The 72,089-nt window shown below is 39.1% G+C and overlaps 3 protein-coding genes across 3 annotated transcripts; 2 read left to right on the top strand and 1 right to left on the bottom strand.

Annotated features, from left to right (window-relative positions):
• The first annotated feature begins 21,431 nt into the window (after positions 1 to 21,431).
• LOC107828212 (uncharacterized) lies at positions 21,432 to 22,816 on the top strand. The gene is made up of 3 exons (XM_016655487.2): positions 21,432 to 21,992; positions 22,107 to 22,395; positions 22,524 to 22,816. The coding sequence occupies exons 1-3, from the start codon at positions 21,432 to 21,434 to the stop codon at positions 22,814 to 22,816; spliced, it is 1,143 nt and encodes a 380-aa protein (XP_016510973.2).
• A 19,949-nt stretch (positions 22,817 to 42,765) lies between these two features.
• On the bottom strand, positions 42,766 to 45,160 carry LOC107828214 (uncharacterized). Its single transcript, XM_016655489.2, has 6 exons — positions 44,925 to 45,160; positions 44,169 to 44,265; positions 43,946 to 44,076; positions 43,760 to 43,820; positions 43,085 to 43,144; positions 42,766 to 42,982 (listed from the first exon to the last, which is right to left on the bottom strand). The coding sequence occupies exons 1-5, from the start codon at positions 45,042 to 45,044 to the stop codon at positions 43,128 to 43,130; spliced, it is 426 nt and encodes a 141-aa protein (XP_016510975.1). The 5' UTR covers positions 45,045 to 45,160; the 3' UTR covers positions 42,766 to 42,982; positions 43,085 to 43,127.
• Positions 45,161 to 48,123: 2,963 nt separating this feature from the next.
• LOC107828213 (ras-related protein RABA2b-like) lies at positions 48,124 to 49,834 on the top strand. The gene is made up of 3 exons (XM_075225956.1): positions 48,124 to 48,211; positions 48,355 to 48,549; positions 49,193 to 49,834. The coding sequence occupies exons 2-3, from the start codon at positions 48,385 to 48,387 to the stop codon at positions 49,670 to 49,672; spliced, it is 645 nt and encodes a 214-aa protein (XP_075082057.1). The 5' UTR covers positions 48,124 to 48,211; positions 48,355 to 48,384; the 3' UTR covers positions 49,673 to 49,834.
• Positions 49,835 to 72,089: the final 22,255 nt, after the last annotated feature.

Genomic DNA, 72,089 nt, shown 5'->3' on the forward strand with positions numbered 1-72,089 from the left:
GAGATTCCTTTGACTATCAATTCATTCTCAGTCTCACGATCCTCTTCTTTGCTGGGGATCAGTGTATTATTCTCGGTCTTATTTGCCGGATTTGGCATCTCTCGAACATTGATCGGGAGGTCTTTTGGATGTTGATGTTGGTTTTGGTGTGGGATTGAAGAAGGGCTATAAAAAATGAAAACAACTTGAAGGGTGATGTGCTACAACTTTTGGAATCAGATCTTTGTTGGAATTTAAAACATAACCTCTGCCCCAGTTTTCTTGCTTGGGGAATTTATTTTTTACGCTTATGTTGAGTTACGTGCGTTACGCACATTGTGCTATATTGTGCACACTATGTACATTATGCATCCTATATTTGCTACGATGCATACTATGACCGAGCCGTGAGGCGCCTACGTATCCTCTTTGAGGAATCAGGTCAAACGTAGTTCCCACGGTTTTGTATTTTCTTGTGATTTTATCTTCTTCTTTTTTTCTTTTTTTTTTCCTTCTTTTCATTTTTCTTTCTTTTTCTCTCTTCTTCTTTTTCATGTCTTTCCTATTAGTGATTCCAAAAGAGGGGTATGAAAGAATTACTTAGGCTCAAAGGGGGAAGCAAGGGTTAAAAGTGTTTGGATAGAAGAAAGAATTGCCTCCGTCATCTCATTATTCAACAAATGCCAAATACAAACAAATAAACCAAAAATTGCCGTAATTAAAGAAATTACGCATAATATCTCTTGACTGCATCTGAATTGATAGCCATGTCGACACATCTACCCTCGACATCTGTCAAACACAAAGCACCGTTGGACAATACTCTGGTCACGATATAAGGCCCTTGCCAATTTGGGGCAAATTTGCCTTTTGCCTCGACCTGATGTGGGACGATCTTCTTCAATACCTGCTGCCCTACCTCAAACTTCCTGGGGCGCACCTTCTTATTATATGTTCTCGCCATTCTCTTCTGGTACAGCTGACCATGGCACACTGCTGCCAATCTTTTCTCATCTATCAGGCTCAACTGTTCCAATCGAGCTTTGACCCATTCATCATCATCAATCCCGGCTTCAGCGACAATTCGGAGGGACGGAATTTCGACTTCCGCTGGTATTACGGCCTCAGTTCCGTACACCAACAAATAAGGAGTTGTGCCTATGGAAGTTCGGACCGTAGTGCGGTAACCCAACAAAGCAAAGGGTAATCTCTCGTGCCATTGTCTGGACCCTTCCACCATTTTTTGCAGTATCTTCTTGATATTCTTATTGGCTGCTTCGACTGCTCCATTCGCCTTGGGACGATATGGGGTGGAATTGCGGTGTGTAATCTTAAATTGTTGGCATACCTCTCTCATCAAGCTGCTATTAAGATTCGCACCATTATCCGTGATGATCACTTTTGGGATCCCAAATCTACAGATGATATGGGAGTGAACAAAGTCCACCACTGCCTTCTTAGTTACTGATTTGAAGGTTTTAGCCTCAACCCATTTGGTGAAGTAATCAATGGTCACTAGAATGAACCTATGACCGTTGGACGCTGCTGGCTCGATGGGCCCAATGACATCCATGCCCCATGCTACAAACGGCCAGGGTGCTGACATCGTATGTAACTCTGTTGGCGGAGAGTGAATCAAGTCTCCATGTATCTGGCACTGATGGCATTTCCTCACGAAAGTGATACAGTCGTGTTCCATGGTGAGCCAATAACACCCTGTTCGAAGGATTTTTCTTGCCAATACATATCCACTCATGTGTGGCCCACAAACTCCAGCATGTACTTCTGCCATAACCGTCGTTGCCTGCCTGGCATCTATGCATCTCAACAATCCCAGATCCGGGGTTCTTTTGTACAATATTCCCCCACTGAGGAAGAAACCATTCGACAAACGCCGGAGGGCTCTTTTTTGGTCTCCAGAGGCATGTTCCGGATATATCCCCATCCGGAGGTATTCCTTGATATCATGAAACCAGGGTTCGCCATCTGCTTCTTCTTCTATGGCATTGCAGTAGGCGTGCTGATCACGGACCTGGATGTATAGAGGATCAACATACATTTTGTCAGGGTGGTGCAGCATTGATGCTAAGGTGGCTAGGGCATCCACAACCTCATTGTGAACTCTCGGGATGTGTTTGAACTTCACCGATCGAAATTGCTTGCTCAGATCATGAAAGCATTGTCGGTATGGTATGAGCTTTAGATCTCGTGTTTCCCATTCACCCTGAATTTGATGAACCAAGAGGTCCGAGTCTCCCAAGACCAAAACGTCTTGGACATCCATGTCAGCAGCCAAGCGCAGACCCAGAATGCAAGCCTCATACTCGGCCATATTGTTGGTGAAATAGAAGCGTAGTTGAGCCGTAACAGGATAATGCCGTCCTGTTTCAGAAATGAGTACTGCTCCTATTCCAACCCCTTTTGCGTTTGCAGCTCCATCGAAGAAAAGCTTCCAACCCGGTTCCTCAGGCAGTTCCAACTCATTTGTATGCATTACCTCTTCGTCAGGAAAATACGTTCTTAAGGGCTCGTATTTTTCATCAACGGGATTCTCTGCCAAATGGTCTGCCAGCGCCTGGGCTTTCATGGCCGTCCTCGTCACGTAGATGATATCAAACTCTGTGAGCAGAATTTGCCATTTTGCCAACCTTCCCGTGGGCATAGGTTTCTGAAAGATATACTTTAATGGGTCCAAGCGGGATATGAGATAAGTAGTATATGAAGACAGGTAGTGCTTCAACTTCTGAGCTACCCAAGTTAGGGCGCAACACGTTTTCTCGAGTTGAGTGTACTTGACCTCATGCACTGTGAATTTCTTGCTAAGATAGTAGATGGCCTGCTCCTTCCTCCCTGTGTCATCATGTTGCCCCAGTACACAACCAAATGAATTTTCCAAGACCGTCAGGTAAAGGATTAGGGGTTTCCCGGGCTTAGGCGGGACCAATACGGGTGGATTAGACAGATACCCTTTGATTTGGTCGAAGGCCTCCTGACACTCTGTTGTCCAACCTACTGCAGCGTCCTTTCTCAGCAGCCGAAATATGGGCTCACAAGTTGCTGTGAGTTGAGCGATGAACCTGCTGATATAATTGAGTCTACCCAGCAAACTCATTACCTCTGTTTTGTTCCTTGGCGGTGGCAAATCTCGGATGGATTCAATTTTGGACGGGTCTAACTCAATTCCCCGTCGACTGACGATGAATCCTAGCAACTTTCCTGATGGAACCCCGAATGCGCATTTGGCCGGGTTAAGCTTGATATCATACCTCCGGAGTCTTTGGAAAAATCTCCTTAGGTCTGCTACATGGTCCTCCTGACGCCAAGATTTGATGATCACATCATCGACGTACACCTCTATTTCTTTGTGTATCATGTCATGAAACACAGCAGTCATTGCTCGCATGTACGTTGCCCCGGCGTTCTTTAACCCGTACGGCATTACCCGATAGCAGTAGGTTCCCCATGGCGTAATAAACGCTGTCTTCTCAGCATCCTCCTCATCCATTAGGATCTGATGATAACCTGCATAGCAATCCACAAAGGATCCGATCTCGCGCCCAGCGCAATTGTCGATCAGGATATGAATGTTGGGCAGCGGAAAATTGTCCTTGGGACTTACTTTGTTGAGGTTGCGGTAATCAACACATACCCTGATTTTTCCATCCTTCTTTGGGACTGGTACCACATTGGCCAACCACTCGGGATACCGAGTGACCCGAATGACCTTCGATTGTAATTGCTTAATCACTTCTTCTTTGATCTTTACACTCATTTCCGTTTTAAATTTCCTTAGTTTTTGCTTGACCGGAGGGTATGCCGGGTCAGTGGGCAATTTGTGAACCACTAAATTGGTGCTTAATCTAGGCATATCATCATAGGACCAGGCAAAAACATCTTTGAATTCCCTGAGAGTTTTGATCAATTCTGTTCTGACATTCGGCTCAATGTGGATGCTAATTTTGGTCTCTTGGACGTTATCAGCGTCTCCTAGATTCATAGCCTCGGTGTCATTTAAGTTAGGCTTGGGTTTCTCTTCAAATTGGCACAGTTCTCTGTTTATTTCTTCGAAGGCTTCACCTTCGTCACATTCAGATTCATCGTCACAAACGACCTTTTGCATCATTGAGTCGGTTTCAGATTGATTTATTAGACTAGGTCGAAGATCCGCTGTGCATGCCATGTCATTAGAACCAGTAAAAGAGAACTGTTCAGAAAGAAAAAGAACAAGACAAAAATTAAAATGAGACAAAAGAAAAGAACTTTATTAAATTTGCGGGATAAAAAGGGTTCACACTTTTACAAAACAAAAGTAAAATTTGGATTACACCCTTGAATAATCCGATCAAACACACAAACAAACAAAACATTAATCAAAGCCTACTACCAAGACTCCCCTCGGACAGGAAGAGGAGTAACCGTCCAATTGTTGGTCTTGGCCTCAGGCCCCACAAATTGTATCTCTGCTCTGCTGGAACCTTCTCCAGCTTCCACCATACTGACATCCGCAAATAGCCTCTCAAAACTCTGATTCAGGTCTTCATTTATACCGATCAAAGGTCCTCGAATCTTTGGGATCGCTGACTCCTTGGCACTTGCTTTAACAAAAGACCTTGAGAGGCGTGGCACTGGTTTAGGCAGAGACCAGACCCTCTTCTTCATTTTTCGCGCTTGCTTCCTGTCTGCTGCGGTTGGTTTGAACCCCAACCCGAAAGTTTCCAGATTCTTAGGAAGGGAGACAGGTTGGACTATCCCTTGAAGTTCAACTCCCAGGCCTTTTCCCGGCACAAACCCATTACCCAGCATTTTTGATACCATCATGACTGTTGCGGCAGCCACCCTAGGGTGCGGGATGATTTCTCCTTCAGAAATTTTGTTGGCCGACCCTGTATCGAGAATCTGGTAGACCCAGGGACCCTTGTCATCAGTGGTCTCTATGAAAGGCACAATGGTTCCGCCCATGGTGCATGTTGTATCCTCGCCGTGCAACACGACCTCTTGTCTTTCCCACTCGAACTTCACTGTCTGATGTAGGGTGGAAGGCACCGCTTTAGCTGCATGAATCCAAGGTCGTCCTAACAGCAAGTTGTAAGATACCGTGGCGTCCAACACCTGGAATTCCATGGTAAATAGGACCGGACCAATGGTTAATTCAAGTACAACATCCCCCACAGTGGCGGTTCCGTTTCCGTCAAACCCCCGGACACAGATGCTATTCTCCCGGATTCTTCCACGGTCAATCTTTAACTGGTCCAGGGTGGATAACGGACAAATATTGGCGCTTGAGCCGTTATCCACCAATACTCGAGTTACCACCGAGTCTTCACATTTGACAGCTAGGTATAGAGCTTTGTTATGCTCCGTACTTTCCACCAGCAGGTCATCATCTGAGAATGTTACCCTGTTTACCTCGAAAATCTTGTTGGCGATGGTTTCCAGGTGGTTTACAGAAATCTCACTGGGTACATGGGCCTCGTTCAATATCTTTAACAGGGCCCGACGATGTTCCTCGGAATGGAGGAGTAATGACAATAGTGAGATCTGGGCAGGTGTTTTTCTCAGCTGCTCAACCACAGAATAGTCTTGTACTTTCATCTTCCTCAGGAAATCTTCAGCCTCTTCTTCTGACACTGGCTTCTTGGTTGCCACTGGGTTGGTTTTTCTTAACTCCACCGGGGCAAAACATCGACCTGATCGAGTCAGCCCTTGTGCTTCACAACTGACTTCTTCCACCTGTTTTCCTTGGTACGTCACCACTGCTTTTTCATATTTCCAGGGCACAGCCCTGCTGTCAAGCATTGGTAGTTGGACCACCGGCTTTATGGTCACCCGTTCTCCACATACCCCTTTCAACATGACTGCCGGTGTGGGCAGGATCCCTGGTATTACCAACTTGCTTGGCTCGGGTTTGCTTGCTATGACGGACGGGCTCTTCCCCCATATTACTACCGGTTTGACGCCTTCTCCCTGTGACTGTACATTTGTTCCTCCACTGGTTAAGCCTTCTTTTGGGGCAACTTGGATCATCATCACTGTTTGTGAGGGTTTTCTTAATTCTCCTCCCTCACACACCAACTCAATCATGTGAGTTTCGTGGTGCGCTGGCAGTGGGTTTTGGTTGATGTTAGGAGCCTCCGGTGTCTGGACCTCGATCTTATTGGTGTCAATAAGATCCTGTATGGAATGCCTTAACTTACAGCACTTCTCGGTATCGTGCCCGAGCATCCCTGAACAGTATTCACAACTGATTGAACGATCCAAATTCTGAGGTGGGGGATTTGGTTCCCGAGTATGGACAGGACTAACCAGACCTAATTGCCGCAGCTTGTGGAACACAGCGGTGTAGGTTTCTCGCAGTTCGGTGAAGGTTTTTTGCTTCCGCAACCTGTCATTTCTGGCATCTGGATTTCCCCAGAAACCTGCCCCTGAAGGATTTCTATATGCCCTTGGTGGAGGGTAAGTGTTTTGTGGTGGTGCATATATGTTTTGGGGAGCCGGTGCGCGCCATTGTGAGCGAACCGGAGGCTGAGTGTATACCTGGGCTTGGTGTACGGAACAATGTGGTTCTCGAGGTGGATAGAAATTTTGTGGTGGGTTGTATGGGTAGTTTGACCTGTGAGGCCTGGGTTGGTTGTAGTGCGGCCTGCCAGCCCTGGACCAACTGCCTGCCTCGATCGTGGCAACCTCTTCTTTCTTTCTTCTTAGCGCACCTCCCGTGCCGCTTTAAATAGCCTGGGTTGTGGCCTTAAGTGCCGAATAGTTTAAGATCTTGTCCGACCTCAAACCTTCTTCTATCATGACCCCTATTTTGACCACCTCGTTGAAAGATTTTCCAACCGTTGTCACCAAGTGACCAAAGTAGGTTGGATCCAATGTCTGCAAAAAGTAGTCCACCATCTCTCCCTCTCTCATGGGAGGATCGACTCTGGCTGCTTGTTCTCTCCAGCGGAATCCGAACTCGCGAAAACTTTCCCCGGGTTTCTTCCCAGTTCTTAGTAACGTGAGACGGTCAGGGACTATCTCCAGATTGTATTGGAAATGGCCTGCAAAAGCCTGCGCCAGGTCATCCCACGTGTACCACCTGCTGAAATCCTGCCTGGTATACCATTCCAGTGCATATCCGCTCAGACTTTGGCCGAAATAAGCTATCAAAAGCTCATCCTTGCCTCCTGCTCCTCTCATTTTGCTACAGAATCCCCGCAAATGTGCCATGGGATCACCGTGTCCTTCATATAAATCAAACTTGGGCATCTTGAACCCAGCCGGGAGTTGGACATCTGGGAAAGGGCACAGATCTTTGTATGCCACGCTGACTTGATTGCCCAGCCCGTGCAAGTTTCTGAAGGATTGCTCCAGGCTTTTGAACTTTCTCAACACTTCATCCTGTTCAGGGACCTTAACCGGCTTCTCAACCTCTGCCGGTACTTCCAAGTGTGGATTGTAAGTCTGTGGTTCGGGTGCATGGAATGTAGGCTCAAGGGGATAGTATTGTGCATCGTGAGCCTGAAACAATGGCTCACTGGTCGTTCTCTGCAAATGGGCTGATGTAGGTCCCACAAAAATGGGAATATTGGGTGTTGGGAGAGGTTGATGGGGTGGTGGAGCTTGGGAATCATGAGGGCTTCTTTCTTGATGATAGAGGGGATTTGGGCGGCTTGTGGAAGGGCCAGAGTGAGGGTACTCCGGCATGTGTCCCAGTGTCTCAGGACTCTTTTGTGTTTTGGCCAGGGCTAGCTGCATTGCATGCATCTCTAGTCCCATCCTTTCAATCTTTTCCATTGCCTCTTTTAGCAACTGGCTCATCGGCCTTTCTTCCTCATTACTATTCTCTGAAGTAGTCATGCTTGTTGCTACCGGTCCTTTGGATCTGGTTTGGTATGAATGTGTTGCCAGAATTCTTTAACAACTAACTGTCTGGTATCAGACAACAACAAACTTTGTTAGTGTTAGAGCTTAACAGATTTGATCATAACACATAGAGGATGCAATGCACCTAGGCAGTTAACCATTTCTACATGCCTTGCTTCAAACCACATGCGTCATCCCGGTTTGTTCATTCGTCTCTTTAAAGTATTTTGCGAAACCCTGCGTTTTATTTTATTTACATTTTCTTTTCTTTATTTATTAAAAGCGGTCGAATCTTATGGGGATTGCCTACGTATCACGTCCCCGCGCGAATCAGACCAGGCGTAGTTCTGCCTCAAAGCAAAGACACACAGTAATTCTTCTGGAGTCACTTAATTTCATTATCAAAATTTGCTATTACACAGTACTTAAAATAAAAATAGCAGAAGTACAGACTCCACGGTTTTAAACTTGGTTTAATGAAAAGAAAACAACATATGGAAAAACAACCAAAGCCAAATAAATAGGACTTGACCAAAACTAATTCTCCAATTTAAGGGCCCGCGAGGCATCATCCGGCCTTTTCGCGGCTCTAGGTGTAAGGTCTCTTTGCAGGCTCTTCAACTCGTTCATAATCCGGCGGACGCAGCCCATGATGGAAACAAGGAGGGTCTTCCGAGGTGTTCGCTCACATGCCAAGCATTTCATGTAGATGTAATGCCCTATTTCATCAATCCTTGCTTGAATGTTATCTCTTTCACTGAGCAACTGCCTGATTTGTTGGTTCTTTAACCCCAGTGCTTGAGCATTGTTGGCAAGTCGATCCTGAAATAACTCCATTTGTCTTTCCATGCAGGCCATTGCATCGTAGCACTGTCTTCTGTCGGTCTGGGCGTCTCATGCTTGTTTGACGATCCGATCATGTAGAGTGGAGCTCGTCTCCCTTAATATTCTGATGCTCATTTCATAATCCCTTATGACCTGTTGCAAACGCTGCTTCCGGGCCATTGCGTACTTTGCCCATCTGACCTTCATCCTTGTTATGCAAGCTTTTGATTGTTCTAATTCTTCTTGACTTTGGATGACCTGATTTCTCAAACTTGCTATCAATCTTTCATCAGAGCGACGCTTCTGTCGGTCAACGTTACTCTTACTGGCTTGGCGAAGGCGGGCCTTCAAGGTTTGGTTTTCTTGGGCTAACTTGTTTCTTTCAGCCTGCTCCGAGGCGACTTGCACATTGTTCTCAAATACAAGCCTTTCAACTTGTTGCTTTAGCTTTCCGATTTCGACCCGGTAACCTTTCTCCCTTTTTAACCATCCCCATTGCTCTTGTGAATCATCGGTGAAGTGTTGGACGTGGGCCCTTTTAGCAGGTTTTTGCTGAGTCTGAAACCTTCTTTCGAACCAAGCATCGTACTTTGGGTCTACCTCACCTTTAGCTAGCTCTCGTACCATGGTTTTGGGCTCCAAGAATCTACATTCATGTCACAGTTTTCTAATCTTCCCCTCGGGGAATATGACTCCCGGGCTTAATTCCAAGGCATGCTTGCTCAGATTTTCATCATTAGGGACTACTTGAAACCTGCCCAGTTGTCGTAATACCCGATGAGGGGCATATGGCTGGATGCTGCGAAGCCCCATTAAGAGAACATGACATTCTTCAGCCGACATGTAGATAACCTCAGTATCAGTCAACCAACCAAATGCCCATTCAATTTGGTCAGATGTTGTTGACCTTAACCGTGTAACCCATTCTTCGACACCTTCAGGAAATCTGGCGCCTGTCATGCGCTTCTTGAATCCGCTGATACAATTCCTCTCGGTCAACCCGTGGTTCATGTATCCTACTCGGTGATGGAGGTGTTCCTGCATCCATAGCTGAAGTAACAGGTTGCAACCTTGGAAGAACGTACCTCCTTCTCGGCATATAGTTAGAGCCCGGTAGATTTCGGACAAAATCAAAGGAACCACAGTACTATTGGTTCTTTTGATTGCCACGTCGGCCATCCCTACCAGACCTATCTCTATCTTTTTGTCCTTCCTTGGGCAGACCATGACTCCCAAGAATGCTGTGATAAAAGCCAAAGTACGTCTTGCTTCCCATTTGTTTCTGTTCCCTCCGTGAGTTAGCCCAAGGTTCGGTTCCTCGAAACCCTGCGGGGTCCCGTACCGCTGATACAAGAAATGGAGATCACAACACCCTCTTGATAAATTGTCATGTTGTACCTTCCGACTAATGCTTAGTAGATCCAGAAACGCATGCGGGGACACTGGCCTTGGCGAAAGCAAATATTGCCCTCTTAACTTCTCATTCAGTCCCGCATATCCGGCAACTTCCTCAAGTGTCGGTGAAAGTTCAAAGTCAACAAAACGGAATACATTGCAGGTGGGGTCCCAAAATGGTATTAGAGCTTCAAGAATATCTGTCCTCGGCTCAACACCCAACAAATTTACAAAACCTCCCAATATTCTTCCTATTACCCCTTTGCTATCGGCTTCCAAGTCATTCCACCACATGTGGAGTTGTAGAGGGACCTCGCTGAGGGCTGAGAATGGTTCATTTTGCTCTGTGTTCATCCTGCACATTTATTAGGGTGACCTTTTAGGTGAAAACAAAAACCTTTATTTTGACTCTAACCAAAAATCTTTGGACAAAAACAAAAAAATTTATTTATATACATGTGTATACATATATAACTATGCTTTATGGTATACCATTTTTGGTAAAAACGGGAAAAGAGTTGGACCCGATGAGGGTTGCCTACGTATCTCACATCCGGTGAGAATCAAACCGACGTAGTTCGGGTGATAAACTAACTGGTTTATTTATTTCTATTTTTTTTTATTTTTTTTATTATTATTTATTTATTTATCTTATTTTTTTTTTTTTAAAAATAAAAATTTCCCAACATTCAAAACCGGTCATCATGCATGTTTGAAGCAAATAAATGCACAAGCAGTGAGTAGGATGCATCAGGATGGCCTTTTCTATTTCAGGTTGCTATTCCTAGACGGACCCAACCCCTGTGTTGAGTCCCCTAAGTCAAATGCACATGATGCAAATAAACGTTCCTACTAGGGATCCGGCATGTGGCTTTGTTATACTAGGTTCAGAACCTGGATGTTTGTTCTAGACCTGGCTTACCCGAGCGGACAGCTCGAGCCGAGGGGGCAGCGTACCGGGAATACAGAAGCTTCACCGGCTTAGCAACTTGTCCGAACCTCGTTCTAAATTAGGATTTGACACTATACAGAAAAGAAGTCGTACGAAGTACACCCTTCTTCATGATTTAGAAGACTCAGAAAGGATATGGGTTTCGGCACAGTTTATATACAGTTCAAATAATATCAAAGCGGTAAAAGCAGCATTTAACACGTTAGGCTCAAACATGTAAAAATCAGATAATAGATAAAGCCAAATAACAACAATTATTTTAAGCTCGAATTCTTAACCCTGAACCAGTGGTTCTGGGTACAGAGATCTCCAGCAGAGTCGCCAGAGCTGTCGCACCTCCTTTTTCCGCGCCCGCGGGGCGCAGGGGAGTTTTTCCAATTAAAGGACAATCGAAATGGGATTGGTTTATTAATTTCAGAGTCGCCACTTGGGAGATTTAGGGTGTCCCAAGTCACCAATTTTAATCCCGAATCGAGGAAAAGAATGACTTCATATTACAGTCCGCGCACCAGAAATCCGGATAAGGAATTCTGTTAACCCGGGAGAAGGTGTTAGGCATTCCCGAGTTCCGTGGTTCTAGCACGGTCGCTCAACTGTCATATTCGGCTTATTTATCTGATTTTAAATACCATTATGAACCAATGTGCCAATTTTAACTTTTTACCGCTTTATTGTTATTATTTCAAAAGGATGTGAACATCGCTTAAAAATGTCCTTGGACTGCGTCACATGAAATGCACCCACAATCTGGAACATATTTTATTTGATGTTTTGGGATTTGGATCTGGGTCGCATGAAATGCACACCCCAAGTTTTAAGAAAGTAGATTATTAAACACGCACCTAAAAAGACTATCGTGTTATTATTTTGGGAAGGGCCGTGAAATTTGCTAAACGGCCCGTCCCGGAATCTAAGTATTTAATATATATACATTTAGAGGGCCCCACAGCTTCTACATTTTTGTTTGTCGAGGCTCGTCTCATTTTTATTTTAAAAGGATAAACCTATAATGACTATATTTCCTATTAAGTTCGTCTCTAAAATAAAAGAAAATCTCTTAATTATTTACATGCTTGCAGATTATTTACAGCAGGATCCAAAATGCTTTTACAGAATAAGGAAACATGACCATGCATACGGACAGCTGATCGAACATTATGGGCCCAAATCCAGCTCATGCGGGATGGGCCAGACCTGGGCCACTGTTCATCCGAGGCGGGCCTGTTTGGTCTGTTTTGACCTGGGCTCGACCTTCATAAGGTTGAGGGGCGCGGACTTGTGCTAATTGTTATAAGGGTGTGGCTTGATAATTATAACGAGGCAGTTTATCAAAAGAGAATGAAAATTAACTAAGGCGGATAGTTTTATTCTTTGACATGCATTAAAAGAGAACGCTAATTACAAAACACAACTAATTTTCAAGACATAGCCTAGTATACTGCCAATCCCTTTGTCTGTTAACCTAACCAACATATGATATCAAACCATACTACATTTTTTGTATTCACTATATGAAAGGACCAACTCCAATACCCAAACAAGATTGTAAACCATTACGCACTACATAATCATCTATATAGCAACTACATGTGGACATAGATGTCTTCAAATCTTCCCTTTTGTATTCATGCTCGACTTTCAAATTACATGGACAGTATTAGTTGTGTACCTGGTATAGAGGAACAAAAGAAGAAGGAAAAGGATCAGCTGAATAGTACACAGCAAACAACAGCACAGCAGATTCACAGCAACAACACAGCAACAACACAGCAACAACGACCAGCCAACAATGATGAAGCTCAGCAAGGAGTCGAGCAACAAATAAACAATCCCAGAAAAACAGAGTAGGAAATAACAGCCCAGAATGTTGAATGTAACAGCAACAGAAATCCAATGACCACAAGAAAGCTTGGCAAACGACAGAAAAAGCAAAGCCACAAAGACAACCTGATCAAACTGGATTCTTACACAGTTTCTTCTAGACAATACTCATTCACAATGTTCTGAAATTTATTCCTGTTTTTTCCTTTTCCAGTTTTCTTACTCACAGAATCCCTCAAGACTCGAAAATGAACTCCTTTTCTAATGGAAGGCCTCCTCTTTTATAGCCTAACCTTAACACTTTACAGTCTGTTTTACAACTCAAAATTGCCCCCCCCCCCTTCGTTGTTTTTCCACTCACTTCTTTTAAATAAACAAAACACTCATCAAATCCCTGACAGCCCCTCTCTCTTTTGTTGTTAAAATGTACTGATCACTTGTTTATTTAACCAAAGTATGGGCAGTAGGAATATAATCTGACAGCACATGCTGTCCAATTATTTTAATTCCTTAAAGCTAACCATACACATGCTGCCCACGGTCTAAACCAAATGGCATCGTGTTTTAAAATCAAAGTCTGAATCTGCCATTATAACCTTTCCCCTAGATGTTTTTTAATTCGATTTGAACAAAATCAATAGGCAATACAATTCAGTTTCTAATGGGACTCAAATACGATCACAGCAGAAATAAGCAATACGAATCAAGTTGTTACCATTAACGATTGAAACTAATTGACAACATATATCGACTCGACTATATTAATCGTAACACATAACAATCAATCGTTCATATAAACAACATGTATAGAGTCCCGAATGACTTCAGACAAATTTGTTCAAACATTGGGAACTTATATGAATTAAACTCGTTTGACGACTAATCTAATTGATGAGCACGTATATCACAGGGTATATTCAGAACACAAACAGAAGACAATTGACCAAATAAAAAGGCCTTTAACAGAGATGGAAGAAATCCGAATGAAAAATAATAAAATAACAAACAAACACAAAGAAATATGCTGACAACTTAATTAGAAATAAAACAAAAGAAAGGAAAACTTACCAAAAAGAGTTTGAAATCAAAATGACCCAAACCTGACTCAACTTCGAACTCTTGAAGCCGAACAAACTTTAATCAGGGTGTTCTCACATGAGAACACCTTGATTAAGGTCTATTAGACCTCAAACCCTTGTCAAGGCCGGCCAGATTCCCCAGGTGCATGTGTTCTAAGGTCTGGATTTCCAGATCTGATTTTTAGGGAGTTGTGGGTAGATTCGGACCAAACCAAGCTTGGTTTGGTCACGAGGAAGGTCAGGGGAGTGTCTGGTATGAAGATGGGGTGGTTTGGCATAGATCGAGTTTTGTCTCGAATCTTCAAATCCAGATTCGAGACGATAGGAGGTGATTCGAGGTTCGTGGTTAGTGGATTCGTGTTCAGGGTGGTTGGATGCTTTAGGGGTGTGAAGGGGGTGGTCACCGGCGTTCGTGCTGCCGGGTTTTGGTGGAGGGGAAGCTAGGGCGGCTTGCTAGGGTTTGGGGTTTCAGCTTGGGGAAGGAGACGAGTGAGGGGTGGGGTTCGGATAGGGGGCGTGGGGTGAAGGGTTGAGTTTATATATGGGGAGTCTGATTGGATCTGAGCCGTTAGATCAGATGATCTCAACGGCTTGGATCTGAGGATGAGACATGAGACGGGGTCGTTTGGTAGTTAAACGGGGTCGTTTGGTTTAAGTGAGGGGTTGGGTCAGGCTGGTTATTTGGGTCGGGTTTGAACATGGGTCGCTGAAAGAGGTCCTGAACCGTTAGATCGGCTGGGACGGACGGCTCAGATTGATTTGCCTGAAACGACGTCGTTTCAGGAGGTGCCTGGGCAGGCCTGGTCTGGACTGGGTTTGAGTGCTGGTTTGGGCCTGTTTTTGTTCCATTTATTTTGGGCCCAACCGATTTTCTTCCTTTTTTTGTTTTTCTAGTTTCATTTTTCTTTTAAAACAAAACAACAAAAAAAAAATAATAGACAATAAAATAATGAAACTAAACAACAATGGAACATTTTAACACAATTATCACCAAATATTCAAGTAAGTTAACTAAAAGCCTAGAACGAACGATGCACACATATGTATATATATATATTTTTTTTTGAATTTTCTTTTACTGACACATATTTTTGTATTTTTGTTTGGCAATGACTAGATGTAAAATGGACAGACCCATAAATGACTAACAACATATGTCACGGAAAACTCGAAAAATTGTACAGCGAAATCATTTGTCACTATTTTTATTTTCTTTTGGAGCGATTGCTCGTAAAGCAAAAATCACGTGCTTACACATATGACATATCAACCAAGCAGAATTTCAATTTACGTGCTAATTTAATGTGGACAATTAACGATTTTCGTGTGTATGGAATGTTGTCTGGGTGGATGACTGTTGGGAAGCTAGCTTGTCCTTACTGCATGGAAAATAGTAAAGCGTTCACTTTGAAACATGGCCGAAAGCAATCATGGTTTGATTGTCATCGTCAATTCTTGCCTCCTGATCATGAGTTTAGAAGGATGAAAAATGCATTCAAAAAGAATAAAATGGAATATGATTCTCCACCTCTGATACTTTCAGGTGAGGAAATTTGGGAGAGGGTCCAGAACTTCAGTAAAGTTACTGAAGCTCCAACTTATAGATTCCCCAGATACGGTGTTACTCATAATTGGACGAAACAAAGTATATTTTGGGAATTGCCTTATTGGAAGGATAATCTTCTCCGTCACAACCTTGATGTCATGCATATTGAGAAGAATTATTTTGACAATTTATTCAATATAGTGATGGATGTTAAAGATAAGACAAAGGATAACCCGAAGGCTAGAATGGACTTACAAGAATATTGCAGGCGGCCTGAATTATACTTGCAGACAGCAAATAATGGTAAGATATTCAAGTCCAAAGCAAGTTACACATTCACTTTGGAGGAAAGACGGAAAATTTGCGATTGGGTAACAAAATTGAAAATGCCTGAGGGTTATGCGTTGAATCTTGGGAAAACGTTGATATTGAGGTAGGGAAGTTGAGACATTTGAAAAGTCATGACTGTCATGTTTTCATGGAGACCTTAGTGCCTATTGCATTTTGTGGTTTGCCTGAAAGAATCTGGAAACCCATCACAGAGATTAGTTTGTTTTTCAAAGACTTGTGTTCTTCCACATTAAGGGAAGAAAACATGCTCCGGATGGATCAGAATATTCGTGTAACTTCTAGTAAGATGGAAAAGATATTTCCATGTGGATTTTTTGATGTGATGGAACACCTTACAATCCACATTGAGAGGTAATATTATAAGTTTGATGTAATTTTCTGTTTTATTTGAATGTTCTTGTCTAACCTGAAATTATGTAGGACAATTGGCAAACGCAAAAAAATTGTTAAGCAGAGGAATAGGATTGAAGGATCTATATGCAAAGCTTATCTTGCAAAGGAAACTGCTGATTTTTGTTCTTATTATTTTGAGAGTAATGTGTCATGTGCTAGGAATAGGCCCAATAGGCACACGGTCGAATGTATGAATGATCCATTATATCCGCCTATGTCCATATTCAATCAACCGGGCCGATGTTCAAAGGATGTTAGAAAGAGAAGTTTGAGTGATATGGAGTACAGGTCAGCTAAACTTCATGTGTTGCTAAATTGTCCCGAAGTTGTTCCATTTCTCAAGTAAGTATTGGTTTAGTAGTTATCAAAATATAAAATTTACCGTGATTACATCTCAATGCAACTACTAAAAATATTTGACGTGTCATAGTCACTTTGTGGGTCAATTTGGCCATGATGCTATATATACGACATTTGATACATGGTTCAAACCATTTGTAAGTTTATCCTTAAAATATTCTAACACTATGTAGGTAAACAATGTTTGGAAGTTATGCTAACTTATGAATTTTTTTAACAATATGTAGGCAAATGATCCAAATAATGGTGTAAATCAATTTTTGAAAGAGATATCTTGGGGGCCTGGGCTTCAGGTCACAACAATGTCTAAGTACGTTGTGAATGGTTATAAGTTTCATACAGAGGATTGCTCTAAAAATACAAATAGCAACAACAGTGGAGTGTGGGTTCAAGGTGGTGATGGCAACCAAGTTGGAGATATTGATTATTATGGTGTGCTCAAAGAAATAATAGAACTAGAATATACAGGTTGGTCATTTAAGAAATTGATACTTTTTAGATGCAAGTGGTTTGACCCAAATCCAACAAGAGGTACAAGAGTACACAATCAATACAACATAATTGAGGTTAATCATACGAGGGAGTATGATCGCTATGATCCTTTCATAATTGCACATAATGTTAGGAAAGTATATTATGCTTCTTATCCATTGCAGCGGAATAAGTACTATTGGTGGGTTGTAATCAAAACTAAGCCTGTAGGTAGGGTGGAAGTCGAGAATGTATTAGATGTTGCATATCAAAACAATATCTCCAGTGTTCACCAAATAGTGGATGAACTTTTAGAAAATGATTTGGAACATCCTGAACACATATTGGAAGAAGTTGATATAAATGAAGCAAGAATTATAGAAAATGATGAAGAAGAATCAACTGATGAAGCTCAAACTAGTGAGGAAGAAGAATTCTCTGACGAGGAACAATATGTCGATGAGCTTTAAAAAGTTGGTTTCTTTAATAACTCTCATCTATAACTAGTTTCTTTATATGTTTCAATCTAAATATGTATTATATTATGTAGATGACATGCAAAGGTCGAGGTAACAATGGTCATAGTGGTTCTCGGGGTCGAGAAAAGGCTAGGAAACCAAAGAGGAGGGTATAAGATAATACTCAATCTTTTCCACCCTCTTCTGATGTGCCTATGCCTATGCCTGTGTCTTTGCCTCCACCCCAGGGCTATTCTGAGCTGCCACAGCATCACACATCCTATACCTTCGTGCAGACAGCAGGTCTTTCATCACAGGGCCATAGGACTATACGTCTGACATACAGTCCACCTGCCTCACTACCACGTGGATCACACCCATCAGCATCACATGGATCGCATCGATCCACGTCACATCCACATAGATCACAGCTATCAGTGTCACAGCCACTCGGATCACAGCAATCAGTATCACATCCACTGACGGTCCATACAGCTATGTCGTAGTCACAGGGATCACATCCATCTTCATCAGGGACTACATCTATTCCAGGCCTTCGACTACGAGATACTAGCTCTGACCCCCTACACCTTCCACACATGCCTCTGATATACATGTTTCGGACGATGATAGTGATACTGACGAGGAGGTGCGTTATGATCAATATGGCAGGATCATCATAGTCCCTGAGGGTGATGGGTAAGAGTTATTTGTTATTTTTACGTTTATTATTTTGTATAGTTTTTACTAAGATATTAATGTGTTTTTTTATTAAATTGCAGGTTCATCCCGAGTAATATTACTAAGAGGATAATCACAAAAGCAACCAAAAAGCTTTATGATGTCCCTTATGCGTCTTGGAGTGAATTCACATTCTCGCTGAAGGAGCAAATTTTCAATGAATTTAAGGTATAAATATTCTTTTAAGCAGTATAATTATTTATATTTATGATATTTCCATATAATATTTAACTTTTGAAATACAGAGCAAATGTGTATGGGAACACCGCTATAGCGCGGACGTGGCTGCAAATTTTTATCTCAAAGCTCGCAAACGGTTGTCACATACTTTCTCCAAAGCTAGAAAGTTGAACTAGAAGCCTGACTGGTTGCTTCAAAATTTATGGGAGGATTTGCAAAGGCAATCGCTTACTGCAAAGTTCTTAGAGAAGAGCGAAAAAGGAAAGAAATCTCGCGCATACGAGAAGGGAGGATCCTTGCACACTGGAGGTGCGATCAGCCTAGGGACAATAAAAAGAAGAATGGTACGTAATTGCTTAATTTATTTTAATTTTCAAAGTATATATATTCTATTTATTAACTAAAATTTATGAGTTTTTAGGAAAAGAAGTTGGGGCGTTAGATGAACCAAGATGAGCTATTCAAGGAGACTCATATTGTGAAGAAGAAGAAAGTGACGGATCAAGAAAGGTGGGTCGAGGGACGAGCCTCGACTGTACATGGAAGTTTTCACTTTTCATTAAGTATTTTGATTTACTTTTATATAAATTTTGAAATACTAATTGATGATAGGCTATAATTGTGTATTTTGTTCGCTTATTACACTCTAATTTACTGCACTTTAATTGAGTTTGAGCTCTAATCGCTAGTGTTTTGCACTAAATATGTGTTTTATGCCTTGTAGGAGTGATTCCGATCTATGTAGGTGTTATGAAATGAATTCAAGTGATTTGGAGCTTTGAAGTCTGAGTAAAAGCCCAAGACATTAAGCCGGATCGTGTTCGGAGGTCGTGTACCAAGTCCGGATGTTAAAAAAGGACGAAATAAGTTTACTCTGAGAAAATTACATTGCCGCGCCGCATGGGACGCCGCATGGCGCGGCGCAGTAGTGTAAAATGTTGCCTGATGTGAAAAGTTAAGGCTGCTGATAATTTCCATTAGCCCAGAACATGGCGCGGCTATGGTGCGGCGCGATTGTACAAACTTTACAGAGCCAGAGTCCTATCGCGCGGGAGAAGGTATTTCGTCTAGGCCCAACCCTACTTGGTATAAATACATATAAAAACGTTATTTTGAGGAATTTGGGAGGGAGCTTAGCCTGGAGAGATGCAATTTGGAGCAAAAATACACACAAGAACATCTCATATTTGGTCATCTTTTCTAGTATTTTTAATTATTCAAAACTTATGCAATTGTTTGATTTCAACATGAGTGGCTAAACACCCATTGTTCTGGGGTTTTGATTTAGCCATGAATATTGTTGTTTGATATTAGCTTGAACTTGATTATAATTCACCAAGATATGGTTGTTTCTTCAATTCTGTGTTTAATTGCTTAATTGTCTGGCCAACAATTAGGTTCTATTTACTATCTATGCTATGCTTGGGAAAACCGTGTTTAGATTAGAGAAGAATTGAATAGAGCATGATCTTAACCCTTAGGGGGAGCGGATTTGTGGTTAGGATAGGAATATACCTAGTCACCATGCTTAATTAAATATCGTGATCTTAATGCGTTCTTAATAGATTGATTTTATAGGAATATTGGCATTAATCTATTGAGAATAGGTGAGTAGTACTTCGGGATAAGGCTATGAGAGCATTTATCAATTAATTAGCAACCATGAGTGAATTATATGAAAGGGAGAGTTAATGAGAACACAATATGAATGGTGAATCGATCACAGCCCTGGAATAGTTGTCTTTATTGAATACATCACAATCATTCTACTGCTTGATAATTTAGTTATTACTTAGAATTGTAGTTAGCATAATTAAACTCTTGAACTCGAACTTAGCTTGACTGAATAACAATATTATTTTGTCAGTGAGTAGTTGATATAAGTCTCTATGGGTTCGACACTCGACTTATCATTTTATTACTTGTCGACCACGTATACTTGCGTGTGCGTTTGGGAGCAACAAGTTTTTGGCGTCGTTGCCGGGGATTTAAAAATTAGCTACTTTGCTGACTTAAGCCTTCATTAGTTATTTGTTCAAATTTTAATTTTCAGTTTTCCTTGTTTGTGTTAACACATGCTCTTCTCTTGAATGCGGAGGAGTAGAAGCGCAAACAATCTCCTTCCTTTTGATCCTGAAATTAAACGGAAACTTCACAGAGTGAGGAGGGAGGTCGAAGCTAGAACTAGAATAGAAAGAGAGTTGGACATCGTAGTTCAACCACAACCAATAGAGATGGCAGGTAATGTAGAGTGTGCGGTGATAGAAGCCGCAAGGCCCAATCTTGCTAATATGACTCAGGCTATTGTGAATCCTGAGATCACCAGGCATTTTGAACTCAAACAGTACATGGTACAGTTGATTCAGTCCACAGGGCAATATATAGGTCTATCTCATGAAGATCCGCAGAGGCACATTCAGAATTTCTTGGAAATTATGGACACCTACAATTATCTGAACATTTCCAAGGACTATGTCGAGCTGACACTGTTTCCCTTTTCACTGTTGGGGGAAGCTAAAGAAGGGTTATAGAAAAAGCCCGCGAACTCAATCCACACTTGAGATGATCTAGCAAGGAAATTCTTAATCAAGTTTTTCCCCACCAAGAAGACAAAGTCATTGAGGAGTTAAATTCTTGGGTTCGAACAATGGGATGGAGAGACACTTCGTCAAGCCTGGGAAAGATACAAGAAGCTACTCAGAGATTGCCTGCACCATTGTCAGACTGATGAGGTATTGGGACACACTTTTGTTGATGGGCTAGATGAGGCCTCAAAGATGAATCTTGATTCAGCTTGTGGTGGTAGTTGCATGGCGAAACCATATAGTGAAATTCAACTCTTGCTGAATAACTTCACTGCTAATGATCATAACTATCAAGGAGATGGGCATTCACGCAAGGCAAGTAAACAGAAGACAACCGGGTTGATTGAGATTGATGACCTCTCGGCCATGAGAGCGGAGATAGCAAAATTGGCAAACCAGATGAATAGAATGACAATGCAAAAGACACAACAAATGCAACATGTACAACAAATGTCTCTTTGTTGCGAACTATGTGGTGACAACCATATAAGTGACATGTGCCCCACGAATCCAGAATCTATATACTATGTGGGACAGCAGAGCAGGGGTTCAATAAATCAGAATGCACAATATTGGAACACTTATAACCCAAATTGGAAGAATCATCCCAACTTCTCATGGGGTGGAAATCAGCCGAATCAGAATCATTATAGACCCCAAGGAAATTTCAATCAACCTCAGAAGACACCTCAACAGGTAGAAGAGAAAGGGAATGATTTGTTGAAGCAGTTGTTGCTTGACAATCAACAACTTAGGACCGATTTCAGAAATTTGGAGCGCCAAATGGGACAGCTTGCCAATGCTCAAAACACTAGACCAGTTGGAGCTTTTCCAAGTGAGACTAAAGCTAATTCTAAGGCATCCCTTAATGTCGTGTCGTTGAGGAATGGGAGACAATTAGAAGAGGTTCAGTCGAAAAAGAGCAAACTAGTGACTTTTCATGAGAGGCCAACCACTATTGAATCAACATCAGAAAAAGCTAAGGATCTAGAGAAGCCAACTGGAGAGGCGGTGGCTGAGCAAACCCCATAATTGGTTGCAAGGCCACCACCTCCATTCCCTCAAATATTGCAGAAATTAAGAGATAATACCGTATATAAAAAGTTTCTTGATATCTTGAAGCAGGTGCAAATTAATATTCCATTGGTTGACATCTTACAAGAAGTGCCCAAATATGCAAAGTACATCAAGGACATTGTGGCAAATAAAAGAAGGCTAACCAAGTTCGAGACTGTGGCACTCACTGAGGAGTGCAGTTCAAGAATTCAGGGCAAGTTACCTCAGAAATTGAAAGATCCAGGTAGTTTCACTATCCAAATCTCGATTGGTAAACATGTTGTTGGGCGAGCTTTATGTGATCTTGGAGCGAGCATCAACTTGATGCCGCTATCTGTGTTCAGACAGTTGGGGTTGGGTGAGCCACGCCCAACAATAGTTATCTTATAGTTAGATAATCACTCCTTGCTCATCCCGAGGGAGTGATTGAAGATGTGCTAGTTTAAGTGGGTTCTTTCATATTCCCTGCTGATTTCATTATCCTAGACTACGAGCCCGATCAGGATGTCCCATTTATTTTAGGGTGTCCATTCCTAGCCACGGGCCGAGCTATTATTGATATTTGCGAAGGAAAGATGACAATGAGAGTGGGTGATCCAGTGGAGGTCTTCAATGTTTATAGAGCACTCAAATTACCAACCCACTATGAAGAGTTATCCATGATCATTGTGGTGGAGAGTGATGCCACATCGTTAGTGCCCTATATGAGCCCTGTAGATCCTGTTGAACAAGTATTGATTGGGGATGTAGAATATAGTGAAGATGAAATGATAGGATAAATCGAGCAAGTACTGGATATGTCCTGCAGTTATGTACATGGGTTTAGAAAATTTGAAGAGTTGGATAGGCCTGTTACTCTGACCTTTCCCAGGCCATCTATTGAAGAAGCTCCGAAGCTAGAACTCAAGCCACTTCTATCGCATCTGCGCTATGCTTATTTAGGGAACTCTGAGACATTGCCCGTGATTATTTCGTCCAGCTTGACCAGCACTCAAGAAGAAAAATTGCTCAGAGTACTCTGTGAGCATAAAAAGGCCATTGGGTGGACTATAGCTGACATCAAGGGTATTAGTCCATCATTTTGCATGCATAAAATCTTTTTAGAGGACGGACACTGCCCCAGTGTGGAGCAGCAAAGAAGATTAAACCCTATTATGAAAGAGGTGGTGAAAAAGGAAGTAATCAAGTTGCTCGATGCAGGTATCATTTTTCCTATTTCTGACAGCAACTGGGTGAGCCCAGTTCAATGTGTGCCCAAAAAGGGAGGAATGACTGTAGTTGAGAACGAGAAGAATGAACTAATCCCTACTCGCACTGTTATGGGATGGAAAGTTTGCATTGATTATAGAAGGCTCAACAAGGCAACTGGCAAGGACCATTTCCTTCTTCCATTCATTGACCAAATTCTAGACAAGTTAGCCGGGCATGAATATTACTGCTTCTTTGATGGTTATTCGGGATACAATCAGATTGTCATACGCCCAGAGGATCAGGAGAAGACTACTTTTACTTGTCCTTATGGCACTTTTTCCTTCAAGCGAATGCCGTTTGGACTTGGTAATGCACCAGCCACTTTCTAGAGGTGCATGATGGCTATTTTCACCGACATGGTGGAAATATTTGTGGAAGTGTTTATGGATGATTTTTCAGTTTTTGGGTCTTCTTATGATGATTGGTTGAGGAATTTGAGCAAGGTGCTAGCCCGTTGTGAAGAACAAATCTGGTATTAAATTGGAAAAAGTGCCATTTTATGCTATAAAAAGGCATCGTGTTGGGCCACAGAGTATCTAGGAGCGGCATTGAAGTTGATAAAGTGAAGGTGTAGGCAGTTTGAAAAATTACCTCCACCTATTTCAGTGAAGGGTATCCGGAGTTTCTTGGGACACGCGGGATTCTATCGGAGCTTTATTAAAGATTTTTCAAAAATTGCTACTCCTTTGTGCAGGCTGCTTGAAAAAGATGTAACTTTCAACTTTGATGATGCTTGCCTCAAGGCATTTGAAAAACTTAAAAAGAAGTTGGTGACTTCTCTCATTATTGTGGCACCTGCTTGGTCCTTACCTTTTGAACTTATGTGTGATACGAGTGACCATGCTATTGGGGTAGTGCTAGGCCAGAGGAAGGACAAGGTGTTTTATTCCATCTACTATGCGAGTAAGACTCTTGATGATGCCCAGCTGAATTACACCACCACTGAGAAGGAGTTGTTAGCAGTTGTGTGGGCCTTTGAGAAATTTCGGGCATACTTGGTGGGAACGAAAGTCATAGTCCATACCGATCATGCAGCAATCAGGTATTTGTTTACAAAAAAGGAATCTAAGGCTAGATTGATGCGCTAGGTTTTATTGCTGCTGGAGTTTGATATAGAAATACGAAATCGAAAGGGGACACAGAACCAAGTAGCTGACCATCTATCAAGGTTGGAAAATCATGATCACGTGGAGGAGGGTGGCCAAATTAAAGAAGTATTTCCTGATGAGCAAATTTTTGCTATAACCCAAGACCCTCCTCCATGGTATGCAGACTACGTGAATTATCTTGTGAGTGGGGTACTTCCTTCTAAAATTGAATCTAAAGCAATAAAGAGGTTTTTACATGATGTGAACTTTTACAAATGGGATGATCTATATTTGTACAAGCAATGTGCTGATCAATTGATGAGGAGATGCATTCCTGAAAAAGAGGTGGAATTAGTGTTGTATGATTTTCACACATCACCTTATGGGGGCCATCATGGAGGAGATACAATAGCTGCAAAGGTGCTACAATCCAGTCTCTTTTGGCCGACTTTGTTCAAGGATGCCCATGCATTCGTTAAGAAGTGTGACCAATGTTAGAGAACGAGAACAATCATAAGGAGGCATGAGATGACTTTGAATAACATCCTAGAAGTTGAGCTTTTTGATGTGTGGGGGATAGATTTTATGGGGCCATTTCCACCGTCCAGAGGAAACAAATACATTTTGCTAGCAGTTGACTATGTGTTAAAATGGGTTGAGGCGATTGCCTTACCAACAAATGATGCCATGGTGGTAGCTGTGTTTGTGAAAAAGAACATATTCTCGAGATTTGGGACTCCACGTGCCTTAATTAGTGATGAGGGGACTCATTTTTGCAATCAGTTGATGAATAACCTTCTAGCCAAATATGGAGTTCAACATAGAGTTGCTACAACATATCATCCTCAAACCATTGGGCAAGTTGAGGTGTCAAACAGAGAAATAAAGCAAATATTGGAAAAGACGGTGAGTATGAATAGGAAGGATTGGGCTGTAAAGTTGGATGATGCCTTATGGGCATATAGGACTGCATATAAAACATCTATTGAAGCATCCCCTTATAAGCTGGTTTATGGAAAGGCGTGTCACTTACCCGTTGAACTGGAACACAAGGCATATTGGGCCATTAAGAAGCTGAACATGGACCTTGAGGCCGCAGGCAAGAAAAGACTTATGCAGTTGTATGTGTTAGATGAGTTCAGGCTGCACTCCTATGAAAATGCTTACCTATATAAAGAAAAGACAAAAAGATGGCATGACAAGCATATCAAGCAGCGTCACTTCGAGCCAGGCCAACATGTATTATTATTCAATTCTAGGCTACGGTTATTCCCTGGAAAGCTAAAATCGAGATGGTCAGGTCCGTTTGAGGTGGTGAGAGTCACACCTTATGGTGCAATTGAGCTACGAGCTTTAAATGGTGAGAGGAAATTCTTGGTGAATGGTCATAGAATCAAGCATTATTGGAGAGGAATGATTAATCGTGAGAAGACCAAGGTTGTACTTAGGTGCTTGTTGGGAGGCAACCCATCTTTACTGATTCCTTTTATTATTATTATTATTATTATTATTATTATTATTATTTTGCTCTTATTATTGTAGTAGTATTTCTTTTTGTTTTGTAGGATTATAAACATATGAGGCAAAGTCATTGGAAGAGTGCAAAAGCGAGTTAGAGGTTGAGGACTAAGTGTGGGGTGCCCACACGAGGGACTATGCCTGGGGGAAGTCTGAGTACTTGTGAGCCGCTATTGCTTCGGTTAAGTGTAGGGTGGGAGAATTCTCTAGTTGATTAGTAGGAAGTTGTAGCATTTATTAGCTGGAAACAAATAATAAAAAAATAATAAAAAAATGGACTTTTCCCGATGATGGATCTCCTAGACAGTTTTCTTGAGGGATTTAAGTCTAACGAAAAAGAAGAAAAAGATTTCTTTGTAGGTAGTGTAGCAATTCCCCCTTGGTTTTTCTTCGTGCCGCGGTTCTTTTCCAAGGGTTTTGTTTGAACCGAGTGTAGGTAGTTTTATTTTTTAAGAGAGAATCCATTGTGTTATGATTGAAATTGAAGCAATATCTTTTAACTTTGTCATGCCTTGAGAATAGTGAGTACTTTAGTTGTGACGCTTAGGCTCAATTTTTGACTCTTGTATAAGTACCTTAAATTGTATGATCTTAATGTTGCTTAACTTCTTTGACTAGAGTGTCTTGATGAGTTCAATCCTGAGTGAGTTATGTGCCATGTGTGTGTAAGGTTTTGTATTATTCTGTGCATTGCATTTGATGTCTAGAACTTGCCCCGTGTGTTTGCAAAGCGAAATAGTAGTTTTGTTCAGTCTTGGAAGTGATATAGGCATTTCTTTGTTGAGCCATATAAATATTTGACCCGCCAAATTGTTATGTATCATAGTTAACCCCTTTGAGCATGTAATCCTGTTTTTTTGGCAACCACATTACAAGCCTTACCCATTTATTTGAATTAATCATCTATTTGAACCTTTTCACCTCTCATGACCACTTGAATTGTTATGAATTTTGTAAAAGTTAAAGTGTGGGGTAGTTGGTTTGACTTTTGAGTTGAAATAATGAAATAAGGAGAAAGGTGCATTGTTTTGAAAAAGTAAGAGCCACTTGAATTGGAAAAGAAAAAAAAATTTAGTTGTATTGCTGATAGTGGTGACTGTTGATGTAATTGTGCTTAAAGAAGTGGGGAGTTAATATATGTTGATGTGAAGGTGGAGTTTTGGTTTGACATAAGTGTGAGTTTTCAATGTTAAAGTGTATGTATTAAAGTGCTTAGGGAGGTGTAGCTACTCATATATCTAAATGTATCTTACCCATCACGCAGCCTACATTACAGCCAAATAAAGTCCTAATTGATCCTAGACTGAATGAGCTCGATTAGTAGAGTAGTACACTACGGGCAAGCTTATGGTGCATCTTTTGTGGCATATGAATGTTATTTCTAAGAGTGAGTGAATTCTTTCTATCTTGAGTTCCTAATTGTTCTTAAATTTTAGTGTGTGGAACTACTCTCTTTTGTTGTGTGAGGGCACTTGATTCATGAAGGAAAGGTAATGTCATTGACCTCGATGTTAGAGTAAGTGAGTGAGTTGTGAATAATGTGTGGTACTTGTGAGACAAATCTTGAGGTTAAGATGTTACACTCTTGTGCTTAGTCTATTTTAAATATTCTTGGTGTGATGAATTAGGAAAATTGCTTAAAAAGGTTGTGTCTATATAAAGTGTATTTTGATTGCTCGAGGATGAGCAATGGTTTAAGTGTGGAGTGTTGATGATAGGCTATAATTGTGTATTTTGGTCGCTTATTACACTCTAATTTACTGCACTTTAATTGAGTTTGAGCTCTAATCGCTAGTGTTTTGCACTAAATATGTGTTTTATGCCTTGTAGGAGTGATTTCGATCTATGTAGGTGTTATGGAATGAATTCAAGTGATTTGGAGCTTTAAAGACTAAGTAAAATCCCAAGACATTAAGTCGGGATCGTATTCAGAGGTCGTGTACCAAGTCCGGATATTAAAAGAGGACGAAATAAGTTTACTCTGAGAAAATTACACTGCCGCACCGCATGGGACGCTGCATGGCGCGGCACAGCAGTGTAAAATGTTATCTGATGTGAAAGTTGAGGCTGCTGATAATTTCCATTAGCGCGCCGCATGGTGCTGCGCGATTGTACAAAATTTACAGATCCAGAGTCCTATTTCGCGCGGGAAAAGGTGTTTTCGCCTGGGCCCAACCCTACTTGGTATAAATATATATAAAAACGTTATTTTGAGGAATTTGGGAGGGAGCTTAGCCTGGAGAGACGCAATTTGGAGCAAAAATACACACAAGAACATCTCATATTTCGTCATCTTTTTCTAGTATTTTTAATTATTCAAAACTTATGCAATTATTTTATTTCAACATGAGTGGCTAAACACCCATTGTTCTGGGGTTTTGATTTAGCCATGAATATTTTTGTTTGATATTATCTTGACCTTGATTATAACTCACCAAGATATGGTTGTTTCTTCAATTCTGTGTTTAATTGCTTAATTGTATGGCCAACAGTTAGGTTCTATTTACTATCTATACTATGCTTGGGAAAGCTGTGTTTAGATTAGAGAAGAATTGAAGAGAGCACGATCTTAACCCTTAGGGGGAGCAGATTTTTGGTTAGGATAGAAATATACCGAGTCACCGTGCTTAATTAAATATCGTGATCTTAATGCGTTCTTAATAGATTGATTTCATAGGAATATAGGCATTAATCTATTGAGAATAGGTGAGTAGTACTTCGGGAGAAGGCTATGAGAGCATTTATCGATTAATTAGCAACCATGAGTGAATTATATGAAAGGGAGAGTTAATGAGAACACAATACGAATGGTGAATCGATCACAACCCTGGAATAGTTGTCTTTATTGAATACATAACAATCATTCTACTTCTTGATAATTTAGTTATTACTTAGAATTGTAGTTAGAATAATTAAACTCTTGAACTCGAACATAGCTTGACTGAATAACAATATTGTTGTGTTAGTGAGTAGTTGATATAAGTCTCTGTGGGTTCGACACTCGACTTATCATTTTATTACTTGTCGACCACGTATATTTGCGTGTGCGTTTGGGAGCAACAAGTTTTTGGCAATGTAATTTTTCTTATAGGGTCGCTTCACAGCTGAAGTGGAGGAATTCATATGCATTCAACCACCTAATGAGTCGGGCGAGCCAATCCAACCTTCGGACGAGGATGCTGAAAGAATGTGGACGGATGCTACAGGCGGTCCAAAATGGGGGAAGGTATATGGGTTTCCTACTAAGAAATTCCATCACTACAAGTGTGGAATGCAAGGAATAGGGACTTCCTCGCAAGCCGAGCAACTTGATGGGTAGAGCCTCTCCGCTATGCGGGAGACTGTGACAAAGCTCACATCCGAGCTAGAAGCGGCCAAGGAAAGAGAAAAACTTAGAGATGCTCAGTACATTGGTGTGGTCGCTCAGTGCTAGGGCATGCAAGAGCAGCTCAAATCTCTCCTAGCTTCTGGAGGTTTTCCGATTCCCTGGTCTCGTGACTCATCGCCAGAGGCTCGCCTTCCCCGTGCTCGTTCCTCCCGTCCTCCAAGTGATCGTTCCTCCCGTCCTCCCCGTGATCGTTCTTTCCGTCCTCAACAAGCAGACCCTTCTGGATACCGTCTTGCTGATGAAAGTTCATTAGACGGTGATGATAATGATGTACAAAACACTCATTGACTTTTATATACTTTGAACTAGACAAATAGAATCGATTTTCGAATGGGCTTGTAATAAGAGTTAACTTAGTTTGGTTAGCTTAATATGGTAATTCTATTGAACTTTATACTTTGTTGGTTTTAATTTTCTTTTTGTGTTGTTGTTGTTGTTGTTGGTATTGTTGTTATTGTTGTTGGTGGTGGTATTATTGTTATTGTTGCTTGTAATAGGGATTTGGTATGCTGGCAGGTGGTATAGCTGCCAAAACAGTCAGTTTCTGCCAAAATAATACCCAGAAAAGCGACGAACTTTGGTCACTTGTTGGTCGCTTTTCTATTAAAAAATTTATTTATGGGGGAATAGCGACCAAAGTTGGTCGCTAATTAACCTAGATTTCTCAAAAAGCGACCAACTTTGGCCGCCATTCCATTAAAAAAACAATTTCTGTAAATATAGCGACCAACTTTGGTCGCTTATATTTAAAAAAAAAATCTTGAAATTAGCGACCAACTTTGGTCGCTTTTTTTTAAAAAAAAAATTAATAAAAAGCGACCAACTTTGGTCTCTATTTTTCAGATTTTAAAATATAATATTTGGATTAGAGACCAAAGTTGGTCGCTATATTTTGATTAATAATAAATTAGAAAAATATAATTTACATGTAGAGACCAACTTTGGTCGTCAAAATTATATTATTAAAATATTAAAGCGACTAAAGTTGGTCGTTATAGTCTTTACCCGAAATATTTGGTCCTTTTACCTTAGAGACCAAAGTTGGTCGCTAATTAGTGACCAACTTTGGTCCCTAAAATAAAGGGACCGGCAATATAGCGACCAGGCATTTTGGACGCTTTTTGGTCATTTTTTGACCTATAAGCGACCAACTTTGATCGCTTTTTGTGATCCTTTTTACCAGATTTCTAGTAGTAATATTATCTAAGGGATTAAATTAGTAGTATAAGGATAATTCAAAGGAATCACCAAAATTAGCAAATATTATAATCGACGACACCTTTTTTATCTGCTTGTTGATTCTATAAAAGGAAAAATAGTGAGGAAGATCTGCTACCATTATACCATATAGGAGTGTAGAAAGAAAATCGAGAAATCGCATCAACTCGATAATTCGAGTCAAACCGAGAAAAAATCCGATTATGGTTTGGTGTTGGAAAAAAAATCCGACCATAATTGGTTTGGTTTGGTTTTAACTAAAGAAAGTCAAACCGAAACCAAACCAACCCGACATTACATATATATAAATTTTAGATATATTTAATATATAAATATACCTATTGTGATGTAATTTATAAATATTTTTTACGACCATAATTGGTTTGGTTTGGTTTTAACTAAAGAAAGTCAAACCGAAACCAAACCAACCCGACATTACATATATATAAATTTTAGATATATTTAATATATAAATATACCTATTGTGATGTAATTTATAAATATTTTTTAAAAAATTTCATAATTTTATCTTTTAAGATATTATTTCAAGGTTGGACTTAGAACTTTTTGAATGCTCCAATAAGTTTTATAACCATTAATATTAGTAAATTAAATAATGCTAACACAAGCCCAAACCAAAATCAAATCAATACTAATGCTAACAAAAGACATTCAATTCAATATTACAAGCGAGAATGTATTGAATATGTATTTTTTATTTTGCAATAATTTAGATAAAAATGCATAACCTATTTTTATTTTTCTTTAGCGTTTAGTCATATAATTAATACTTCATTGTTAGTCTATTTATTTTAGCATGACTTAGTACTTTTTGATTTTGTTATTTTTATTATGGCTTTTTAATTAGCAATATTTATATTACATACTTTTATTGTCTTTATTGTTGAATATTTTAGGATAATGCCATGATACATCTCATATTTTATATTATGTTCTTGGAAAGTACTTTGTATAGTTGTATCTTACTAGGAACAAAGAAATATTTTGAGCATACGTTATATGTTTTGTTCTACGAAGATTTTACCGAAAAAACACCCGAAAAACTCGAAAACCCGAGAAAATCCGAAAAAAACCGAAATTGAAAAACCCGAGTGTTATTGGTTTGGTTTGGTCTTTAGATTATTAACCCGACACAATTGGTTTGGTTTGGTAATTGTAAAATCCGAACCAACCCGGCCTATATACCCCCTAATCCCATATATTTTGATAGTTGCCACTTGCTAGATACTTAATGTTGATAGAGATTAGAGACCGGATCTAGAATTTAAATTTAAAGAGTTTAGTAATTTTATGTTTTTATCGCTAAATCCATTCATATTTGGAATGAGTTTTGAATTTCGTATTTTGTTGAAATTTTAATAACTTTTTGCACATGTATTTATGTTCAGTAGCTTTCCGATTGTTTAATTATAAGGAACGTAATTTTATGTTAAAATCAATCAAAAATCACAAGTTGATCTTCCACAATTTACGATTTTTGAGCATATAAGCATTTTTGGTTGACCAAACTATTTACTTCTACTATTTTGTTCTAATTGTAGTCCACGAAATACCTTCTCAAAACCAGACCTCGTAGTTTTCTCTCCATTTTATTTCCGTTATTCGTTCATTTTCATGTAAAAAAAACTTCAACTTTATATCTTTTTTAAATAGCTTTACGGGTATTTAAACCATTTTAATAAAAAAGTACTTATCAGCACTTTTTTACCGGACACAATATTTTTCTTTTGTTTTTAGAAATTTTTGCATTCTTATGCTATATAGGAAACTATATTGCCCTCAATGTTTAATGTTTGATATAATTACATTTAGTATACCTAATTACCAATTCTATACCATAAGGTTTTTTAACTGTACATTAATTGTACCTTATATCACATCTACATTTATGGTACCGTATATTCCTCCAAATCCCCCCCTCCCCCACGTTTCTCTCTCCCAACCCCACACCCTCACCCACGTATCACCACACACTCAGAAACCAGAAAAACCAAAAAAACAATTGAAACCCTATGCTAAATCCAGAAAAATAATTGAAACCCTCTACCATTAACGTCCAAAATCAAGGTTTTTTCTTCTACAACCAGTCAAAATTGAATTCAAATCTTCAAAGTTTCATACACAGCAATAACTTTTGATGGTTATGATTTTGGGTTCCTTCAGTAATATAAGAGGAAAGGAAAAGTGAGCAGCAATTCCACCATTGACAGCCATTAAAAAGCTTTGAAGCTTTGAATTCAAATTTTGGTTTTCAAAAATCATTATTTGTTTGGATTGGGTGTTGTTGTAAATAATTGGGAATATGGTTTGGAGTTTATATCTCAATTTTGAGGGGTTTTTTATGAAGATTAGACTTGGTTTTGGCTGAATTTCAGATTGAAATTCGAAGAAGAGGAAGAAGATGTATATTGCAGAAATTGTAAAAAAATTGAAGAAAAATTGTAGACTGTTGTTTATTTATTTTTTTTGAAGAAAAATTGCAGAAATATTTTTTTGGATTCCATATTTAGCATAGCAGTTTCATAAGGAGTAACAAGAGCATATATGAGAATCACAGAATTGTAGCATAATCGGGATTTTCGACATAATTGCGTTTTTTGCAGAAGATTTGTAGAAGTTTTAGTCGTTTTTGATTTATGAAAATAGAAAACAAAGCATCTATAATCAGAATACAAATAATCTACAATTTATCGATAAAATATCAACAAACTGGGTATATTGAATTTTAATATCCCAATTCCCATTCAATTGTATCATAATTGGGATTTTCGATATAATTGCGTTTTTTGCAGAAGATTTGTAGAAGTTTTAGTCGTTTTTGATTTGTGAAAACAGAAAACAAAGCATCTACAATCAGAATACAAATAATCTACAATTTATCTACAAAATATCTACAAACTGGGTACATTAAATTTTAATATCTCAATTCCCATTCAATTGTAGCATAATTGGGATTTTTGACATAATTACGTTTTTTCAGAAGATTTGTAGAAGTTTTAGTCATTTTTTATTTGTAAAAACAGAAAATAAAGCATCTACAATCAGAATACAAATAATCTACACTTTATCTACAAAATATCTACAAACTGGGTACATTGAATTTTAATATCCCAATTCCCATTCAATTGTAGCATAATTGGGATTTTTGACATAATTGCGTTTTTCAGAAGATTTGTAGAAGTTTTAGTCATTTTTTATTTGTGAAAACAGAAAATAAAGCATCTACAATCAGAATACAAATAATTTACAATTTATCTACAAAATATCTACAAACTAGGTACATATTTGGACTCGAAATGCTTCCCCTGAAATGTATGTTTCACATTTTTATACATATTTTTGTCCAAAACAGTACTAAATCATCCACTTAAATACAATTTTTACACAATGTTGTTCAACTTTCATACAATAGGTAAATGAATAAAAGAAAATAAATAAACAAATGTCTACAATTTCTGCAGTATACGTCTTCTTCTTCTTCTTCTTCTTCTTCTTCTTCTTCTTCGAGTTTCAATCTGAAATTCAGTCAAAACCAAGTCTAATCTTAAATCAAAACCCCTCAAAATTGAGATATAAACTCCAAACCATATTCCAATTATTTTTAACAACACCCAATCCAAACAAATAATGATTTTTAAAAATCCAAATTTGAATTCAAAGCATAAAAGATTTTTAATGGTTGTCAATGGTGGAATTGCTGCTCTTTTTTCCTTTGCTTTGTATTTTCGCCATAATTATTTTTGTTGCAGAAGAATTGTAGAAGATTTTGTCGATTTTGATTTGTGAAATCAGAGAAAATGTTGAAACAAAGTTTAACGCAAAAAACAGAGTACGAAAATTTTGTAAAGAAGTCGACGATAGTGATTACTATGCGTGATATGCGTTGGAAGATCTGGAAAATATTTAATTCCCCCTTTTTTAGCGCGCCTAAATAAGGAATCCTACAGCTATAATGATTCCTTATTTAATGCATTGTATATATTATGTAGAAATACTATTAGAAGTAATATGCAAACTATAAACATATTTGGTATTATAGTTTCCTATATGGTATAGGAACGAAAATTTCCCTTGTTTTTATTTGTTTATTTTCAGACTCTTGCTATTTTGGTTTTGGGCTTTGACAACTCGTAGTGGGTCTTCAGCCTAAAGTACTAAGAGCCTCGGCCCTCTAGTCTCCGCAGTGCTCCAACAAGGAAGCTTAGGGAATTACTTGAAATGGGGAATTTGCATATATACTTGTTTTTTGGGTCATGTTTTAACTTATACTCGCTTTGTAAAAAAAGATTGCAAACGTACCCACTTTTCGCGTATACGGGCCTGAAGTAGCAAAGGCAATCACGCAAACTTCAGCATTCTAGTAGACGGACCTGAAGTTGTTTGTAATTGCTGAACTAAAGCATTCTACTAGCTGAAGTTTTGTTCTCTGTTTGCTGAACTTCAACATGTTTTAGCTGAAGTTTTGTCTTGGATTCAATAGTTTTGCCATAAAACTTTTGCAAGAACTTCAGCAGAAGATGATGAAGTTATTGAGTTCATTTGTAAAGACTTCAGCACCAAATAAGCTGAAGTTTTGTCCTGGATTCATTAGTTTTGTCATAAAGCTTTTTCAAAAACTTCAGCAGAAAATAAACTGAAGTTTTGTCCTACAATCGTACTAGTTGAAGTTTTGTTCTCTATTTGCTAAACTTCAGCATAATAGTTCAACTTTCAAAGCTTAGTGTAAGAATTGCATCAATAAAGCCGCAATCAGCTTATTGTTTGATATTCTATTTCTGGATCAATCTGAATTCATTGCATATATAATAAATACAGACAATGAATTATAAATAGAAGAAGAAAAGTTCTAAAACGTTGTTTCAACAAAAATGTCAGTCACTATGAGCAAATCAGTAGTAAAATACACTACAAATTACAAAAAATGAAGAGTAGAATAAAGAGTAGAAAATAAAGGAGGAAGAAAGGAGCGCACATGTAGCAGGAAGAAGGAGGCGCCTGAAGTTGTAAAAATTAGGGTATAGGTTAAATAATTTTTAAAATATGGGTATAGGTTAAATGGGGGCAACCAAACATGGCGCCCCGTGCAATTTTTACGAAAATTTAACCCAAATAGCCGCTCACCTAATTTCTTAAACTTAAAACAACCGCAAATGCATAATTCATATATAATATATGTATAATTTATGTATACCTGTTAGAAAAGTAAATATTAAATCTGGTCTAACAATCCCGAATTAATTGGTTTCGAATCATAATTAACGTAAATTTTGAAGTAAGAGAATTATTAATTAAATTTTCGCACAAAACAAAGAAAGATCATTACAGGGTTTTATTTGAAAGCCAATAAGAGCTAAGAAATAAATTAAAGAAGAAAAATACTACAAGTTGAGCAAACTTGCTTTAACATAAAGATACTTTTATCACGTGAGAATTATGATATATAATGTAGACGACACGTTAATGCATTCAATCTATTATTCCACAATTTGTAGAGCACTACAAATATTATCTTATCACTACAAATATTATCTTATACTACTAAAATTATTGTTAGGAATCTTGATGCTGTAGCCTGTGAGAGTCTATCAGTAGATGCAACATAGATGCTTTAACAAATTAGTTATCATTTCTATCAGGATATAATTAATAACTTAAAATTTTACTTGTAATTATCTCATAAGTTATTTGCCAGTCTAATTTTTTTTAATATTATCAGTGAATAGAACTTAATTTTTTTACCAACGGTTCAAAAGAAAGCAAAGAAGTGCAGTTAAAGGGCTTGAACAGTGACAGCGCCACATACACTCAAGAGATATCAACAGACACTCCTTCATAGAAAAATTATACTATGTAACTAGTTTTTTTCTAAAAAAATATGTATATATATTATATATTGACACACCTTGACTTCTTGATGAGTTTATTTTTTTTTATATTTTGACTCTCCTTAATGAAAATTCTAGCTCCGCCACTCGACTTGAAACAAAACAACCATATAAATTCTGATCCGATCCCCTCGTGCATGCTTCGGAGGGATGCATAAAAGTTTATGTATTTGGTACGATAAAAATTATTCTTCAAAAACATATTTTTCATGAGAAAGTCATTATCTTGTGTTTAGTTACTAGATTTTCTATAACAAGAAGAAAATGACTTACCTCACCTACGGAAAAAAGTCGTTTTTTTAGAACTGTATTAATTTTTTAATTTTAGATAATTTCTAGTATCAACCAACACTTAGACATTTTTATCAATTTTTAATACTGAGAAATTTGATTAAAACACTATTTAATTTGCAAATATTTTTTAGTATTAATTTTTAACATATATATTTTCATAAAATATTTTTTACTTACCAATCAAGACAGAAAACATTTTCTATTAGGAACATATTCTTCGTAAACGTTACTTTTCGAAAAATATTTTCTCTTTAAAAAAAAAAAAGTTATTTTCGTCACACCAAACACATGTGAAACTTTAGCGTGAGATTCAAATTTCTATAGGATTTTGATGGAACAAGATATTCTTTCCTTTATATAGGTCATGTAGTCCCTCAATATTCCCTTAGAATTATTGCTTATAGATTGGCCACTATATAATATTCCATACACAATACACACGGAAAGAAGGGACATAGTCGGATTCAGAATTTAGATTCTCCATGTTTAATATTTAAGATTCTTGACATTGAATCAATTATATTTTTAAGGTTATGAGTTCATATAACTATTTGTTGTAATTTAATAGAATTTTATATTTGAATTTATATTCCGCACTAATAGTATTGAGATCAGTTGAACCTGGTAATATTAAACTGAATCCGCCCCTGATAAGGGAGCTAGAGAGAGAGAGAGATTGCAACAAGGTGGCGACTGATATTAAAATTAATAAGTGATATAGTGTCCATCTCATTCAAATGATTTGGTAGCCAATTTTATTGACTTGGTTTGGTTTGGTAGTCAACCTTGTTGAAATTGTGAAAAGGGTGTGCAAATTGTCAAATATTATAGGCTTTAGAGAGTGATGTTTTGGCTATAAAAGGAGAGCTTTAACTCTCATTTCTAAACACCAACAAAGAGAGAAGAGAGAGAGAGAGAGAGAGAGAGAGAGAGAGAGAGAGAGAGAGAGAGAGAGAGCAAGGTATTCCATAAACTATAAGAAAATAGTTTGTGAAGAAAAATAGAGTGTGAGAGATATTGTAGTGAGGTAAAAAAAGCAAAAGAGTGTTTTTTTCTTTTGAGGTTGTAGTGGTCTTACGAGTATTTTTACTCGTTACTACACAGTGTAAAATTCCTCGCTATAGTGGTATCAATTGCTCTTCTTGGCCGTGATTTTTCCCTTATTCATAAGGGTTTTCACGTAAAATCTTGATGTCATTATTGCTGCATTTCTATTCTTGTTGATTTAACCATAACTTAGTGTTCTGCGTTTATCACTAATACCGTGAATATTATTTTTGCGGGTCTATTTTTCCCAACAAGTGGTATCAGAGCCAAGGTTCTGTCTGAGTATGCTTTGTGGTTGCAGCACAATCTGAACTTTCACATCAGAAAAGAATTACTTTGGTCTCCTAATAAATAGTATTTGTATTTGTGATAAACGATAGAAGCCAACACTAGTAGAATGGTAACTTTGAATGGCACAAATTATGCCATTTGGAAGGGCAAAATGGAAGATTTGCTCTATGTCAAGAATTTTCATCAACCTGTCTTCGCCACTATAAAGCTTGATAATAAATCAGATGAAGAGTAGAATTTGTTACACAGGCAGGTTTGTAGCTTTATTAGACAGTGGGTTGACGATAATGTTTTGAACCATATTTCTGGGGAAACACATGCTCGGACCCTATAGGAGCACCTTGAAAGTTTGTATGCTCGAAAAACTGGAAACAACAAGATGTTTCTGATAAAGCAGATGTTGGGTTTAAAATACCATGATGGTTCCGCGATGACAGATCATCTGAATAATTTTCAGGAGATCATGAACCAGTTATCTGCTATGGGCATTATATTTGATGAAGAAATTCAAGGCCTATTTCTACTTGGTTCCCTACCAGATTCTTGAGAAATTCTTAAAACTTCATTATCAAATTCTGCTTCGGATGGTGTGATCTCTATGGATCTTTCCAAGAGAAGCCTTTTAAATGAAGAACTGAGAAGAAAATCTTAGGGTTCCTCCTCATCAGATGTCTTGGTGACTGACTCTAGGGGGAGAAGAAAGAATCGGGGTTCTCAAAATAGAGAACATAATAGAAGCAAATCCAGAAGCAGACTTAAAGATATTGAGTGTTATCATTGCGGGAAGAAAGGGCACACAAAGAAGTTCTGCCGGATTTTGAAAAAGGAGAATAGAGACAAGGAAGAACAGAAAGAAGATGGCAATCGTGTGGCCACCGTCACTACAGAAGATCTTATTACTGTCCTTGATGCGGATCTGATAAATATTCCTTGTGATGAGTCAAGCTGGGTTGTGGACAGTGGTGCCACATCTCATGTGACATCAAGGAAGGAATTTTTCTCATCCTATACTGAGGGTGACTTTGGAACTTTGAGTATGGGTAATGAGACTGTATCTAGGGTGACTGGTGTTGGAACAATTTGTTTGGAAACTAGTATTGGAACTAAACTAGTTTTAAACAATGTAAAGCATGCACCTGATGTTCGTTTGCATTTGATCTCTGTTGGTGTTTTGGATGATGAGGGATGTGTCAGTACCAATGATGCTGGAAAGTGGAAGCTCACTAAGGGTTCTATGATTGTGGCTCGGTGGGAAAAGCGTCGTGGTCTATACTGGACTACGACCTCTACATGTGTTGATATGGTGAATGTCGTTGAGAGCAATAGCTCTTCAACGTTATGGCATAAGAGGCTTAGCCACATTAGCAAGAAAGGACTAAATTTTCTGGCCAATAAGAAATTGTTGTCAAATTTTGAAAGTGCAAAATTAGAAAAATGTGAGCACTGCTTGGCTGGAAAACGAAAAAGAGTTTCTTTCCAGTCTCATCCTCCTTCAAGAAAGACAAAGTTGCTTGAGTTAGTGCCTTCATATTTATGTGTTCCAATGAAGACAAGGACTTTGGGTAGTGCACTTTATTTTGCTACCTTTATTGATGATTGTTCAAGGAAACTTTGGGTCTACATCTTGAAGTCTAAAGACTAAGTGTTAGGTGTCTTTAAGCAGTTTCAGGCTTCAATTGAAAGAGAAACTGGAAAGAAGCTGAAGTGTATTCGTACTGATAACGGTGGTGAATATTATGGACCGTTTGACAAATACTGCAAATAACAGGGTATCAGACACCAGAAGACTCCTCCTAAGACTCCTCAGCTTAATGGTTTAGCAGAAAGGATGAATAGGACCTTGATGGAAAGAGTGAGATTTTTGCTTTCTGAAGCAAAGTTACCGAATTCCTTTTGGGGTGAGGCTTTGTTGACCGCCACACATGTTATTAATCTATCCCCTGCAGTTGCTTTGCAAAGTAATGTTCCAAACAAAGTTTGGTATGGCAAGAATGTTTCCTATGACCACTTGAAAGTATTTGGTTGCAAAGCTTTTGTATATGTGCCTAAAAATGAGAGGTCAAAATTAACTGCCAAGACAAGACAGTGCATCTTCATTGGTTATGGCCTTGATGAATTTGGTTACAGGCTATATGATCCAATTGAGAAAAAGGTCGTGAGAAGCCGTGATGTTATCTTCATGGAGGATCAAACTATTGAAGATATTAACAAAGCGGAGAAGCTAAAATCTCCAAGTTCTGAAGGTTTAGTTAATCTTGATCAAGTTCCTCATACAAATGTGGATGACGTTGGTGGGCTCAATGATGATGGTGATGCCCAGAACCATATTCGAGATCAACATGTTCATGGTGATGGTGATAATAATGCTAATGTTGATGAGGTAGATGCTCATACTCACGAAGCTGTGGACGAGTTAGATATTCCACTCAGGAGGTCTTCTAGACCTCGTGCTCCTTCCTCCCGTTATTCACCCAATAAGTATGTATTACTCACAGATGGGGAGAACCTGAATGTTATGCGGAGGCCATAGAAGATGAACTCAAGGATCAATGGATTGAAGCCATGCAAGATGAGATGAAATCTCTGCATGAGAACCATACTTATGAGTTAGTGAAATTGCCTAAGGGCATGGGAGTTTTGAAGAACAAGTGGGTGTTCAAAGTTAAAGCTGAAAAACATAGTTTGAAGCACAGATACAACGCTAGATTGGTCGTCAAGGGATTTGGTCAAAGGAAAGGTATTGACTTTGACGAAATATTTTCTCCTATCGTGAAAATGTCCTCCATTCGGACAATTCTTAGTTTGACTGCTAGTCTTGATTTGGAGATTGAGCAAATGAATGTGAAGACTGCTTTTCTTCACGGTGACTTAGAAGAGGAGATCTATATGGAACAACCTGAGGGCTTCAAGGTAAAAGGTAAAGAAAATCTTGTATGCAAACTTAAGTAGAGTCTATACGGATTGAAGCAAGCTCCCAGACAGTGGTATAAGAAGTTTGATTTTGTTACGGGGGAGCAAGGCTACAAGAAGACTTCTTCAGATCATTGTGTGTTTGTACAAAGATTTTCTAGATGACTTTATCATCCTCTTGCTATATGTGGATGATATGTTGATTGTGGGAAGAAATGCTTCCAAGATTGACGAGTTGAAGAAACAGTTGAAAAAGTCTTTTACAATGAAAGACTTGGGTAATGCTAAGCAGATTTTGGGCATGAGAATTACTCGTTCGAGAAACAAAAGGAAGCTTTAATTGTCATAAGAGAAGTACATAGAACGTGTACTGGAGCGCTTCGATATGAAAAGTGCTAAGTTGGTTCACACACCCTTTCCTGGTCATATGAAGTTGAGTAAGAAGATGTGTCCTACAACAACGGAGGAAAAAGAGAGAATGTCCAAGATTCTTTATTCCTCTGCCATCGGAAGTTTGATGTATGCAATGGTATGCACTCGACCAGATATTGCTCATGTAGTCGGTGTTGTTAGAAGATTTCTCGAAAATCCAGGAAAAGAGCATTGGGAAGCTGTAAAGTGGATACTCAGGTATCTAAGAGGAAGCTCACATGAATGCTTATGTTTTGGAGGATCAAATCCAATTTTGAAGGGCTATACAGATTCTGATATGGCAGGTGACCTTGATAACAGAATATCCACTACAGGATATTTGTTTACTTTTTCAGGGGGAGCTACATCATGGCAGTCGAAGTTGCAGAAGTGTGTCGCACTGTCTACAATTGAAGCGGAGTATATTGCGGCTACTAAAGCAGGCAAAGAGATGATATGGCTCAAGAGATTTCTTCAAGAACTTGGATTGCGACAGATGGAGTGTGTTGTCTATTGCGACAGTCAGGGTGCAATAGACCTAAGCAAAAACTACATATACCATGCGAGAACAAAACACATCGACGTCAGATATCGTTGGATCCGTGAACAAGTGAAGAACGAATCACTTCAGGTCAAAAAGATTCACACAAGTGAAAATCCTGCTGATATGTTGACCAAGGTGGTACCAAGAGACAAGTTCGAGTTATGCAAAGAACTTGTCGGCATGCACTCAGACTAGAAGACAGTGCTACCTCCTCTAGATGAATCAGACTGGAGGAGGAGATTGATATGGTGTCCATCTCATTCAAATGATTTGGTAACCAATTTTATTGACTTGGTTTGGTTTGGTAGTCAACCTTGTTGAATTGGTATGAATTGGTAGCCAATTTTATTGACTTGGTTTGGTTTGGTTGTCAACCTTGTTGAATTGGTATGGATTGGTAGCCAACTTGTTGAAATTGTGAAAAGGGTGTGCAAATTGTCAAATATTGTACGCTTTAGAGAGTGAGGTTTTGGCTATAAAACGAGAGCTTTAACTCTCATTTCTACACACCAACAAAGAGAGAAAAAAGTGAGAGCAAGGTATTCCATAAACTATAAGAAAATAGTTTATGAAGAAAAATACAGTGTGAGAGATATTGTAGTGAGGTGAGAAAAGCAAAAGAGTGTTTATTTCTTTTGATGGTGTAGTGGTCTTAGGAGTATTTTTACTTGTTACTACACAGTGTAAAATTTCTCGCTATAGTGATATCAGTTGATCTTCTTGGCCGTGGTTTTTCCCTTATTCAGAAGGGTTTCCACGTAAAATCTTGGTGTCATTATTGTTGCATTTCTATTCTTGCTAATTTAACCATAACTTAGTGTTCTGCGTTTATTACTAATACCATGAATATTATTTTTGCGGGTCTATTTTTCCCAACAATAAGTTGGATTTAGATTAATTAGATAAATACAAAAGTTTAGTAACTGCAAGAAGGATTAACTCATGTGCAACCTTGGCTTAGTTCAACCAAATGACAATTGGAAAAAAAAGAAAGAAGAAAAAGCAAAAAGAGGGACTGAAATGTTGTAATATCTGCTACTCCTTGTTGGTGAAAAATGCTTTGATCTCTTATCTCCTGACTATGAACCGGAAAAAAAAAAAAGAAATTAATCAGGAAAGAAAGGGAGGAATTAAAAGAAAAACAAAAGAGAAACTTAGTAAATTGATTATCTCTCCCTTACCTAAGTTATTACAGAGGAGATTTACATGGACAAAGGCAAGGCCTTAGTAGTACAGTGATCCTGCAGAAATAACAGAAAAAACATCAGTGGAATTTATCGCACTATAAAAAGAGATATATATCACCCTGAAGCAATATCCTTTACTTCATTGGTTTTAATTTATGTGACAATATTTCTTTATTAATTTGTTATAAAAAAAGAATGATATATGTTTCTATATTTGGAGATAAGTTAATTTTAGACTTTCAATTCTATCTTTAACATAGACAGACCTATGTATTGAATTGAGGGCTCACCGGACCACGTTAGCCTCGTCCAAAGCCAGACCTATATATATATATTGAAAACGGTCATATAATTTACTTGAAATCCTTAAGATCAAAAGGTCGATGGGACACTGGTTGAGCAGTCCGCTCATGTACACCTGTCACCTTTAAATCCTGAATCTGTCTCTGATCTTTAACGAGAAGTTTGTATAGCCAACATAAATATTATGATAATTTAAGATCCTAAGTTTCAAAAGTGTTATAATCACACAAATATTATGACTCATTTAAGATCATAAGTAGTTTCAAAGGTACTCTTTTCTTTTTTAAACTCCGTGTTAAGTTAAATTAGTTAAGTCACATAAATTGAAACAGGTATCTATTACAACTCCAATATTATCATACTTACCCTGCCACCAATTTCCTCTTGAAGCAGAGTTTGAACCATCACCTCCACCATCTTTCTTCACCTAATCAAGTAAGCAGAAAAATACAAAATTCATAAACTGAAAAACAACTAAGTAATATTATCTACTCAAAAATGTGGACGCTAATTTCAGTTATTTTTTACAGGTAAATATTTTGATATACTTACAATATTACTCTGAGAGCAAGGTGGCTGGGTATTAATTGGAGAATAAATATCTTGGCCACCATAATAGATAGAAGAGCTGAAATTACATGCTGCTTCTACTTTTTCTCCCCTGCTTCTTTTGGATCCATTATCTGTAAACATACAAATTTAAATTCAGCATAAGAACATTAAATATTTTTTACATATTTAAGCAACATATTGTTGTTAAATTAGTGAAAATAACCTGAAGTCCCATATTTTGCATTGCCATATTGGTTCCCTACTTCTTGTGTTCTTGATATACTTTTATCCACAGCGTGAATGGGATCTCTTCTAAGTCCCTAAAGTTATAATTGGAAAAATAAAAAAAGAAGTACTCAATCAGATTTTGTCTGTGCTTAGAAAATATTGTATGCCTAAGAATTAAGTAAAGAAAAAGAAAAGAATAGTACTCCTACTACTTATTAAGCATAAAAAGAATATAAATTAGAAATTAAGGCAAATGGTGATTGTAGTAAGATAAATGAGATTTCTTCGCCCTTAATCAAAGGTCTCGAGTTCGAGTTCCAGATACCGAATGGTTATATAAAGAGGCAAATCCAACCATGAGTTTGCATGTTCGATAAAACTCAAGTATTTCAAAGTCTAGCCTTAATGCAAAAATAAATATAGATAAAATTAAATATATATTTTAAAATTCACTTTCTTAATTCAGAACCCACAAAATTAGAAATTTGAATCCATCATTGAGCAGAAGAGATGAATGCAGAATGAGTTATAAGGGAAAACAAAGAAAAGGAGCAATTGGATACACAAAGCATTTTGCATTCACGCATGGTTCGGGGAAGAGCAGCACCCCTAGGGGTGTGAAATAGACAATCTACCCTAATATAAACATTAGTGACTGGTTTTATAGCCCGAACCCAAACCTATAAATCACATGAAGATAAACCGTAACCTATAAATCACATGAAGAAAATAAAGAGTAAGTAGTAAATACCGTGGAAGGTGGACCAAAAACGGAACCAAAGAGGGAGGAGTTTGAGGGCTCTTTAGGTCCAAAGAGTTCGGTTGTGAAGGAAGAAGAAGAGGAACCAACCACTTGCTTTGACTTCTCCATATATAATTTTGCTAAACTAAAAATGATCACCAGAAGTACACTGTTTTTTGCTTTCTTTGTCAACTAACCTAACAAACTAGTAACAATTTGGAAGAGTAGTTTTATCACTAAGTTTTTTTGTGTGGTTTGTGAGAAGAAACAAAGATTGTCAATTCTATTTATAGCACAAAGCAAACCAAAAAGATACATTCACGATTTCAACACATGCATGTCATCACTCACGATCAAAGCCGTATCTAGAATTTTAGTTTTCGTTGGGTTCAGCATTTAAACTTATGAGTTTATATTTACTATTTATTATAATTTTAAAGATTTTTTATACATAAATACATGTTTTGTATCGAAAATATTTGATTCAATTGAACCCGATAGTTGTATGGTGCATCCGCCCCTGACCACCCATATTTATGATTGTCTTCGGGGCGGATGTAGCATTCTAGTGATGGGTTCAATTACTATTGACACGGAGTATAAATTTATGTGTAAAAATTTACTAAAATTGCAAAAAATAGTAGATTGAACCTATAATTTTTAAAAAATAATAGGTACAATATTAAAAATCTTAAATATTTCATAAAATTTAAATCTTGAATCGCCAACGGGTCAATGATCAAAGATGGTTTATGCAAGTTGGGGCCCATTTATCACTTCTTTCCTCCCAATAAATAATGCTTACACATGGAGAACAAATGCTCACAAGTGGACATGTTGCTTGTCTTCTAAGACTAGGGTGTTAATAATTCTTTGAAAATCGATTGAATCGAACTTTATCGAATCGATGACTAAATTTACTACTCCCTCCGTTCCAATTTATGTGAACATGTTTGACTAAGTACGAAGTTTAAGAAAAAATGAAGATTTTTGAATTTGTGGTCCTAAATAAGTCAAAAAGGGTTGCAGAGTATTTGTGTGATTATAAAAGCTTCTCACTAAAAGTAGAATTGAAAGTTTAAGCTAAATTGTTTCCAAATTTAGAAAGGCGTCATTCTTTTTGAAACGGACCAAAAAGGAAATATGTTCACATAAACTGGAACAGAGGGAGTAGATTTTTAAAAAAAATATATAATTCAATATAAGCATTTATTGAATTTATTTATTTTATATATTACATATAAAAATAACTAAGCATTTAAATTTTTAGTTAAGTCTTAGGCCTTGATAGAAGAAGGGGTACTTGTGCATTAAATTTCTAGTAATGTATGTTTTGAAATTAAAATGTAAAGATTCAAGAATACAAGAAATATTCACAACACTTATGGAAATAATCTTACAAACTACAAAGTCAAATGCAAAGAATGGGTACTTGGAGTAAGACTAAGTTAAGTGATACCCACTCTGAAAGAGATAAATAGATAGATGGATAAGGTCGTCTATATCTGTCTTTCAAGTTGTGTTTATTCGCATATTTTGGAGTCTCTCTCACTAAAGCAAACAGCTGACTCTCCTTTCTCTATTGCCCTTGCCTTTCATGGTTCCATTATTCTGGGCAGCCCCGTGCACAAGGTATTTCATATTTATAAAGGCGGAGCCAGAATTTGAAAGTTATAGGTTTGAGGTTCTAATCTTTTTAAGTTACTGGGTTCTAAATTAATAATTTAATATTTAACAAATTTCATAAGGCAAATACAGGATTTGGACTAAAGCTACTGGGTTCGACCAAACCAGTAATTGATAGGCTAGCTCTGCCCCTGCGCTTTCACATTTAAGGTCCGGGGAAGGGTCGAACCCCAAAAAATGTGATGTAGACAGTCTACCTAATGTAAGCATTAGTGACTGATTTCACGGCTCGGACATGTGACCTATAAATTACACGAAGACAACTTTCTGTTGCTCCAAGGCTCTCCTTCTTTGTTGGAAAAAACACATACCAAAAAATATTATATCACTTAGGTTCTGTGATCTTCACTAAAATCGTGGGCAAAATCTTTGTTAAACATTGAGCATAGAATATTTTGATTTGTGATAACAACGAAAGATCTAGCCATGTGATAATAAAATGTCAAAACTCTATTCCTTTTCCTCATTTTTCTTTTGGTAGAGAATTATTCCTTTAGTGTGAATACTATCACTTATTTAGTTGCTGTTTAGTTATTGGACTTGGAGAATTTCTTATTATTCCCAAATAGTTGATCTTCACTCTCGACGACTTAATTTGTAGTATCTAGTCCTATCTAGAAGCAAAAGGTCTCTTCCATATATAAAGTATTTCATATCTTTTTTCTTCTTTATTTTCTAAGGTCAACTACGCAGTATTCACTCCTTTTTTACTTGATTTTCAGATAGTTCAGTTGTATGTAATTGAGTGTGTGAAGGTTTTCTGAAACATGGACTAGATAGGGTATATTTCCTAGCTACTTGACCTCAATGTATAAATTTTTTATTCTATCAGATTATGTTGACTTACAACACAAGAAATTTTTTTTATGGTAAGCCCGAGATGGTACCTATAAAATAAAAAAATAACAGGTTAAATTGAACTGTTAATAGCTCTTTGATTGAAAGAATATGGTTCCAATAATACATTATTCCAGTCGAGTCCAATGGAATTTACAGTTTGTTTGGATGGTTGTTACCTATTGTATTGCATTGCATTGTTATTTTAAATATAATATTTATTTTGATTGTTATTTAAAGTTTATTGTATCGTATTATTAAATTTGTCATTATATAGCAATAAAAAGTGTGACTTTATGTAATGATCAATTTGATGTGGTCACGTCGTTACTCTATTTTTTCTCTCACTTTGTTCTTCCTTATTATTAAGTAATCTTATTTTATTCTTTACCTTATCTTTTTATATAATAATTTGACCCAGTATCTTACTTTTCGTTGTAATAGTGTAAGTTTATTTTCCATATTGTTGATGTGTAATATCATGAAACGATGACAAATAATACAATATATCTAAATATTATATTTAATGAAAACAATACAATACGATATTTAATACATTATGAAACGATATGTTATGAATTATATTAAACAACTAGCACCAGGTGCTAATCGCCCCATCAAGACAGTTATAATTGGTCATAACCATTCAAATTCCTGTTTGTTCGCTTATTTCTGTGACTTCAAATTTCAAGACAATTTTTCTAAACTTTTATCATGTCTAACCGAAGCCTAGGGCCCTTTCCATTTCTCAGATTTTAATTTGACTATTAATGGTAAGTTTTCTTTCTCCTCTTTATGGTCTCTTCTTAATTGTTCTCAACATTGGCTTGAAATATTGAGTTTTTATCTTGGGTTTCCGTTGGCCCTGTAATATTATTATTTTGATATAGATTTGGATCTAATTTTGCATTGATAGGTCAATATTGATACGTAAAGAGAAGTGGCAATGGCATATAAAGTGGATCATGAATATGATTACTTATTCAAGATTGTTTTGATTGGAGATTCAGGTGTTGGTAAATCTAATATACTTTCTAGGTTTACCCGAAATGAATTTTGTTTGGAGTCTAAGTCCACCATTGGCGTTGAATTTGCAACAAGGACCCTTCAGGTACAACGTATCGCATTTTATAAGATGTTTTTTCTGTTCATTTGTACAACAAAATGGAAGAAAATTTTGGCAGCATCATGTTTGTGTATGAGTGGGTCGTTTCCAAATAGATTTTCTTGTAAGGGTAGTGTAATTTATTACTACTACCTTGTTAGACAATTGCATCTGAAAAAACTTATAATTGGGCTATTAGTATTAGCCACTTTCGGATCAATCTTCATCATGTAACTTATATAAGTATTATTTTTCTAAGTTATTAATTAATACTTCATTTATCCCCTTTATGTGCCATACTTACTTTTTTATCTATCCAAAAAAAAATGAGATACTTATATATTTTAAAACAATTTAGCTTTAGAATTTTTATATTACCCTTGGTGAGACCTAATTTATAGTCACACAAATATTGTTTACGGCTTATTTTAAATTACAAGTTTCAAAAAAAAAAATCTGGTTCAAAAGTTTTTCTATCTACCTTAATACGTGCCTAGTCAAACAAGACCGCTTAGTACTAATTATAAAAAATTACATATAACTACCGTTTAAATAACATGACTGTATAAATATATTTTTTTATAATTAATGCATAGAAGTAAATATCTTTTTTTAAACAATCCTTATGTATTTTTGTTGCATGGTGCAGGTAGAGGGGAAGACAGTAAAGGCACAAATATGGGACACGGCTGGTCAAGAAAGGTACAGAGCAATAACAAGTGCTTATTACAGAGGAGCCGTTGGTGCACTTTTGGTCTACGACATAACCAAAAGACAAACCTTCGAAAACGTGAGCCGTTGGCTTCGCGAACTTAGGGACCATGCAGATTCAAATATTGTTATCATGTTGGCTGGAAATAAGTCAGATTTGAACCATCTCCGAGCAGTCCCTGACCAGGACGCTCGGATCTTGGCTGAGAAAGAAGGGCTCTCGTTCCTCGAGACGTCTGCTCTCGAGGCGTATAATGTTGAGAAAGCGTTTCAGACTATCTTGTTGGATATTTATCAGATCATAAGTAGGAAAGCTTTGGCTGCTCAAGAAGCAGCTGCTATTCCTGGTCAAGGCACTGCTATTAATGTTGGAGAGTATTCTGGTAACAATAACAGAAGACCATGTTGTTCTAATTAACTGAGAGGGATTAAAAAGGAAAGATGTAAATGTTTATTGCCAGATTATCATACTTTTGTGTGTAACAGTTTTATCAGACAATGCTATAGAGAGATTATAGGTTACTTAAAAATGTTGTAATCTTTTACAAGTGAGGTGAAAATGTTGTACTAATACTTTTAATTTCTTGGCCTTCTTATTGCTTTGTTGAAGGAAATATGATTTTGCATATGAACGAGATTCAAACTACTTGATTTTTACGTGAATTTAAATATATATGTTGATTTTGTAGGATTTTTTTGACAGACTCCTATTGGCATGAATTTTCATAAGACCATAAGAAACGGCCTAATGACCAATACGAATTTATAATTATTTCCACTTTTTCGTGTGAATTAGTACGTGCTGATTTTGTAGAATTTTCTTTACGGATTCCAATTGGCCTGAAATTTTGTAGGTCCATAGGAAACGACCTAACGACCATCACTTATCGCTTCGCCATGACTTTCGGGTTTATTTATTGGTATTTGGGGTCATACAACACGAATTTATTGTTATATCCCTTTTCATGTGTATTTATACATGATGATTTTGTAAAAAAAATTGACGGTTCCGATTGTGCTGAAAATTTATGAGTCCATAGAAAACATCCTAATGACCAATACTCATCTCTTCGTCATGACTTCTAGGTTAATTTTATGGTGACTCCATAGAAAAAACGAAGAACGGTCAAGGCGAGGCGGTGACTATTGTTCCTTAGGTTGTTTTTGATGGCCTAACAAAACCTTAGGAAATCCGGGACTGGTCGCCCGGGCCCATACAAAAGGTGTGGGCTATAGCACACAAAAATATGGAAATCGGACGAAATTCCTATTGGCCCTAAAACGCCAAAAAAGAGGAACGGTCATGGCTAGGCGGTGACTATTATTCCTTATGTTGTTTCTTATGGGGAGGCAAAATTTTAAGTGATCCGGGTCCGGTCACCTGTGCCCATGCAGAATGTTGTGCTATAGCACACGAAATCTAGAAATCGGACGGAATTCCAATTTTATGTCCCTAAAACGCCTACAAACGGGGAACGGTCATGGTCGTGACTATTGTTCTTTAGGTCGTTTTTTATTGGCCGACAAAAATTTAGGAGATCTGGGTCCGGTTGCCCGGGCCCATGCAAAAGACATGGGCTAGAGCAAACAAAATCTGGGTATCGGGCGGAATTCTAGTTTTATGGCCCTAAAATGCCATAAAACAAGGAGCGGTTATGGCAAGACATTGACTATTGTTTCTTAGTTCGTTTTTTATGGCCGAAAAATTTTTAGGCGATCCGGTCTGGTAGCTCGGGCCCATGCAAAAGAAGTGGGCTATATCACATGAAAATTTGGAAATTAGACGGAATTCTAGTTTTATAACCCTAAAATGCCAAAAAATGAGGAACGATCATGGTAAAACGATGACTATTGCTCCTAAGGTTGTTTTTGATGGTCCAATAAAATTGTAGGAGATCCAGGTCCTTTCTCCTAGGCCCATGAAGAAGACATGGGCTATACGAAAATTTGTGAATTGGGCGGAATTCCAATTTTATGGCCCTAATACGTCAAAAAATGAGTAACGGTCATGGCGAGGTAATGACTATTATTTGTTAGGTCATTTTTATGGGTCGAAAAAATTGTAGACAATCCGGTCAGGTCGTCCCGGCCCATGCAGAACACACAAAAATCTGAGAATCAGAAGGAATTCCAGTTTTATTGCCTTAAAACGTCAAAAAATGAGGAACAATCATGGAAAGGTGGTGATTATTGTTTCTTAGGCTATTTTTGATGGGCCGGCAAATTTTTATGCGATCCGCGATCGGTCGCATGGGCCAATGCAGCAGACGTGGGCTATAACACATGAAAATCTGAAAATCAGGTGAGATTCCAATTTTATGGTCCTAAAATGCCAAAAAATGAGTTACGATCATGGCGAGGCGGTGACTATGGTTCCTTCGGGCGTTTTTGATTGTCCAAAAAAATTTTATTCGATCCGGGTCTGATTATCCGTCCCATGAAGAAGGCGTGGGCATTAACACACAAAAATCTGGGAATCGGGCAAAATTTATGTTTTACGGTCCTAAAAAGCAAACAAAAACAAGTAACGATCAATTCGAGGCGGTAACTATTGTTCCTTAGGTCTTTTTGATGGCCCGACAAATTTTGAGGCAATCTGGATCCGGTCGCCCAGTCCATACAGAAGGTGTGGGCTATAGCACACGAAAATATGAGAATCGGACGGAATTTTAATATTAAGTACTTAAAACCCAAAAAACGAAGAACAATCATGGAGAGATGGTGCCAATTTCTCCTTAGATAAATGTTAACGGTACAAATATATATTCGGTAATCCAGGTCCGGTCGCTCTGGCCCATGCAGATGGCGTGGGCTGTAGCACGTGAATATATGTGTATACGGTCAATATCAGGGAATTCGACTTAGGGGCTACTGTGGCTTTCCACGCCCAACCTCGAAAAACTCGAAGCAGAACGTGAAGTGTGACCCCGAGGTGCGTCCTTCGAGGGAGCACATCGAAGGTTTACTATGGTCAACCTCGGAGCAGTACAAATCGGTGATCGTAATGGAAAGACGGGAAAGATCCCAAGTATACGTGGATAGAGCTGACTAGGTCTGCAAGAATAGTACAAATCTATACTGAGCCATTATACAGCTGTATAGCATTTCCTCATCATTATTAGACATGTACTATGTTGGGATTCCCCCTCCTATATAAAGGGGACCCTTGTCATTTTGTAACACACACGAATATAGAATACAATAGAACATTCCCTACTTTTCTTGCCTGAACGAGCTCAACAACTATTCTACAGCTTTATTGCTACTAATTTATTATGTTCATTCGTTGTTCTTCATTTATGGCTCATCATCAACCTTTAAAGGCTGCCCTTGAGGTCCCATATCGTTGAGCTCGAGGCCCTCAGTCTTGTGACCACACTGGTTTGCTTATCATTTCTTGCTCATTTACACTTAGCATTATTCACATAACAACTAGTATTAAGATAAATCAAGTATTTTTAGAACCACAAATCAAATATAATTATTATTACCATTTTTCGAGGTAAACAGTTTGGCGCCCACCGTGGGGCTAAAAATAAAAGTGATTGTTTTGGTGCTAGTTTTCTGATAACACACGTTATTCTTCACACTTTTTCTTGTCAAAGATTCTTTGATTTCAGGCCTAACCATGTCTAGCACACAAAATGCACCTCTTCACGATAGTGAGGGACTTGGAGAAAACAGCGGCATAGGACTTGGCGTACCACCTGTAAACCCCGAGGGAGTACCAAACATGGAGCCGGTTGATATCAGATCCCACAACGCTCTGAACACGGAGGCAGGCACAGACCCCGTAAGGAATAGGCACAAGGAAGCCCAGGCTGGAGGCCAAGAAGCACGAGGAATGGAAGAAGGCGGAGTCAGCCTCTAAGTGATATTCGAAATGTTGCAAGCTCAGCAAGTTGACATCGCTCAACTTCAAAGTCAGAACAGAACCTCTAACACCGCTAAACCAGTAAACATGGAGCATGAACCAGCGCTAGAAAGACCTGATGAAAGCGGCTCGGGGACTGACCCTTCAATCATGAAAATGCTCGAGGAATTGACTAAAAAAATTGAGTGAGGAGAAAAGAAGGTAGAGGCTAACGATAAAAAGGTGCATACTTACAACTCGAGGGTTGATCAGATCCCGGGCGGACCCCGATTCTAAAGGGTATAGATTCAAAGAAGTTCGGGAAGAAACCATTCCCATCAAGTGCGACTCCAAAGCCCATCCCGAAGAAATTCAGAATGCCCGATGTCCTGAAGTATAACGGGACCACGAACCCCAATGAGCACATTACCGCTTATGCTTGTGTTGTAAAAGGGAATGACTTAAAGGATGACGAGATTGAATCTGTCTTGTTGAAGAAGTTTGGAGAAACACTATCGAAGGGGCCATGATGTGGTATCACAACCTACCCCGAACTCGATGGATTTGTTTGCCATGTTGGCAAATTCTTTTGTGAAGGCACATACCGATGCCATCAAGGTTGCTACAAGGAAGTCCAATGTCTCCAAGATCAAACAAAGGGGTAACGAGATGCTGAGGGAATTTGTATCTCGCTTCCAGATGGAGTAAATGGAATTACCACCGGTATCCGATGACTGGGCAGTTCAGGCCTTCACTCAGGGCTTGAATGAACGAAGCTCGGTAGCTTCAAAGCAGCTAAACCAAAACTTGGTTGAGTATCCCACCGTGACTTGGGCAGATGTACACAACAGATATCAATCAAAGATTAGGGTCAAGGACGACCAACTAGGAGCCCCCTCTGGCTCAGTATATCCAAAAAGGCTCCTAGCAAAGGAACCAAGAGAGTCAAAATCAGGCAAAGAAAGGTATCAGCCATAGTTCAAGGATCGAAGAGTCACCTCGAGGAGGAATATACCTCGAAGTGATCAAAGAGTAGATCAAGGCCAAACTTCCCGGGGACTTATGAGAAAAATCGGGTTTGACAGGCATTCAAGGCCAATGGAGGCACCCCGATTGTCGGAATACAACTTCAACATCGATGTCTTACATATCATATCAGCCATGGGTAGAATCAGGGATACCAGATGGCCGAAGCCCGCACAGTCAGATCTTTCCCGGAGGAACCCCAACTCGATGTGCGAATACAATGGCATTCATGGTCATAGGACCGAGGATTGTAGATAGCTCCGAGAGGAGGCGGCCCGGCTGATCAATGAAGGGCACTTTCGAGAATTCCTCGGTGATCGAGCCAAGAACCACTTTCAAGAAAGAGAGGCGAACAGAAAAAATGGACCAGAAAAACCTTAGCATATCATTTACATGATCGTTGGAAGAACCGATGTCCCATAAGGACCCGCGTTCAAACAGACCAATGTGTCCATTGCAACGAAAAGGTAATCGGAGCTATATACCCAAGGACGCCCTTACATTTAGAGAAGAAAACATCGAGGCCTTGTCCCACCACATAATGATGCATTGGTAATTTTTTTTCTTTTGAATAACGTTCAAATTAAACATGTGCTCGTGGATCCAGGTAGCTCAGCCAACATAATTAGGTCAAAGGTGGTAGAGCAGCTTAGAATACTCGATCAAATCGTGCCCACCTCTCGAGTCCTCAATGAGTTCAACATGGCAAGCGAGACAACGAAAGGGGAGATCATCTTCCCGATCAATGTGGCTGGTACAATCCAAGATACCAAGTTTCATGTCATCGAAGGTGACATCAGGTACAATGCCCTACTTGGAAGGCCGTGTATACACAACACGAGAGTGGTACCATCAACTCTTTATCAGATGATGAAGTTCCTAACAAAAGATGGTATAAAACTGAGTACGGGCAGCAACATGCAGCAAAAGAGATGTTCGCGGTAAACGACATGGCACCAACGTCAACTCTCCCCATCCAGGACGAGCTAGGAAACAAGCTGGGGCCCGAGGAATAGGTGGTCTATGAGCATTCGAACAAAGATGACGAAGAAGAATTACTCGCTCCTCGAACCTTCATTGCTCCCGAGGAGTCGGATGCAGCAAAATCAACAGTCAAAGAACTCGAACAGACCGTCTTGATCGAGCACCTTCCAGATCAAAAGGTATACCTAGGAACAGGATTAACCCCCGGACTTAGGAAAAAACTCATCCAATTTCATATTAACAACATTGATTGCTTTGTTTGGTCCCATTTAGACACAATAGGGATCCCGCCGGAAATAACCACCCATCAGCTAAGTGTCGATCCCAGGTTCAAACCAGTGAAGCAAAAAAGGAGGCCTCAGTCCGAGGTAAAACATACGTTCATCAAAGACGAGGTAACAAAACTCCTCAAAATAGGATCAATTAGGGAGATAAAATACTCTGAATGGTTGGCTAATGTAGTAGTGGTTCCCAAAAAAGGAAATAAATTAAGAATGTGCGTGGATTATAAAGACTTGAATAAAGCATGCCCCAAAGAATCATTCCCATTTCCCAACATCGATTGCTTGATTGATGCCCCGACCGTCCACGAGATCCTCACTTTTCTCGATGCTTACTCCGAGTATAATCAAATTCAAATGAACCCAGAGGACAGGGAAAAGATTTCATTCATCACGAAGTATGGTACATATTGTTATAATGTGATGCCCTTCGGGCTAAAAAATGCAGGAGCTACGTACCAACGCCTAGTTAATAAGATGTTTGAACATCAAACAGGACAATTTATGGAAGTTTACATTGATGATATGCTAGTTAAATCCCTGTGCGCAGAGGACCATTTGACTCATTTGCAGAAAACATTCGATATCCTTAGAAGCTACAACATGAAGCTCAACCCCGAGAAATGTGCCTTCGGAGTAGGATCAGGCAAATTTTTAGTCTTCATGGTGTCGAATAGAGGGATCGAGATCAACCCCGACAAAATCAAGGCCATTGAAGAAATTACAATGGTGAACAATGTGAAGTCCGTATAGCGGCTGACCGGGCGTATTGCGGCCTTAGGCCGGTTCATCTCAAGATCTTTAGATCAGAGTCATCATTTCTTCTCCTTGCTCAAGAAGAAAAACAGCTTTGAGTGGACTCTGGAATAGGGCTGTTCATTCCGATCGGATATCCGAAATCCGAACCGATCCATTCAATTTTGAATTTTGGATTTTGGATTGGATCGGATTTCGGATTATGTTTATTAAAATTTCGGATTTCGGATTGGTATATTTTAATCCAATCCAATCCAATCTGAAATCCGAAATTATTAGGACATGTATAAATACTACACTTTAATTTACATCAACCTCCAAGTTATTACCTTTACAATTGCTAGATTTAGCTATATTGGCACCATAGTACTCTCATAATTGCATAAACATGAATTTTTCTTAATGTATTGCCTCTTTTACAAAGAAAATATGCATATTAGTTTAACTTTGAGGCATAATAATACGATCCGATATCCGATCCGATCCAAACTTTAAAATCCAATCCGATCCGATATAATTCGGATCGGATTCAGAAAGCGGTTTCTCTTGAGCCCGCCTTTGCTCCACACCCCGAAGGAATTGATGAAACGTTGTACTTATATCTTGCCATATCCGAAGTAGAGGTAAGCGGTGTGTTGGCTCGGGAAGAACAAGGTACGCAATTCCCTGTTTATTACGTAAGTCGGACTCTAGGAGATGCTGAAACTAGATATCCACACTTGGAAAAATTAGCTCTTGCATTAATAAGTGAACCTCGCAAATTAAAACCTCATTTTCAATGCCATCGTATATGCGTTTTAACGACATACCCTCTTCGAAATATCTTGCACAAACCTGAATTATCGGGTAGATTGGCCAAATGGGCCATCGAGCTCGGAGGGTATGATATTGAGTACCAACCCCGGACGGCTATCAAGTCCCAAATTTTGGCGGACTTCGTGGCCGAATTTACGGCTGCCCTCTTGCCCGAGGTAGAGAAAGAACTCTTGCTAAAAATAGGTACGTCATCGGGAGTATGGACTATTTTCACCGACGGTGCCTCGAACGTGAAAGGGTCCGGACTCAGGATTATTCTAAAACCGCCTACGGGCGGCATCATTAGGCAATCTATAAAAGCTCCAAAGTTTACTAACAACGGGGCCAAGTATGAGGCTATGATTGCAGTTCTCAAACTGGCCAAGAGCCTAGGAGCAGAAGTCGTTGAAGCAAAATGCGACTCCCTTCTAGTAGTCAACCAAGTAAATGGGAGCTTCGAGGTTCGAGAAGATATGATGCAAGGATACTTAGACAAACTTCAGGTCATATTGCATCGCTTCAAAGAATGGACAACATGGGATTGGAGGAATAAATAGATCGACTATTTAAGAAACGGGAAGCTGCCCACATGACCAAAAGAATCGAGGGCTTTTGAGCCAAAGCAGCTCAATTTTCACTCGACGAGAGTGGAACACTATACAGAAGGACCTTCGACGGACATCTAGCAGTATGCTTGGGACTGGGGGGACACTGATTATGTACTTCAGGAAATCCACGAGGGCACTTGTAAAAATCATTCCGGCACCGATTCTATGGTTCAAAAGGTAATAGAGCAGGTTATTATTGGGATAACATGGAAAATGACACTAAGGAATTCGTTCGAAGGTGCGACAAATACCAAAAGTTCGCGCCAATGATTCACTAACCCGGTGAATAGGTACATTCAGTCTTATCACTATGGCCATTCATGAAATAGGGGATAGACATTGCCGACCCCCTACCAACGGTGCCAGGTAAAGCTAGATTTATTCTGTTTATGACAGACTATTTCTCAAAATGGGTGGAAGCACAGGCCTTCTAGAAGATAAGAGAAAAAGAAGTCATTGACTTCATCTGGGACCACATCATATGCCGACTCGAGATCCCCGCCAATACTGCATGTGATAATGGGAAGCAGTTCATAGGCAGCAACGTGACGAAATTCCTCGAAGATCTTAAGATCAAGAGGATCCTATCAACGCCCTATCACCCATGTGCAAATGGACAGGTGTTGATACCCAATTTTTCCCAATGTATTTTTCAAAATACCTTCAAAATAGCATATATATGCATATACAAGCATGTCCAAAGTTTTTATTATTTTTTCATAATTTTAAGGTTTTAAATTGATTTATTTTTTCCCTTTTTTCCATAAAATCCCCAATAATTATTTCCAAAATTATTGTTTTGATAATTCATTTATTGAATTTCTATATTTATGCCAAAATATGGCTAAGGTAATTTTTATATATTTTTATGATTACATTTAGTATTTTTAAAAGCTAAATTACACATAATTGCAATATTTGTCCTTTTAAGATTTAATTATATTTTATATGCATAAAATTGGATCCTGTATTTTTAAATTGCTAATTATGTATTATAAATTATTTTAGCATTTTAAATTATTTTTTAGAAATTATCTACTATTTTTTATAAATTAAATAGGGAAAAAACTGGCTATTTAACTTATAGCCAAATTGGCTTTCAATTCTAGCCTAAATCCAATGGACCCCCAACCCAATTAAATAACCCATCGGACCCAAGCCTAAACCCAAACCATACCCGGCCCAGACCTGAGTTAATCCTGGTCGTTGATCAATTTGTCCGGATTCACTCTTACCATAATTAACCTAAGACTACCCCCCCCCCAAACCCTCATTCTCTCATTCACTCAACCGACACTCATCTTCCTCTCTCTATCTCTGGTTCTCTCAAGAACCTTCTCTTCTCCCATCCTCTCCGATGGACCTTGTCCACCTTCTCCGGCCACCTCCCTCGCCGGAAACCATGGCCTCTCATCATCTCCTAGCCTCTGCTTCACCCCACGCCGGTTTGACACTACCCTGAGGTCATCAGGTGAACTTGGAGCGGCTCAACTCCTATACATGGTCTTTCATGCCATTTTTTGGCTATCCATGGCTATTCGAGTAAGATCCATGACTTTTTCGGCTAAAACCGGTAACGTTCTATGGTTTTCTCATCTTCTCTGGGTTCTCTGAAACCCTAACTCTTGAGATCCTCCGATTTCTTTTAGATATATCTTAGATCTATGTATAATATGAGTTTTTGTTATTTTCCTCGAAGGTTTTTTTTTTATTTTCTCTAAAGTAACCCTTCGTCTTCAAGACTAGGGTTTCTTAACCTTTTTTAAACGACTTCTCCTCTGATTTTTCAGCATTATCATATGATTTTAACTACGTTTAAATTGTTTATTTTTATCTGACTCATTACGTTCAAAACCCTAATTTGTTTGGCTCTAGTTTGTGACTCTGAGTTTGTCTTTACTGTTCGTTCAGTCGATTTGTCTGTATGTGCGATTCTCATGGATATGCTGTGATTAGTTAGAGTATTTCTATGACTTTCATCCTAGTGATGTCTTATTAAGGGTTCCGATTTGGTTCTTCCTGTTTGTACTCTGTTTATTGGTTTATTCATGGAAGTCTATACTATTTTCCTTAATATTAGTACTATTTTTTGATTCTTGAAATCCTTAATTTACAGTATTGATGCTCTTATATAGATTTTCGGTTATTTTTCCTATCCCTTAAAATTATTTCTTACCTTGTTATGTGATTGACTATATTTTAATTGATTTCTACTGTTATTTCCTTAATTATACCCTTATGTATCTAGCCCTAATTTACATATTTTGTACCTATGTTACTTGGATTCTTTCCTTATCTGTTACCTGCTTTCTACCGTTCGTAAATTATTCCCTTAATTAAGGGATACTTGGTTGATTTTTGTTCTTAATTGATACTGAGTTCTATAATTATAAAAGAATTGATTCTTGCCTTATTTTGAACCAGTTTTCAAACTACTGTATAAATGACTCTCTTCTACAGTCTTAACACACGAACAACTAGTTCAGAATACACACACACACACTCAAACTCTCTCTTCTTTCTCTACTACTTGTGCTAGTTGTTTGTCTAGCCGGCTGAAAGCCAAGGCTAGACTATGGAACTCTACTTGCTTTACTTTCTGTACTTTTGCTTCCTTAACTGGTATGTTCCTAGTTAAATTCTGAAACTCAACTCTATGTGCTCCCTGTCTGTTAATCCATGTCTCCTTCTGCACTAATTTAATGGCTTATGTGTTTAATTGCCTTCATGTTTATTGCTTTATTCAGCATGCTTAAGTTTTGCCCTCTCTTGTTCAAGTGTAATTAGCATGTTTACTTGAGTCCTTGTTTATTTCCTTCAACTAGTATGCCATGTTAGTATCATAGACTCCTAATGTACTTGATTAATATTAAGTTGCATGACTAATTGTGTTTAATAGACTCCTGCCCTCAGCATGACTACTCACATACCATGTCTCTATGTCTTATTGCCTATTACTATTCTAATTTCAAGTATGATCCCTTTGTTAACACTTCGAAGTAGTAGTTTGTGGTCTGGAGGCCAATCAGTTCCTACTTGTTCTTTGTACTTGCTGGTCTATGTGTTTCTTCTCTTATCCATGTTTATGTGTTGGCCCCAACCCCTTACTTCCCTATTTGTGACTTTTGAAACTGTACTATTCTTTGAACTTGTTCTGTGTGTGCTGGCTTGTTCCAAGTTGTTATTGCTCCTATCCCCTTCTCCTTTCAAAACTGTTTTTCCCTAAGCAACTCTTCTGTTGTTTTTTCAAACTTATTTCAACATGTTGTTTCAAATTGTTTTCAACTCAACTCTTTTAAATCTATGTCAAGCACTCTCACACATACTCTTAGACCACTAGGTTCTGTCCCTTTTGTGTGAGCCTTGCCTTGTGACCATTGAGCTCCCTCTGAACTTGGACACACAAAAGCTGGCCCTTCCACACTGCACTTACTCTGTCTTGGATATGAAATCTGGGTGTGAGCACTGCCCGGGATCCCTTGAGGTCCATAGGAAACTCTGACACACCCAGATATGAGAAAGTCTATGGAACAGTCTTGGCACTTGAGGTGATTTATTACATAACTCAGGGTGGAAGTCCTAATTAGGTGCTGAAAGTTTGGGCCTGTTTTCAGGCTCTCTATAGTGTAACTTTTATCTTTCTTTCCTGCTTATGCAATTCATTTCAGTATTGGTCTGTAATAATTTGTAAACAAGTATTGGGGTTGGATAGTGAAAAGGGGTGGGTAATATGCATGCTGTAGTATAATCCAGGGTAGAAATCATGTTCCTAGGTTTACTCTTCTCTATGCGCAATAGCAGCCATGTTTAGGTACAACATGCCAAGCATGCCATGCATTAGCTATCATACTATTTAGGATTTATATGTACTGTTTTCAACATCTCATCCACACTTAGAAATCCTGTCTATAGGGTAGATAATAACAATAAAATAAACTGTTATTATGTGATTCTGCCCAAGTAAACATGTTCTGAAATTTCATTTAGAAATCCTGCTCTTAGGAAATTCTGCAATCATGTTATGCATTTAAAAATCCTGCTTTAGGAATCCTGCATATAAATCATTAGATACCATGATTAGGTTCTCGTTCATCCTAATTCAGCTACGCTTAGTTAACTACTAAAGGAGTATCAACAGTCTCATCCTGCTTTCAACAAACTGGTAATAATCCCTGCATGTCTTTGCAATATTTAGAACAGCATGTTTTAGAAGAAAAACAATCTCCACTATTTTAATAACTCTGAATAACTGTTGTATATTGCTTTACGCGTAGGCAAGCCTTAGGTAATAACTTAAAACCAGAACTGCCTTTGTTTAACTGTCAGCATGTTAAAATCACTAGGCAAGCCTGATTCGGACTTCTTTTCTGAGTCATGTAATAAATCTGGTTTTGCTGTTCTCACTTATATACCATTCTTAGGATCTGAATTCAGACCTTATCTGTGTATGAGTCGTGTTGTCTATGTGCATTACTTGTGGAGGTATGTCTGAGCCTTCTATATGTTTTTGTGTTTTTCCCCTAAATGCAGTCCTATATGATCTTGTTTGTCGCTTAGTATTTTGCCTTTAAACCTAAGGGTATGCCTAGAACCCCTTCTTATAGGATAGGAGTCCTAAATTCCTCCAGGATTGATAAGAAAGGACGGACAACAGCATGCAATAGGGGTCGAGACCAACCCTCGCGTTAATTGCCTTCACAGGGCGGGAAAGGGTAGATATGGATATGATGACCGGTGCGTTAATACCACGTGTAGCCCCTCTATGAGGAGTGTCATACCGGGTGTTGCATTGATGTGATCCATATTATAAGTAAACCTAGGGCACGCCCTTTTAAATTCCCAAGTATGTTTAGATTGCAATTCTTTTCAAAATCTTGCCTTTTATTTGTCCTTTTTCAACCACTTGTGTGTCTAAACTTAAATCCCTTACTATTTGAGCCATACTTGTTTGTTTGCTATTTGTACAAATTCACAAAAACTGTTTGGCCGGAAACCACACTAGTGGATCCTGAGGGGTGTCTAACACCTTTCCCTTAGAATAATTTCAAGCACTTACCCTATCTCTGGTTACCAAACGTAGTTATGAATGAACCCTATAGGTGTCTTAACGCACCTTAAATCGTTAGGTGGTGACTCTTCAAAAATGCAAACCCCATTTCCCAAAAGGAAATAGTTGTCCCATAACCAAAAATGTCATAAACCCGATTCTGCTGGGGATATTTAGGCTTTTACCATTTCATACCGTTTTTGTGAATTTGTACCCGTCCCTATGTGCAATTATTTGTTTAATTTCGTTAAGCATTTAATTTCTTCTTCAAAAGCAAAACTGACATATCTTTCTTGTTTCCTTCCTTTATAACTGCTTTAAATTATAAAACTGCTGTATTTATCGCTTCCTTAATGTGCAAATACATGTCAACATGCTTTTAATTATTGCATAATCAGGCTCAACATCATACTCCACTCGTGCCAAACAAATACTATAGCAACGTTTGATGAGTGGTTGCGCCTTCCTATATCATTACCCCCTAAATTCGGAAAAGCTTATTTGCGGTAAAACTAGTCGATCAGCGGTGTAGTCGACAGTTTTGTGCCTTCCCCCTTGAGTTTTCCGCTCAAGGGTACCAGTCTAAAACCCCATAGAAACCTTACTCTGTTTTAAATTGTGCATGCATCATGGTCAAACCTAGTCGGGTCAGTTATGTTGTCCACATAATAATCCTTTAAGATAGACTTGTCCAAAAGTCTACTGGGTTTCCCTAAACCCAAACGGACATCATCACGTTCTGTGCATTTATTTGGAGATCTAAATGCTTCATGCTAATTGTTGATATTAAATAGTCGAGTCCGGTGGAGGTATGGTCTTAACCCTTTTATTTTGCAGAAAATGAAGAACGAGGTCCCCCAGCTTCGGTATGGTTAGCACACCCTCACTTTTGCTAGACTGGTGGAGGAATCTTCCATCAGATGACCAAATCAACGAATAGAAAGAGAGGGCCGCCAAATCCAGCGAAAAGCTGGAATATCTGGAATATAGCTTGTTGGAATTGGAAGGAAATGTGAGGAAGAGAGTCACTGATTGCCAGAACGCTGAGGGAAATGAAGGAGAGCATTTGACAAAGGAATTTTTACTGGTGAACCTACGCCAACTAGAGGATTTGGTAAATGAGAACATTCAACCTGGGGAAGGTCCTTCTGGGGCCAAATAGATAGGAATTTGCTTTTTTGCTTTATGAATGTAATAAGGTCAATGGCCATTAGTGACTTTATTTCTTGCTTATTTAGTGTCATTTGGGATTCATCTATTTTTATCAATAAAATGAAGCATTTAGCATTCTAAGTTCTCCAAGTTTATTTGTCGCTAGGCCTACCTGGGGCACAAAGGAGGTTCCTAAATTAGGACACACTTTACATTCCCGCACTATGTGTTTAAATATTGCAATACTTTTTATAATCCTCACTAACTTGATTACCTTTTGTTTTATTTTTTGTTTCATTATTCCTTTCCCAAAGGTTAGTTCGTGCACTCTGCATCATCATCTTATTTCACAAGATCCAAGGGCCCTCCACCCACTCCTCATCTTAGTCCCATTAAAGGCAAGAACAAAGGCAAAATGGAAGATTTAAACAACATCAGGAAGGAGAATACAACTCAACAAGTAGAGGCCACTGATGGCCAGGGTATTCGGGTTCTTAACAAAAATGTGTCACAACTTGAACAGAAACTGTTGAAATTCCAGGAAGAACTCGATCAGGTTCGAAATCTGGCAAACCTGTCATTTTCCCTCAACACCCCAGATATCAACTTCCCCAACGCTCAAAACCCTACACCTCCTCAAAATATCCCGAAACTGTAGAATCATCCCGCGCCTCATCATCACACAGCTCTACCAAAGAACCAATGCAACACCTACCATACCCCAAACAACACTCCACTACTCATCCCAGAACCTTAGAACTCCACAAACGACTATTTCTACACCCTTACACAGGCCACCATAACACTCCTATCTACATGGAGACCATGCCACACTCCACCGAACCCATCCCATGTACACCTGAGTCTGATAAAAAGGATCTGCTTATCAGGAACTTGGCCGAGGAACTTAAGAAACTGACCAGCCGGATTCAGGGCACTGAGGGAAGTAAAGGAATTGAGGGGCTGAACTATGAGGACCTTTACATACAGCCTGATGTCGAACTGCCTGAGGGGTACAAACCTCCTAAGTTCGAAATATTTGATGGTACAGGTGATCCAAGGGTCTATCTGAGGACATATTGCGACAAGCTGGTTGGAGTAGGGAAGGATGAAAGGATCCGCATGAAGCTGTTCATGAGGAGTTTGAAAGGAGACGCATTATCTTGGTACATCAGCCAAGATCCCAAGAAGTGGTCAAGCTGGGTAGGCATGGCATCTGACTTTATGGATAAGTTCAGGTTTAATACAGAGAATGCACCAGACGTGTTCTATATCCAGAATTTGAAGAAGAAGCCCACAGAGACGTTTAGCGAGTATGTTACTCACTGGAGGTTCGAAGCTGCTAAGGTTAGACCCGCCTTAGAAGATGAGAAAATGAACAAGTTCTTTGTACGGGCTCAGGACCCGCAGTACTATGAACGACTGATGATGATTGAGAACCACAAGTTCTCCGACATTATCAAATTAGGTGAAAGAATTGAAGAAGGTATTAAAAGTGGTTGTGATGGTTGCACAAAGGACCAAGTCTCCCCTCAAATACCAAACTTACCCAAAACCTCTACTCACATACCAGCCAACTCCAAATTACCAAGTACCCTCACTCTCATACCAAGCTCCGCCACCAACTTATCAGTCATATCCACCTCCTACATATCAACCTACTTCACCCAGATACTCCCAACCTACTCCTGTCTACCAAACCTATAATGCCCAACCATCCCATTATTAATCACCCCCTGCATGCCAAAATTTCCCTAGACCTCGACCTAATTTTGATCGCAGACCTCCAAAACAATATAAAGCCATCGCTGAACCCATCAACCAGCTGTATGAAAGGCTCAAAGTTGTTGGTTGTGTCACCCTCATCCCTGCTGCAACCCCTGAGAATCCTTCTTAGTGGGTTGACACAAACAAGTCCTGCTCATACCACTCCGGCATGAAAGGGCACACCATCGATGAATGCCGCTCCATGAAAGACAAGATTCAGTCCTTGATTGATAACAAGATCATTGTGGAAAAGGAGCGCACTCCAAACGTCCGCAACAACCCTTTTGCCAGACCATAAGGGTGGAGGTATCCACATGATTGAAGTAGAAGATGACTGGGATCCCGAGGGATCAATCGAGTTGATCGCAGAAGGTGATGACCCGAAGAAACCGACAATTACTTTCAATCAAATCATAGTCCAGATCCAACCGTTTGAGAATGCTGAGGTGAATATGTCTATACCTCTTGAGTTTGAAGCAGCGCCACTCGCAAAGACACTGGTACCAATTAAGGTTGAATTTGAGTCTCCAGCAAATGCATTCGCACCATTTGAGGTCGCAGTCTTGCCACACAAGGCACATGTTCCGTTTGAAGTAAGGATAGCCGCGCCGGTTCCAGTGGCGATGTCAACCATGCCACAAATCTATACAAATGTTGTACCCTGGGACTATACAGCCGAGGCGAGAAGGAAAGGCAAGGTCAGGATTGAAGAAACTGTCACAGCACAGGGTATGACAAGAACTGGTAGAGTCTATACCCCTGAACATCTAGCTGAATTAAGCAAGCAGGCCTCCAATCGGCCACCCCTTATTGAGATAGGTCCGGACTACCTTTGGAGGAAAATACAGGCCAAGGAATATTTGGTCATCGACCAGTTAAACAAGATGCCAGTACAAATATTCATTCTCTCTTTGCTACAAAATTCTGAGACGCACAAGAATGCTCTGTTAAAGGTGCTAAATGAAACATACGTACCAAGTAACATCACTAGCGGGGAAGTGTCTAATATGGTAGGACAAGTGCTGGAAATCCATAAGATTACCTTTCATGAGGACGAGCTGCCACCTGAAGGGCTGGGGCACAACAAAGCACTACACATCACTGTGCAATGCAAAGATTATTTCATAACCAGAATCCTAATCGATAGAGGTTCCTGTCTTAACATTTGTCCGCTGGTAACACTCAAGAAGTTGGGTAAAAGGCCGCATGAGATAAATGATGGAGCAATCAAAGTGAAAGCCTTCGATGGTTCTCAGAGGTCCACCATTGGTGAGATTAGTCTATGCCTACAGATGGGACCAACCTGGTTCGAGGTCGATTTCCAGGTGATAGATGTACCAGCGTCTTACAACTTGCTGCTAGGACGGCCATGGATTCATGTTGTCGGGGTTGTAGCATCAATGCTACATCAGGCAGTAAAGTTCGAATGGAATCACCAGGAAGTGATCATTCACGACGACGGTAGCAACCCTATATACAGTCGCCAGACCATTCCGGTCGAGGGAAGAAGGAAGCTGGGTGGAGAAACTTACCACCACATTGAGCGGGTCAATGATATCGACAAAGACAAATGGTGGGATAGAAAAATCGAGAGTATAATAATTTGGAGTGGGTACGAACCTGGCAAAGGGCTCGGCAAGAACCTCCAAGGAATCTCTAAACCCATAAAACTCCAGAAACATGGCACTACCTTCGGCTTGGGATATAAATACACCTAGGAAGAATTCAATAACTGGTCGCCACCATGGCGCCGTACTTACTATCCACTAGAGCAGCCAATACCGCATCTAGAGCAGACCTTCCAACAGGCCGGCATTATTTATGGGTCAGATGAAGAAGAAGTACTTGCAGCAGTGAAGAACTTATTTCTAAAGGACAGTGATATGGACTGTTGCGTTATTCTCGAGGAGGAGGGGGAGGAAGGCCCTTCCATACAGGCTGTGAGTAGAGGGGCACATCTTAAGAATTGGACCATCAGGACAACCAAAGCCTGACGAGCCTCGGGGTAGCAAGGCTAAAACAAGCATTATTCATTGTTTTTACTAAATGATTTTCTTTTCGTATTTTTCAATTCCCACAATAAGATCTTCGATGTTCAAAATAGTTATTCAATTTATCAAAAGCATTTTTGATTTTTCTTATGAATTAATATTTATTGCTATCGTTTTCTCTCCTTGATTTACCAATACAACATTACTATTACTTGTCTTGATGAACCAATGACTGTGACATGCAATGAGACAACGGGAGAATACACAGAATTTCTAAAGGAGTATGAGGACATATTCGCCTGGTCATATAATAACATGACTGGTTTGAGTACGTCTATTGTGGCTCACAAACTGCCAAACAATCCAATGTGTCCACCGGTAAAGCAAAAGCTCAGAAAGTTCAAGCCTGATATGAGTTTGAAAATCAAGAAAGAAGTCACCAAACAGATCAGCGCTAAGGTTCTCATGGGTAGTAGAATACCCGACATGGTTAGCCAACATTGTGCCAGTACCAAAGAAGGATAGGAAGGTCAGAGTCTATGTCGACTACCGGAATCTCAACCGGGTCAGTCCGAAAGATGACTTCCCTTTGCTAAATATATACATCCTGATTGACAATTGCGCCAAGCATGAGCTACAGTCATTCATAGATTGCTTCGCTGGTTATCATTAGATCTGGATAGATGAGGAAGATGCTGAGAAGACGGCTTTCATTACGCCGTAGGGAGTGTACCGTTACAAGATGATGCCATTCGGCCTTAAGAATGTAGGGGCCACCTACATGAGGGTCATGACTATCATCTTCCATGATATGATACACAAGGAGATATAGGTATATGTGGATGATGTTATTATCAAATCCAAGAAGACCACTGACCACATAGAAGATCTGAGAAAGTTCTTCAATAGATTGCGGAGATACAACCTGAAACTAAACCCCGCAAAGTGCGCATTTGGGGTTCCTGCTGGGAAATTGCTTGGGTTTATTATGAGACGCCGAGGAATAGAATTGTATCCATCGAAAGTCAAAGCCATTCAAGAACTACCACTGCTAAAGAACAAGAACGATGTGATGAGTTTCTTGGGAAGGCTTAACTATATCAGTCGATTCATAGCACAGTCTATAGTTATCTGTGAGCCAATCTTTAAGATGTTAAAGAAGGATTCCGCCACCAAATGGACCGATGATTGCCAAAAGGCATTCGACAAAATCAAGGAGTACCTGTCAACACCACCAGTCTTAGTCCTGCCCGAGCCAGGTAGACCCTTATTACTCTACCTTGCAGTGTTAGATGGAGCTTTCGGTTGCGTTCTTGGGCAGTATGATGAAACAGGGAGGAAGGAACAAGCCATTTATTATCTCAGTAAGAAGTTCACCCCGTACGAGGCCCGATATTCTCTATTGGAACACACCTGTTGTGCTTTGACTTGGGTAGCTCAGAAGCTGAGAAATTACTTCTGCACCTATTCTACATATCTCATATCGAGAATGGATCCTTTGAAGTACATCTTTCAGAAGCCCATGACCACTAGCAAGCTAGCCAAGTGGCAAATCCTGTTGAGTAAGTTCGACATTGTTTACGTAACTTAGAAAGCAGTCAAGGGACATGCAGTGGAAGACCACCTTGCTGAAAACCCCGTGGATGGAGGATACAAACCCCTGAAAACATATTTTCCCGATGAAGAGGTATAATTCATAGGAGAAGACATTACGGAATCCTATGACGATGGGAGAATATTCTTTGATAGAGCAGCAAACTTCAAAGGAGTTGGCATAGGAGAAATCCTAATATCAGAAACCGGTCAGCATTATCCGGTGTCTGCCAAACTCAGGTTCCCCTACACCAACAATATGGCCGAGTATGAAGCCTACATTTTAGGACTCAAAATGGTCATTGACATGAATGTTCAAGAGCTGCTAGTGATTGGAGATTCAGACCTACTTATACATCAAGTACGAGAAGAATGGGCAACCAAGAACTCCAAGATACTCCCGTATCTACATCACGTACAGGAGTTGAGAAAGAGGTTCACGAAGACGGAATTCCAGCATGTTCCCAGAATCTAGAATGAGTTCGCCTATGCATTGGTTGCCCTATCATCTATGATACAGCATCCCGACAATAATTTAATTGATTCCATTCCAGTGAAAATCCATAATCAACCAGCTTACTATGCTCATATCGAAGAGGAAGCAGACCGAAAGCCTTGCTTTCATGATATCAAGGAATATTTGGCAAAAGGAGAGTACCCGGAGCTTGCTAATCCTACTCAGAAACGCACACTTCAGAGATTGTCCAACAACTTCTTTCACAACGGAGGAATCCTGTATAGGAGGACTCCCGATTTAGGATTATTAAGATGTGTCGACACAAAGGAAGCATCCTGGCTACTAGAGGAAATACATGCTGGGACTTACGGTCCATATATCAACGGTTTTGTCTTAACAAAGAAGATACTCTAGGCTGGTTACTTTTGGATGACTATGGAAACGGACTGCATCCAGTATGTCCGGAAATGCCACCGCTGTCAGATACATACAGACATGATAAAGGTACCTCCGAGAGAGCTTAACACGACAAGTTCACCGTGACCGTTCGCCACTTGGGGGATGGATGTTATTGGACCAATCGAGCTTTCTGCTTCTAGCGGACACAGGTTTATCCTGGTAGACATAGACTATTTCACCAAATAGGTCGAAGCAGCATCTTACAGAGTAGTGACTAAGAAAGTCGTGGCAGACTTTGTCCGCGACCGCATTGTTTGTCGATTCGTGATTCCAGAGTCAATCATTACTGATAATGGCTCCAAACTCAACAGCGACTTGATGAAAGCTATGTGCAAAACTTTCAAGATCAAACACAAAAATTCCATATCCTACATGCCTCGGATGAATGGAGTTGTAGAAGCTGCCAACAAGAATATCAAGAAGATATTGAGGAAAATGATAGAGAAGCATAAGCAGTGGCATGAGAAGTTATCATTTGCTCTACTGGGGTATCGCTCCATAGTCCACACATCAACCGGGGCAACCCCCTATATGCTGGTTTACGGTACAGATGTTGTCATTCCCGCTGAGGTAGAAATTCTTTCCCTAAGGATCATACAAGAAACTGAGCTCAACGACCTCGAGTGGGTAAAAAGTCATTATGAGCAACTAGCCCTTATAGACGGAGAGAGAATGAATGAAGTTTGCCATTGTCAACTCTATCAGAACAGAATGGCCAGAGCCTTCAACAAAAGAGTCAATCCAAGACAGTTCACACTGGGCCAACTGGTATTAAAGAAAATTTTTCTGTATCAAGATGAAGCCAAAGGGTAGTTCTCTCCTAACTGGCAGGGCCCATACATGGTTCACCGGGTTTTGATAGGAGGAGCCCTCGTACTTGCAGAAATGGACGGAGAAGTCTGGCCAAAGACGATAAATCCAGATGCGGTCAAGCGTTACTATGTGTAATTTTTATGCTTTCTTTATATGATGTAAATGAACTACGCCTGACCTGATTCCCGTTTAAGAGGGGTTGCGTAGGCAGCCCTATGGGTTCAGTCACAATTCAATAAAAATTTCATTTTCCCCCGTAATTGGAAACTGGGGCAGAATTTTGAGGAGGACCCTCAAAATTCCAAAGTAATTTAAGCTAATCGCTGCATGAGCAACAGTCAAAAACATTAACCCATCAAACTGGGGCAGAATTTTGAAGAGGACCCTCAAAATTCCGTAGCAAGAGAGGATGCTATGTCCCGAGCTACGTCACAGTCGTCGGTTCATCTAAAAGTTATTTTTAATTTATGTCATACTTTTATAAAATCATGCATGCTTATTATTGAAACTGCTTGTTTAGCAACGCTACCCTAATAATACAGACGATATCACCAGATCAAAGTCGAACGAGTCAAGCAAAAGCCAGCGGGGATACGAACTAGCCTCCCACTTACAAAACTCACAATTTTTCTTTGGATGCAGGCACTAGGATCACGAAATCATTAAACACACTGTACGCCCATGGGAGAAACATTGTTCAAAATATGATTCTCAAAGCCGTTGCACTTGCCAATATTTGCTATCAGCACACACCAGTGATATTCCGTATGTCACAATGCTCCCAGTAATCGCAACACCACAATCTGTTATCAGCTTAAAACTCTACTGTCATTTGTTATTTTATTTCTTGTATAAGGCTACCATTCTGCCTTCCGAGACTAAACACTGTCTCCATCTGCATTTGCATTGCATAAGGCTACTATTCTGCCTTCCAATTTGCATAAGACTACCATTTTGCCTTCTGAGGTTAAGCTCTACCCCCATCTGCATCTGCATTGCATAAGGCTACTATTCTGCCTTTCAAGACTAAACGTTGTCTCCATCTGCATTTGCATTGCATAAGGCTACTATTCTGCCTTCCAATTTGCATAAGGCTACTATTTTGCCTTCTAAGACTAAACGTTGTCTCCATCTGCATTCGCATTGCATAAGGCTACTATTCTGCCATCCAATCTGCATAAGGCTACCATTCTGCCTTCTGAGGTTAAGCTCTACCTCCATCTACATCTGTATTGCATAAGGCTACCATTCTA

The sequence above is a fragment of the Nicotiana tabacum genome, chromosome 11 (assembly GCF_000715075.1).
Source record: "Nicotiana tabacum cultivar K326 chromosome 11, ASM71507v2, whole genome shotgun sequence".
NCBI lineage: Eukaryota > Viridiplantae > Streptophyta > Magnoliopsida > Solanales > Solanaceae > Nicotiana > Nicotiana tabacum.

What these genes read in the sequence shown, in the direction of transcription:
- LOC107828213 (XM_075225956.1), top strand. Translation starts at nt 48,385, where the DNA reads ATGGCATATAAAGTGGATCATGAATATGATTACTTATTCAAGATTGTT. An exon ending in TTGCAACAAGGACCCTTCAG is followed by an intron (nt 48,550 to 49,192) that starts GTACAACGTATC and finishes TGCATGGTGCAG; the next exon opens with GTAGAGGGGAAGACAGTAAA.
- LOC107828214 (XM_016655489.2), bottom strand. Translation starts at nt 45,044, where the DNA reads ATGGAGAAGTCAAAGCAAGTGGTTGGTTCCTCTTCTTCTTCCTTCACA. An exon ending in TTTTTGGTCCACCTTCCACG is followed by an intron (nt 44,266 to 44,924) that starts GTATTTACTACT and finishes TTATAACTTTAG; the next exon opens with GGACTTAGAAGAGATCCCAT. An exon ending in TGCAAAATATGGGACTTCAG is followed by an intron (nt 44,077 to 44,168) that starts GTTATTTTCACT and finishes GTATGTTTACAG; the next exon opens with ATAATGGATCCAAAAGAAGC.
- LOC107828212 (XM_016655487.2), top strand. Translation starts at nt 21,432, where the DNA reads ATGTCTCTTTGTTGCGAACTATGTGGTGACAACCATATAAGTGACATG. An exon ending in AGAAGCCAACTGGAGAGGCG is followed by an intron (nt 21,993 to 22,106) that starts GTGGCTGAGCAA and finishes ATCTTGAAGCAG; the next exon opens with GTGCAAATTAATATTCCATT. An exon ending in GTTCAGACAGTTGGGGTTGG is followed by an intron (nt 22,396 to 22,523) that starts GTGAGCCACGCC and finishes TCATTATCCTAG; the next exon opens with ACTACGAGCCCGATCAGGAT.